This window comes from Oryctolagus cuniculus, chromosome 8 (assembly GCF_051225735.1).
Source record: "Oryctolagus cuniculus isolate XC-2025 breed Fujian yellow rabbit chromosome 8, ASM5122573v1, whole genome shotgun sequence".
NCBI lineage: Eukaryota > Metazoa > Chordata > Mammalia > Lagomorpha > Leporidae > Oryctolagus > Oryctolagus cuniculus.
Genome location: NC_142874.1, coordinates 42,078,145 through 42,149,403, shown reverse-complemented (window position 1 = coordinate 42,149,403; position 71,259 = coordinate 42,078,145). Strand labels below are relative to the sequence as shown.

The following is a 71,259-nucleotide window of genomic DNA, read 5'->3' as shown; positions in this document are numbered from 1 at the left end:
AAGAGCAAGGCCCAGAAATTGCAAACACACTTCTGCTCCCATCTCATTGACAAGAGCGCGATCATATGGCCCGATGCGTAAAAAGAAAGGAATGGAACACGTCTCTTCTAATCAGATGAACATTGACAGGCTCAAACTCAAAACGTTCCAGACTGAAAATAAAAGGTAGGGACAGGGCAAGACGTCTTGTAGTCCCTTCTGCACTCTTGCTGGCTGCTCACACTTGCAACATGAAATCCAAGCTTTTATGTGATCTGGCATCTCTCTCTCTCTCTCTCTCTCTCTCCCCTCGTCCTTTTCTGCCTCTCTTCCTCTGGCTCACCTGGCGGCGTGGGGACCTCTCTTCTTTCTGCTCTTGGACAAGTCATGGATGTTCTTGCCTGGGGTATTTGCACTTGCTGTTCTTTCTACCTAGAGAGAGCCCGAGTCAGATTGGCCCAGGTCTGACTCCTTTGCATCCTGTGGGTTTCAGCTCACACATAACTTGTTTATAAAAGGCTCTCCTGCTCACTCGGGTCTGTAATGCCCAGGCTGCCTGTCCCAGTCCCTTTCCAGTAGGCTTCTCTCTTTTTAAAAAAAAAATTTTTTTTTTTTGACAGAGTGGGCAGTGAGAGAGAGAGAGAGAGAGAGAAAGGTCTTCCTTTACCATTGGTTCACCCTCCAATGTCTGTTGTGGCTGGCGCACCGCGCTGATCCGAAGGCAGGAGCCAGGTACTCATCCTGGTGTCCCATGGGGTGCAGGGCCCAAGCACTTGGGCCATCCTCCACTACACTCCTGGGCCACAGCAGAGAGCTGGCCTGGAAGAGGGGCAACTGGGACAGAATCTGGCGCCCCGACCGGGACTAGAACCCAGTGTGGGCTTTTCTCTTTTGTTAACTGTGTATGGTGTTCAGCTCTCTGAATATATCCCATGTGTTGCTTTGAATGCTTTCACAGTCCCTTTATTATCTGTTTCCTTCACTCCCTACCCTTGAATTTGAGCTTCGAGAGAGAGCAGGGTCCTTGTTTACCCACTTGACTACCCTAGACTGGTACGGAGGTTGGTTCTCAGTTCTTGGTGTGAATTCAGATATTGACTTAGAATCATCTGTTTCCTTCACTCCCTACCCTTGAATTTGAGCTTCGAGAGAGAGCAGGGTCCTTGTTTACCCACTTGACTACCCTAGACTGGTACGGAGGTTGGTTCTCAGTTCTTGGTGTGAATTCAGATATTGACTTAGAATCTGGTACCAGCAATTCCTAAATGGAAATGTTCTTAAATGTTGGTCACCACCTCATGCCCCTACCCTCCACCTCCTAACGGTGTCTCATTCGGGTAGGAACATGACCTCCCCATGATAGGACTTTATGTTTTTATTCTGGGGTCAGGTCACTGTCATTTGCTCTATAATCTCATCACTCATGGGACCAGTTTACTCTGTTTTCCGTTCCCAAAATGGATATTAAAAAAAAAAAAAGTCTGCCATCTACATCCCTGGAGATTGAGATAGGAATGATTTCCCTGAAACACAGGAATGATATATTTCACCATGAGCAGGAAGACTTTCAAACTGGCTGCAAGGAGTGGATCCTCCAAAGAGCGCCCCATTCTCCCAGACACCTCCCGCCCCCCCATCCTCTGCCACCTCATTCCCGGCGCACTCAGAGGAAGGTGAAGGTTGTAGCGTGGATAACAAGCAAGTGTAAGCATTGGAATTCCCAGAGAGTTACACGGGACGAGAACCAAACCTGATACTGAGAATCCTCAATGTGACTTATATGTCCTTTCTCTGCCAAAGCCATCTAGGTAGCTCCCAAAAGGGCCATGCGGGGAAAATGCCACTGTCAACGCCCAAAGTCTTAGTAAGGAAGGTCCAGGGGGCTTTAATCAAACAGGGCTCATTCGCTGGCCTTTCCCGGTCAGGATCAAGTCTGTTCCTGAGATGGATGCCATGGCACTCAACCTTGGAAAGATGCTCTTGGCGGCCTCAGGCCCACTTATCTGGGAAAGGCAGCCTCCTCTCCCTGTCCTGAGACTTCTCTCTTGCTCAGGCTAACCCACTGCAGGCCTCCGCCGAGCTCGGCAGACGAAGGCTCCGAGGGCCATGGGGAGAGCTATCCAAGGGATGTGACTTTTCAAACCCTGCTTAATGCAGTATTAAGCAAAGAAGATTTCTCCGGATCATGAATAAGTGTGGCTGTCAGTATAACTGTCACTGTTGAGTTAAATAGAAATTGGAACATCAGGAAGAACATTTTAAAAACCCAGTAATCATTTTCCCCATTACTTTACAAATACGTTTCTACTTTTACCGATCCCTACGGGAGTAAAAATGCCATAAGGAAAGAAAAGCACTTCTTCCAAATGCAGCTGCAGACTGAGTGTGCCAGGGAGACCCAGGAGGGTTGCAAGCTTCTCACTCCCTCGTAGATTTGCAATCTGATGTCTGATGGGACCCGGGTCTCGTCAGCGAGACATGGCAGGTACTTCTCAGCCAGTCCCTGCTGGGAAGCCAGACCACTGAGCTGGAAGAAGAAGCCCGTGTGCACCTGCCAGTAGTGGAGGATGAGACCACTGGCGTTTGCAGATTCTGCATGTTAAGCTGTTGACCTGGCGACCTGCAAAGTTCCAGGGAGTCCGCTTCTGTTCCGAGAAAACAGCTCTGATTGGCAATAGCAGCTAATGAATTCTTACTCGGAGGCAAACATTGACGTCACCTTTGCACTCCAAGGAGCCTTGGGAAAGCTCAGGCTACTGCAAGCTTTTTGAGGAATTTTACCTGAGCGCGGAGCATGTAGGCGAGGCATTGTCAGTGGGCCGGTGAGAGGTCAGCGTCCTCCAGGCAGTGGACTGCCCCAGGTGGTGGGATCAGCCACCTGCCTCTCCACAAGGTCAACGCCCAAGCCAGCTGCTAATCCCCTTTCAAAGAAATATCTGGCACTGGGGCTCGTGTGACCTCAAAGAGGCCCTCGGTGTTGGGGTCAGAGGGCTGGCGCTCACCTCTCCTGTGACAGAGGAAGAGGTGGAGGTCACAGCACAGCTCCAGCGTTTCCCGGTCAGAAAATGTCCAGCACTGACTTGGGCCTTGTGGAAGATAAACGCAGCCTAACAGCTCCTGGTGAAAAACGATCGGGAGCTTTGAAGCCATGCGCAGACGCAGCCCCACGAGAGCCTGGGTAAGAAAGCTTCAGACACAGCCTAGGGGGCGCTGCTCAGCTCGCATGCGGAGCATCTGCCCTGAGACCGGAAGTCCTGTCCAGGCGTCGGAGGGAAGGCTGGGGGCTCCACAAGGAAAGGAGTGGAAGCCACGTGGAAGTTGCAGGCTCACCCACGAGGGCAGGGACGCTTCTGCTCCAGTGATAGGGATGGGGCGCGGATGCTCAGAGCTCCGGCACCTTGTAGGTTTGCACGCCTCTAACTCTGAGGCTTTGTAGTGTGTGTGTGTGTGTGTGCACGTGTGTGTGACTATTACTGCTAAGTCTGATAAAACAAGCCCTTTTTGGGTAGCAATTTTGTCCAAGCACTGTGCTGGTGCAATGAACAAGACACAACTCCAACTCGGAGGATGGCAGTGTCCAACAGAGGAAGGCAAAAATAAGAGACAGATCAGGTGGAAAGTGTGGGAGAAGGGTGTTGAGACGCTGGGGGGTGAGGGCAGGGGTAGCAGAGGCAGGAATGCAGGAGTAAAGAATGGCACTTCTGGAGGGTGGCATTTGGCACAGTGGTTTAGAAACTGCTGGGATGCCTGCGTCCTGCATCAGAGAGCCTGGTTCTGGTCCTGGCTGCTCTGCCTCAGATCCAGCTGCCTGCCAATGTGCACCCGGGAGGCAGCAGATGATGGCTCAAGTAGTCGGGTCCATGCCACCCATGTGAGAGACCCGGATTGAGTTCTGGGTTTCTGGCTTTGACCTGGTCCATTTCCTAATGTTGAAGGCATTTGGGGAGTGAACCAGAGGGTGGAAGACCACTCTCTCTCTCTCTTTTTCTCTCTCTCCTCTCTCTCTTGCTCTGCATTTCAAATAAAATGGAAACAAGTAAATTAAAAATTATTTTTACAAAAAGAATGCTGATTAGTGTTTTTCTCCTGCAGGCCACATTGTTAATATTCCAGGCTTGGCAAGTCCTAAAATCAGCTTCAATTATGCTGTTGCAATGCGAAAGAAACTGCAGGCAATACCGAAGTGAGTGAGTGTGGCTGCTTCCTATAAAAGTTGACTTTTAGAGGGTAGCTGTTTGGTCTAGTGGTTAAGTCTTGGATAAGGAAGCCTGGGTCCCCTATCAGAGTACCTGGGTTCAAGCTCTGGCTCTGCTCCGGACTCCAGCTGCCTATTAATGTAGACCCCACCCTGGGAGGCTATGGTGACGGCACCAGTAGCTGAATTCCTATCACCTATGTGGAAGATCTCGATCGAATTTCTGGCTCCTGGCTTCAGTCCCTCTCCTGAGGTTGTTGAGAGAATTTTGAGAGTGAACCAGCTCTCTCTTTCTGTTAAATTAAAAAAAAATACTGTATCTTATTTGCCATAGTTTCTCTAACAGATTTTTTTTAATAAAACCACAAAAAATTGGGGGGCTTGCCTTATGATGCAGTAGGTTAAGCCACAGCTTACAGCACCAGCAATCCATAGCAGAGCGCCCTTTGAATCCTGGCTACTCCACTTTCAATCCAACTTCCTGCTGATGTGCCTGAGAAAGCAGCAGACGATGGCTCAAGTACTTGGGCCCCTGTCACCCACTGGGGAGACCCAGACGGAGTTCCCAACTTCTGCTTTTGGCCTGACCCAGACCTGGCTGTTGTGGCCATTTGAGGAGTGAACCAGCGGATGGAAGATCAATTTCATTCTCAATCTCAATCTCTCTATCTCCCCTCCCGCTCCCATCCTCATCCCTGTCTTCCTCTGTTTCTCCTTCTCCATCACTCTGGCCTTTGAATGAATGAATAAATAAATAAATCAGTGCTTTTTAAAAAATCTGTGAAACCCGGCCGGCACCGCAGCTCACTAGGCTAATCCTCCGCCTAGCGGCGCCGGCACACCGGGTTCTAGTCCCAGTCGGGGCGCTAGATTCTGTCCCGGTTGCCCCTCTTCCAGGCCAGCCCTCTGCTGTGGCCAGGGAGTGCAGTGGAGGATGGCCCAGGTGCTTGGGCCCTGTACCCCATGGGAGACCAGGAGAAGCACCTGGCTCCTGGCTCCTGCCATCAGATCAGCGCGGTGCGCCTGCCGCGGTGCGCCGGCCGCGGCGGCCATTGGAGGGTGAACCAACGGCAAAAGGAAGACCTTTCTCTCTGTCTCTCTCTCTCACTGTCCACTCTGCCTGTCAAAAAAAAAAAAAAAAATCAAATCTGTGAAACCAGGTGTGAGTTTGTTTTGACCTTCTGGCCAGTTTGTGGAGCCCGGTTCTGACCCCTCGATACATCAAACCCATTTAACGCTCATAGGAAGGTTCTACAGCAGGGACAGAGGAGAGAGAACCTAGGCTCATGCTCTCAGAATCACAGCCAGGTGTGGGCTGCGGCAGGGTTCGGGCTCAGGCTGTCTGCTGTGAGTTTACAAATCACCACCTCCCCTCCCCCCACCAAGACTCCCCTGCCTCCTCACTCTGTCCCCTGTGTCACTTTCTTGCTCCTGTCTTCTTCATCCTGAGCACTTTTTTTTTTTTTTTTAAAAACCCATAACTTGCCCAGCTCGGGACCAGGCACTTGAGCAAACATCGCAAGACCCTGGGTTCCTTTGTGCAGTAAGGCCTTGGAGGAGACAGGACGTATGACAACAAGGAGGCATAGGAAAACACTGGGGAGGCAGGAAGTCTTCCTTCCTGCCTGGGGGGCTGCTCTCATGGTGGGAAGTCCACCTGGGAAGGAGGAGGAACATTCTAATCAGAGAGCTGCGGGCACACAGAGCCACTCCCACCTTGGCCAGACTGCCTGCAGGAAGCACTCACTTTGTTCCACTCCTCTGTGATCCTTTGTAAGGACAGGGCCAGCCCTGCAGGGAAGAGCCTTTCCCAGGGCTGCCTGTGACAGAGAAGATGGTATTGAGAACTCTGCTTTTCTAACGGCCAACTTATCAGCAATGAAGCTGTCTCAGGCTCCAGAGGCCACATTGTGTCATATTCCTCCACTGCTTGGTAGGTTGCTGGGGAGACAACATTCTATTAATTAGGTCTAGTGGCACCCCCAACAAACAATGCAAAACAGTGCGTTAGCAGTGGACTTAGGTGGACGTCGCAGAGTTCAGAGGGGGCAGAAGAGCTCTCGCTGGCACGGGGGAAGGTACAGGTTTGGATGCCTTCACCGAGGAGGTGGCAAGCATTCAGAGGTGGCTCCGATTTGGAGAAGCTAGGTTTCTTGTACATACCTGCTGCTACTTAGCATCGCAACCTTGAGATCCCCATACTTTGCAAACTTTTCCCCATGGCCTCCCATCTGGGAAGAAAGAAGTCTGGCTCAAAAGCCTAGCACAGGACACAAAGACCATTTCCAATGTCCAGAGTATCCACTGAGTCATAGAAACTTGGAAGAAACTATAGCCAAATCCGAATCGACTTCTCCAGCAGCAAATGTGGGCTGTCTCCAGATTACCTGGGGAGTTGAGTAAATGCAGGTATACAGCTGCCACCCCTGGGGATTCTAGCCCAGTAGCTCTGGGGCATGGATACGGAGTGGGTGGCGGGGTGGTATTTTAACATGCTCACTAGGTGCTTAGACGGAGGTTTGGTACTCTGGGCGGGTGATCACCCAGCATTCATTTCGACACTTCCAGTGATTGGCGTTTCCAAGGTAGCCATTCCTGAGACAGCCTTTAAATACAGTACCCCAAGCCTTCCACTTGCTCGGATCTGACGGAAGCGCCTTTTGAGGGTTGCGGACCATGGAGCGATGTGCCAGGAAGAAGTGTGGAGCTGCACCAGCCGTCAGCCCCGTGTTCCACCTGCTGGCCGATGTCTCCCTCGGCTCCAGTCCTGCCTGTGCACGTGCATCTGGTTCAGCTCTGGCAGCTACTCCAGCTTCCAGCCTCCATCACAGCTACTCCGACATCCCCGACGGCTGAACCGTTTCTTTCCTTCTGTGCTTTTCCCACCTCTCCTCTCCAACTTTCTCAAGGTAGAAGTGGTGTCCAATGAGCTGTGCATAGACGTTTGACATATGCATACACCTGTGATGTCACCACAATCAAGATAGCGATCACATGGGGCACTGCCCAGGTTTGCCTTGTGCCCTCCCACTTCTGTCTCCAGGTAAGCCCCGATCTGCTTTCTGCTTGACTGTTTTCTTTTTCATGCTCTTTTTTTTTAAAAGATTTACTTATTTATTTGAAATGCAGAGTTACAGAGAGAGGTAGAGACAGAGAGAGAGGTCTTCCAGCTGCAGGTGAAGCCCCAGATGGCCACAATGGCCAGAGCTGGGCCAATCTGAAGCCAGGAGCCAGGAGCTGTTTCTGGGTCTCCCACACAGGTGTAGGGGCCCAAGCATTTGGGCCATCTTTCGTTGCTTTCCCAGGCCATAGCAGAGAGCTGGATCGGAAGTGGAGCAGCCGGGACTCAAACCGGCACCCATATGGGATGCTGGCACTGCAGGCAGTGGCTTTACCCGCTACGCAACAGCGCTGGGCCCTTCTTGACTGTTTTCTGACCGGGAGCGCCCACCTGGACTTGTCCCAGGCCAGTCACCTTCCCGATCTGATTCCATCTACTGGTGTTCCAGGGCCCCAGTCTCTGACTCCTCCCGTTCTGCCTCCTGGCTTAGCAAGCCCTTGACTCATCTTATACAGCTTAATTCTCCAGCTACTCCTTCATTGTTGATGGCGATATGAAGTTACTGCCACCATCACTTGTAGTTGTTATAGAACAGCCATTCTGTACCAGAAATTAAATTATTATATAGAGTTCCATAATGAATCATATAAATGTCATGAACATATGACACATTATCTATGTTTTTTCTCTGCTTCTCACACTAACCCTACGACCAAGGTCCTCATCTCTCCAGGGTGTCCGTAAGAAATATGAATGACGTAGCCGAACGCCTTGCTGAAATCTAGTTACATTCTGCCTGCAGGTTCTTCTACTGTAAGAATTTGACCTCTGGGGTCAGCGTTGTAGAGCAGTGGGTTAAGTCTCTGCTGTGATGCCAGCATCCTCTATCCCTAGCTACTCTACTCCTGATCCAGCTCCCTGCTAAAGCTCCTGGGAAAGCAGCAGAAGATGGCTCAAGGACTTGGGCCCTTGCCACCCACGTGGGAGGCTGGATGGAATTCCAGGCTCCTGGCTTCAGCCTGGCCAAGCCCCGGCCTTTGTAGCCATCTGGGGAGTGAACCAGTAGCTGGAAGATCTCTGTCTCTCATCTCTCTGTAGCTTTGCCTTTCAAATAAATCATTAATTTTTTTTTTAAAAAAAGAAAGCATTTGTCCTCTGAGCGATAACATTTTTTTCTTTTGAAATGCATTCCTTCTTTCATGAGTCACTTCCCTGGTGCAGTGCACTGTGCTCAGTGGTAATGAGGAGGCCTGGAGAGTCACAGCCACTCAAATGCACTGTTATTCTGCATTGTCCTGTTGCCAGTAGACAAGGAGCTCGAGGAATTTCATGGGCTCCCTGTCTTTCAGATGAATGTTGCTCACTGCTGCAGAAGGCTCTCGATATGGCTGATTTCCAGGCTGATCAGAAAGATGCCTCTGTTTGCCTTGGCAGGGCTTGTGAGCGTCCGGATAACTCCTCCTAATCCCACAAAGGCGACGTGTGAAGCCAGTTCTCCCATTTGGAATTTATTTATAACAGACTTGAATCCGTGGAACATTCGATATGGTTTTAGCATTTTCGTCTCATGAAAGGTGATTTTCTGGGCAAAATGTAACAAGAACACTATGGTCCTGCTAGGATTTTCTTCGTGTGTGTGTGTGTGTGAATGTAATAACAAAGATGTTATCCAAAGTTATAGCATGCTCTACCCTCAAATATAAAAAATAAAAATTATACCTACATTCAAGATTTTGAAATATCCATGATTTGGAAATATCAAGAATGGCAACCGCAAACCACATTTCCTTAAAGCCGTGCGAAGCTTACACTGTGGGCCACTCTCGTTTTACTCTGTGGTGGAGCACCCTGCCCTGTCTCACCCACTGGGGCATGAAGTGACTGCCCTGCACTGAGCTCCTGGTCTTTCTCCCTAGGCGCTCCAGGCAGGGCAGTCTCTGGTCCTGTTCTGTCTTTGGGGAGTGACTTCTCAGTCGGTGGCGACGTCTAAATTTGGCTTCCGGTAAGGTTTTTATTTTTCACACTTACTCACTCCACAGATATTTATTGAACCCTACGTGTATTTTAGATGCTTGAGACATAACAGTCAATAAAGCAGAAAAAGTCATGGAGATTATATTGTGGTAAGGAGACAGCCAGTAAAACAAAATAATTCAGTCAACGTGAGGGGACTTGGTCATGGTTGTGGAAAGAACAAATTAAATAAATTGATTTTGGTGCCCAAAAAGCATTGAAATCTGTGCTTTTCTTGTGAATTTTTTGAATACCTTCACATATGCATGGACTTCAAAACTTTTTATGTGGAAATAAACACATTTTTGATGTTGGGTTTTGTCAAATGCTTTTATTGCATCTCCTGTGATGTTCACAGAGCTTTCTCTTTTTTTATTCATTTACTGTATATATATTTGGAAAGCAGAGAGAGAGAGAGAGAGAGAAACTTCTGACATCCATTTCACTCAACCAAACGCCCACAACAATTAGGGCTGGGCCAGGCTGAAGCCAGGAGCCCGAAACTCAGTTCAGATTTCCCAGGTGAACTACAGGGACCCAGCTGTCACCCGCTGCTTCCCAGGGAGCGCACTGACAAGAAGCTGGAATGGGAAGCCGAGTCAGGACTCGAACCAGTCACTCCGCTATGGGATGTGCGTGTCCAAGCAGTTGTCTTAACCATTGCACCAAACAACTGTCCCTGTTTCTCATTTGTTAGTTGTTTCGTTTAATACAGTAAATTACATTTTTTTTTAATTCGAGTGACAGAGGGCTAAAGAGACAGATGGAGGGAGCTCCCATCTTCAGGTTCACTCCCCAAATACCTGCAACAGGTAGGGGCCAGGAATTTCATTCAGGTCTCCCATGCAGAGGACAGGGACTCAACTACTCAACCTCCTTGGGTCACCATTAGTAGGAAGCTGGAGTCAGGAGCCATGGGTGGGAACGGAACCCAAGTACTCCAATGTGGGATGCAGGTAACCTGGCTGGCAGCTTAAACATCAGGCCAAATGCCCATCCCCTTAAACTTATCTGTTAATGAAAGTTTCTCCCAACTCTTGGAAGTACTTCTGTATGGTATGAATAAATAGCAAAAAGAGGGCGAGGGGATTGAAAGCTGTGTGTGCTTGTGTGCCTGTGTGTGTGTGTGTGTGTGTTGGCAGAGGGCTAACAATTTGTGAAAGTGAGTGTCCCTGAAACACAGTGTCTGAAACAGAAGCTTATGTGCTTCCCCTTTATTGGTGAGAAAATCTTAGGGGAGTAATAGCAAGAGACAGGTGTAGTGAGGCAGGCAGGAGGGCAAGATGAATTCAAGGATATGCCCCAGATGGCCACTGCGTGGGGTCAGTGCGACTGATCCCTGCATCTCACCAGGCCCACAACTGAGAGCCCATGAGAAGCCCCGTGTGTCTCAGGCATTCTGCCCCAGGGGAGGTGGAGGGCATGTTTATGGGCTCCTCTCCCCCTTGTCAGCTTCACCACAATCCTGGGTTGCTCATATGCATGCACCAAGCAGGTCCCGTGCATCTGCTCCCTGTCTCAGGTAGAGAGGCTCTGAGCTGTGAGAAACAGGTGACGCAGGCACTGGACACCAGCACCATATGACACCGGTGGGAACCCCAGAGAGTCAGGCTCTCCGTATCACCTGGAATAGTACGTCTGTCCAACAGCTCAGGAGACATCAAGAACATCTGAGGGACTGCACACCAGGTGTCCGATATGCAAGTGGCTGGAGGAAGGAGGCCCAGCCCTGAAGAAGGTGACATTGAGTCAAAGCCTACAGCCAGTCAGGAGACTCCCAAGCTGCTCAGGTGTGGAGGGCTGTGACTTGGGCCAAGGTGAGGCAGTGAATGGCCGAGCAGCGTGTGGACACCCTTCTTATACACTAAGGGCACAAGACCAGCACGATTCCTGATGGACGAGCTATTTAGGGCACAAGGGAAGGAGAGGCATCAAAGATGCTTTCAAGAGCTTTGTTGGAGCAACTGAAAGAATGGACCTGTCACTTGCTGACATGAAGGTGACTTTGGAAAAAATGGTTTCCAGGCAGAACAGGAGCTCAGCTTGGGCTTCCTGGTCCCTGGGGAGTAGAGAGATCTGGACCTGAGATGGAGCTATGGGGGAGTCACCCATACACATACCACATTCAAAGCCACTGGTCCAGATGCGATGGCCCCAAGGCTAATGGCAGCAGGAAGGGTAGAGATATCCAAGGCCTGAGCTTAGAAGTGTGTGGAGGGTGGGAAGATGAGGGAAAACCAGCCCAGAGGACTGAGGAGCAGCCAGGAGAGGGCTGGATCCCAGCAGCCAAGTCAACGTGATGCTTCAAATGTCTTCTTATTGCAAACTCAATAACAACCCAATAGGAAGCTGCCTCCTTTGTGTGTGGGCTCCACTGCAAGTGGGAACCACCCTGACGTTCCCATCTGTTTCCTTATCTGTAAAGTGGTGACAATAAGAGCTTTTGAAAAAGGCTGTTGTTAGCAGAGTCCACAAAGAGGCTCAGGACTGTTATGTAAGACATACAGAGGGCTTCCTGTCATCATACTTACATCACTGATGTCAAGGCATGTTCTGGCCTCTCTGCCTCTGTCTCTGTGTCTCTCCCTTCCTGTAGCCTAGTTTGTCTCTTTCTGTTTTCATTCTTTTACTTTCTCTCTTCCCTTTCCCCCTCCCTCTGTTTCTGTGGAGGACAATGACCATAGGGGCCAGTTTAGTTTTGGAGAGGATCACCTCCGGCACGTGCAAGCAGCTGCTTTGGAGATGGCTGTCTCCATCACGTAGAACAGGAGGAAAGAAGGTGGCCTTTTCACTTCCTTCCGAGTTTTGAGTTTTGGCCAAGGACCTAAAGGATGAGAAGAGTGGGTACCAGAAACGCTAAACAATTGTGAAGCAGATTTTGTTATCCTGAGCTCCAAGCCCACCTATGGATATGGGAGAAACCCCTGGAACAGGCAACCATCAGGGGAGAGGATTTCCTTGGAGACAGTTGCCAGGGTGCTGGGAAAGTCCCTCCCACGAAGCCAAGTGCGGATGGTTTGAAGGGGACTTCTCGGGGGCTTGAGGCCCTGGGCATTTGGAGATGCCAGGGTAGGGTCTGGGGCCTCTTGCCTGATGGGAATCTAAAGGCTGGAGACGGGTTGGGCCACTGACAGCAGCACAGCAGGAAGAAGAGCTGAGCTCCCAGAGTGATGCTCTCCTGAGCCCCAGTCTCGATTGCACTGAGAAGATCCAGTTGTTGGCTGCTTTTAAGGGGCCCTGCCGAGCAGAAACATAGAGGGTGATCAGGCAGCCCCGGCAGTGGGTGTGGGGACTGCTTGCTGCCAGGGGGTACAGAAGGGCCAACGCATAGGCATTGCTGAAATCAAACGGAATGGAATCTCAGTGCCATTGGCTCTGGAGCTGGATTGCTCAGGCTCAAATTCACGCTTTGCCTTTCTCTGTGTGCAAATTTTATACCCTCTTTGCTCTGACTGTCCATGGTTCCGTAGAAGCCTGAGCCTAGCTAGCACCATGCTGCTTCACATCTGCACAGGTTCTTCCACATCCTCCCTGGGATCCCTTTTGTCACAGGCTTGTGCCTGAGAGTCTTGAGCCAGCCCCAGTGAGTTGGAGGGGAAGCTGGGGAGAGAGTGAGCTTCGGCCTGATCACGATTCTCCAGCTCCTCTTTTCTCTCCCCACTCCTATTCCCCACCCCCAGTTTCCAAATCCAAGGCAGGCCCCAGTGGAGGGAAACAGAGGAACTTTAAATAAATACTGTAAACTTAAAAATAGAAATGTGGGTAAGAGACTGCAGCAGTTGGCCCTGGAGGTGTTAGTGTCTGGGTGTAGTGAAGAGGCCTGCCTGGGATGTGACCCGGGGAGCAGAGGACCAAGGGCACAGGGCAGTCAAGGAGGGGACTGTGGGAAGGACTCGGGCTGCTCCCTGCTTGCAACCAATCTGGTCCAATGAATCTGCTCAATGAATCCAAGCTTAGGGACTTTTCAAAGTGGCTTTTCTGATAATTGCCTCCAATTCTGCCTGTAGACCATCGCACCACAGAAATGTTTCTTTAAACCCTTTCACTTCAGGGATGGAGAAGCAGTGGTGTGGTTTCTGGGGGAAGTCGCTTCCCTTCCACAACATCCAAGCCTTGTTTAAACTTGCCGGAGCTTCTTGGGCCATGTCGTTGTGGTACAGGGGGTTAAGCTACTGTTTGCAATGCTAGTATTTCATATTGATATGCTGGCTAAAGTACTGGCTACTCAGCTTCCAATCCACCTTCCTGCTAGTGCTCCAGGAAAGGCAGTGGAAGTACTTGGCCTGAGTCCCTGGGCCGCTGTCACCCATGGGGGAGGTGGAGACAGAGTCCTTGGCTTTAGCCTGGTTTGCATCTGGCTGTTGTGGGCATTGGGGGAATGAACCGGTGGGTGGCAAATTTCTTTTTCTTTCTTTCTCTTTCACTCTGTCACCCTGGCTTTCAAATAAATAAATCACACAGAAATATTGGCATTTCTGATCCCTCTACGAGAAATCTGGGCATATTCTAAGGTGAAGGGAGGTGAGACATGTTCTCAGTGCAGATCATTGGGGTTGAAGACTTGAGGAATCCTTTGAGTAGTTGTGACTTTTGACAAAAATATTTTTTAACAAAGCTGATATATTTATTCATTTGAGAGGCAGAGAGAGAGAGAGAGAGAGAGAGAGAGAGAAATGCTACTATCTGTTGGTTCACCCCCAAATGTTCAAAATGGCTAGAGCTTGGCTAGGGCCAAAGCCAGGAGTCAGGAAATCAATCCAGGTGTCCCCCAAGGGTGGCAGGAATCCAAGTACCCGATCCATCACCACTGTTGGCCAAGGTCTGCATTAGCAGGAAGCTGGAGTCACCAGCTGAGGCCAGGAATCCAACGCAGGGACTCTGACGTGAGGTGCCACTGTTCTAAGCAGCACTGTAATCACTAGGCTAAGGGGACTAACCCTTTGGACAAAACTCTTTATTCCACAGGTATAGGACTCTTTGTGGGTTTTTCTAGGTATTCTGAGAGTTCCTTACTCATGGGCAATTTTCTAATTTTGTTGATGATTATTTGTTGTTGTTCTTATTTTTCTAGGAGAGCCTCTTGTGGCCCGAAGCTTCTAGCTGGAATTTTCGGTTCTCTCCTGAATCACACGCCTCCCCTTCTTGCTGGCCAGGTATGTTGCATTTTGGCAAGTCACAGTTCCCAGCTGTGATGAAAATACGGAGCCAGCATTTCAGGGCTGACACAGAAGATGGTCTTCCTGTGGGACAGATGGCGCCTCCGGCATTACTCAGGGCGTCCATCTAAGCCCATGTCACCTTGGATGTGTGCCTGAGGTCAAGGGTCCAACCAACTTGCAAGCGGGCCCCGGGCCAGCGGAACAGATGGGCGAGGACGACGGGGATGCCGACGGAGCACGCGGGGCCTGGACACAGCCTGTACCCAGGGAGCAAGCACCGCATTCACCGTCTCCCCAAAGAGGCCCCGGTACTTTCACACAAAATGTATGGCCTACTGCAGGGACCAGTCATTTAAAGAGCAAGCAACTCCTGCACACACCCCCAGTCAGATACTCCAGGGCCTGGAAGCCAGTAAGAAAAACCTATCTCTGCACTGATAAGAACCTTATCTGCATTGATCCAAACCACTACTTTAGGGGCAGAAAACTGGGACTTTTCCGTAGTCTGCAAGCTTCCTCTCTTCTGGCAAATCCTTAGTCAGTCCTCTCGGTCTGTGTGGTCCTCAGAGATGTGGATGTTGAAGCAATGGCCCTGATGGCCCGGGGAAGGCATGAGGCAGCCTGGGTCCATGGAGGAGATGTGTAGTCAGGACTCTGTTGCCTCCCCTTCTATGCATTCCCGTCTCTTTTTTTCTGCAAAGCATCTGAGCCATCAATACCCCGACTAGGCGACAGCTGACATTCTGGAGTGGTCCTTATCTGTGGCAAGAGGCTGACCCGGGTCCTCCCCATCAAGTGTCATGGATGTCTTTGCAGGGGGGGTGGAGGGCAAGGTCACCTGCTGATCTGCAGAGCTAGGTTCATTTTTGTTCAACTGGTGACACACCTCCTTACCTGGCCAGGAAGGTGAGAAACTCAAGGTTTCTAGTGTGCACGTTCCCAGGATGCGTGGGTGAATTTCCAGGAAAAACCATAGGCGGTCGTCATGGTATTGTCAACAGGGAAGGAGGAGAAGTGCTGTGCTGATGGCAGAGAGCATGCGCCCTGACAACACCGGCTCTCCTCACTGCAGGTTAAGGAAAGACGGAAGGACACTGAGTGAGCTGGCAGCCAAGCCTCTCAGGCGAGCTTCTACCCTGGGCCATGCAGCGGAGGTGGAAAAAGTAACTAAGTGACCCCGTCCGCCCAGAGAGTGCCTTATCGCAATGTGCACCGGATAGTAAGATAACTGAAGGAGCATTTAATAGAAACATTGGGGGGCCAGTGCTGTGGCGCAGTGGGTTAAAGTCCTGGCCTGCAGTGCTGGCATCCCATATGGGCGCTGGTTCTAATCCTAACTGCTCCTCTTCTGATCCAGCTCTTTGCTATGGCCTGGGAAAGCAGTAGAAGATGGCCCAAGTCCTTGGGCCACTGCACCTGCGTGGGAGACCTGGAAGAAGCTCCTGGCTCCTGGCTCCTGACTTCAGAGTGGCGCAGCTCTAGCCATTGTGGCCATCTGGGGAGTGAACCAGCAGATGGAAGACCTCTCTCTGTCTCTACCCCTCTCTGTAACCCTGTCTTTCAAATAAAATAAAATAAGATAAAATAAAATAAAATAAAATGAAAGATTCTTTGGGAGGTGGATGGTCTCATCATCCCAGGCGGTCCCCGGCTGGGCCTCATCTTTGTAGAACAGTGGGAAAAGGCCCCTACGCCATTGACTTTGCAGGCATTACACTGACTTCCAGCCTTGGATCCTGGGTCCCTCTTTCAAGCTCATTGAGCTCACCTTACAATTTGCTAGATGTTCTTCTCAGCCCTTCACAATGGTCAACTCATGTAGTTCTCCTAGGACGGAGTCCTGGAACCATGAGCATTTGACAGACCAGAGATGAAGTCGGGTTGCTGCGCATGCGCAGACTGGGATTCGAACCCAGGCACTGTGGCGCCACGGTCCAAGCTGGAACCGTTAGGCTGCGTCTTGCACCCTATGACTGTGGCTACATAGCGGTGCACACGTCTTCAGACTTCTGGCCTCGGCTGGATCACAAACTGCCCACGCGCCAGGACACCATGTTTAGCTCAGCCCTCTGTTACTCCCTCATGTGACACAGTGCCTGGTACCCACTGGGCCCTCCCTGAATGCATTTTTAAACCTCAACTCCTGGCACCACTGACCCTACGAGTATCTCTTCCACGTACAGACAGGAGAATAAACAGCTTTGGTTTTCATTTTGCACCCCAGCTGCTGCCACACTCCTGGGGCTCTGTCCCCTCGACCCCTCCTGACTGTTTATTATGTGAGAAGCCGCTGCAGGTGTACTGCCGGCTGCCGACCAGGTGTGACCAGCCTCTCGGGTCTACTTGTGCCGGCCACATGTGGACACCCATGGCCAAAAACAGCACTTTTGAAAGCACCTTCCCCCCACCAACTCTCTACCTCCCCCCAGCAGACCTCAGTCCTCTGCCCAGGGAAGTTGCCTAGCAACCTCCCTCTCCCTCTCCCCACCTCCCCAGCAGTTCTGTGCTCATCTCCATCCCCCGACCCTGACCTCCACGCAGGGTCACGGATGTCAGCCCTCGCCTCACTCCGGCTTCATTATCCCCTCATCAAACTTGACACACACGCCACCGCCACGAAAACTCAGCCGGACCCAGCAAGGATCCCCCTGCTTTTTCCCCTGTCTTTTACAGAATTGTAGAATTTTTCATAAAAGCTTTGTAAGATGAACCTCCAATTCAAGCTACAAAAGAGGCCGCACGCAAAAAAAAAAAAAAAAAAAAAAAAAAAAAAAAAGAGAGAGAGAGAAAATAACAATAACAACAAAAACCCATTGACCGGAATATCCTAAGGAGTTTTATTCAAGCTGCAAATCAAGCTCTCTCTTCCTTCTTAAAAAGTCAATGTCTCACCCTCGCACGGATCACGGGACATGACACAGAGGTGGGGTGGTGTGTAATACAATATGTCAACGTAGCAGGCGGCTTTCCTACTCGCTGTGGTTCCGTCAGAGAGCTTTCCTCTGCCGCCGCACTTCAAAACCTGGAAGGAAACTCTTGACTTAGCTCTCAGGGCAGCCAGCATGTGGCCTGGCGATGCAGGTGCATCTGCCACCGTTTGGCTGCTCTTGGCCAAGGACACAGCCACAGGGAGGGAGGCAACAGGTGGCTCAACTCCAGACCTGCCTCCTCTGCAGAGAAAGGCAGGCTGGCTGGAAAATGGGGCGGGTTCACCCCTGTATGATGATATGGGGCCAGGGCATCGACTCGACCCACGCCCTGAGATTTCACCAGCCAGTGTGCGCCTTCCCGTTAATGTCTTTCTCTGCGAGACAGGGAGAAAAACGCAAAGCGTTGGCACGGAGAGAGGAGCTGGGTTTGTTTCAGCAGTACTACAACACTGATGATCCCCAAACTCGGTCCCTGGGAGGTTCCCAGGGCTGTGCGGCCTCGGGCTGCACCGCCACCCTCCGGTCAGAGCAGCCTGCAAGAGAGGTGTGGATCAGGCTGATTTTCGGGGAAGGGGAGGGCGTTTCAGAACTTTCCGGAATCATCACGTACTGTTGTCTAGGTTGGCCCCCATACAGCCTGCGTAATCACATCAGGACCTCTCAGAGCTCCTTGTGATTCCGCGGTGGAACTTCCTTCCCTCCACCTCATCTTACTGCTCTCAGATTCGTTCTGGCTCAACAAGTGGCTGTTTGTAGAACTATGCTTGCCTCACACTGAAAGGGAAGTCAGCCTTTCAAAGTTCCCATCTGTGTGGTGCCCAGAAAAGAAGAGGAAAGGGGGTGGAGGCAGGGGTGCTGTCAGATCCAGGCTTCGCCTCCCTCTCTCAGGTCCAATCTGGGCACCTCAGCTCTTCCTTCTCTGGGTGCACGGTCCCTTGTGGAAATCCCGATCTGACGGCACACGTGTAGGAGAGGGCCTGGGGAGCTGCTGGAGCCCAGGGGCCCAAGAGCCTGCACGGTTTCATACCAAGGGACCCGCCCCCATCTAAACTCCTCCTCCTTGTGGTAGTTCCACTGTCAAGTTCTTAGGCTTGGGAGATTGGGTTCTATTAGGGCAGCTCACACTCCATGCCAGGACCAGGGCACGGCACAGGTGTGTGGGTTGAGCAGAGTGAGTTTTGCATAAACATTTACATCGCATGCACAATTAATTCTTGCTCGCGGTTCTGCAATCCTGTAGAATTAATTGTTCAGGGCATAGATGCTGAATTTTGGGCAGGGGTTTGCTATGTGGTACAAGACTGGGACTCAAATATCTTGGGAAACTTGGGAAAGGTATCCAAGCCTTTGTTTTTAGGTTACTGTTGTTTACCGAATGCTTGCCAAATGCCAGGCACTTAGATAAATATTTTATATCACTTTTTTTCACTTGGTTTTTTTTTAAGATTTTATTTATTTATTTGAGAGGCAGAATTACAGAGAGTGGGAGAGACAGAGAGAAAGGTCTTCCATCTGCTGGTTCATTCCCCAAATGGCCGCAATGGCCAGAGCTGGGCCAACCCAAAGCCAGCAGCCAGGAGCTTCTTTTCCAGGTCTTCCACGTGGGTGCAGGGGCCCAAGGACTTGGGCCATCCTCCACTGCTTTCCAGGCCATAGCAGAGAGCTGGATGGGCAGAGGGGTAGCTGGAACTCGAATCAGCACCCATATGGGATGCCGGCACTGCAGGCCGCAGCTTTATCTGCTCCTCTGCCCATCAAGCACAGCGCAGGCCCCTTCAGTTAGATCTTACAACAATCCTGTGAAGGAGAAACTAATACTTTTCCCATTGTACAGATGAGAAAACTGAGGTTCATGGAGGTTTAGAAACCTCACGTGACCAGTGGTCGTCCACACGTCAGAGCCCGGGTGCCTCCTTCCACGTGACAGAAAGGGTAAAACCGCAACAGAGAAATGCATTCTGCTGGGAAGCGCTGCTTTCCTAGAGCAGGAAAACCCACATCCAGCAAAATGAAAGCCCAGAGCCCCTGGGAATCGCTCCCGGAGGCAGCAGCCACTGGGAATTCCACCTCCCTGGACATTTCAAGGCCTCTGGTTACCACCTTCGTTTGTTTTTTTAAAAGACCTATTTACTTACTTATTTGAACACAGAAGCAGAAAGAGAGAGATAGGAAGGGAGAGCAAGACAGAGAGAGGTCTTCCATCTGCTGGTTCACTCCCCAGGTGGCCGCAAAAGCCAGGGCAGGCCCAGGGCGAAGTCAGGAGCTCCATCCAGGTCTCCCACGTGACTGACAGGGGCCTGAGCACTTGGATCATCCTCCACTGCCTTCCTGGGCGCATCAGCAGGAAGCTGGATCGGAAGCGGAGAAGCTGGGACTGGACCGTATTCTGAGACGGGATAGCGGTGCTGCAAGCAGCAGCTCCAGCCACTGTGCCACAACGCGGACCCCACCATGTTCGTTTTATCCTCTCTTCTCAGGCTCTACCTCCTTTGAGGGTACTTCATAAAGTTCATGGAAAATGGAGTTAAAAGATGAGTTTATTTTGGCATGAAATAGAATTGTGGGGCCAGCGCCGTGGCTCACTAGGTTAATCCTCCGCCTGCGGCGCTGGCATCCCAAATGGGCGCTGGTTCTAGTCCCGGTTGCTCCTCTTCCAGTCCAGCTCTCTGCTGTGGCCCGGGAAGGCAGTGGAGGATGGCCCAGGTGCTTGGGCCCTGCACCCACATGGGAGACCAGGAGGAAGCACCTGGCTCCTGGCTTTGGATTGGCGTAGCGCCGGCCGTGGCAGCCATTTGGGGGGTGAACCAATGGAAGGAAGACCTTTCTCTCTGTCTCTCTCTCTCTCACTGTCTATAACTCTAACTGGAAAATAAATTAAAAAAAAAAGAAATAAAATTGGAAGCCTTGTGTAGTTTTTTCATAATACACATTCCCCACGGACTTGTTGAAGACCCTTTGTAGGCAGAGCGAATTTCTGTATGACTGACGCAGGATGCTCCCGTGAACCCAGGGCCTCTCCACTTCTCTTTCCAGACTGCAGGCTGTGACCTCCAGACCAACAGAAATCCCTGAAAGGGTGCTGTGGCCACACCAACTCCGCTCTGCTGCCCCCAACTCTGCCACGGCCCTGCACTAGGTGCCTTCTGCACTTGCCTGAGGTTCCAACCCTCAGAACCACTGCCTCTGGGGGAGAAGTGAAAAGAACTACAGGATCGGGCAGCTGTTCCTGAGGAATCAGCGGTCAGAGTCAAAGCAATGGGCGCCAGCGAGCATACCAGGGACCCCCGTCTTCCTTACATCATCCAGAACCGGGTTTTGATCAGAACACGGAGGCTTAGAACCACCAAGCTCCTAACAAAAAAAAAAAAAACAAAAAAAAAAACTCTACCCAGCAGTCTGGAGCAATCATTTTAATTTTAAAATTTGGACCAGACCCTACATGACAATTTGACATTCTTTGCCAGCTCTGCACAGTTGTGTAGGTTGCACACTGAACGTTCCAAGCAACCCCACCACGGACATTGCAGACATAGGAGACGTGTGTATTTATTGCAATACATTTCTGGCAGATGGCATCAAGGTTGTCTTGTTAATGAAGGTGTGCCTCGTTCTAACTCATAGGAAGGTGCCATATGGGCTGGCGGTGCCTGTGTCACTCGTCCTGGGGAAGAGGGCAGATGGCTCCGTGGCAGGGAAACCTTGAAGTGGGGATAGCAGTAGACAGGAAGTGTGCACAGAGAGGTGGGAGAGCCCCGGGCCTGAAGTGGCCTCTGCCACTCCCCAGCCTCAGTTCCCTACCTGCGGAGTCTCGGTTCTCATCGACAGCACCAACACGGCAGGTTTGCTGTTTAGGGATTATACAAGGTATCTTCACAGAGATCGTGGAAAATTCCTATTAGGGAAAAACTGTGCCTGGTTTAAAGCATGATTTGCCTCCAAAATAAACGTATCTTTTTAAAAAAATATTTTATTTATTTATTTGAGAGGTAGAGTTTAATTCCATTTTTCTACAAACTTTCTGAAGTATCCCTGTGTGTGTGTGTGTGTGTGTGTGTGTGTGTTGGAGGGGGAGGGCTGGCCCATGTTAGTCACTTGAGAAGTTAGATCACTGACATCATATTGTTACTGTTATTAATAAGAAATGGCAAATGACTTTCTCATGATGCAATTGGACAAGAAACTCAACATCATATCAAGATTGTCTGTGGTCAATAGCCAGAACATTCCGTGCCAACACTAAAGATTCGGAGATAGTCATTGTTTGCTGGGATGAAACTCTGTTGAGTTGTAAGAAGAAAATGAAGGAATGAAGGCAGGATTCTTGGACAGACACCCACGTGTGCCTTCTCTGACCACTTGTTTGCTCTGTGCGGGTCCCTGGGTGAGGAGCCGGGTAAGCAGGAGGAGGAAGTTAGCGTCATTAGCAAAGATAACTAATTGATTGAAATGGGGATAGCGTAGAGAATTGTCTCTTTCTCATGCGGCCGTCCGGAGAGGGAGCTCAGGGTTGGGGGAGCAGCTCTCCTCCCAGGCTCCTCCCATCTGTGGCTGCTTCACCCCCAAAACCTCCTCATCATCTGCAAAGTCGGGAGAGAGCATGGAGAAGCAAGCATGGATGGTTTGGATGGTGGGAAGCCGCCCACCTCCCCGTAGCTCCATTGTGGAGAGCTCAGCTAGGAAGCCAAGGCTTGGAAACCCGGGTCAGCCTTGTGTGCACGGAGGGAGAGAGGAAGCAGGTAGGACAGCCAGTGGTGACCTGCACAGGAGGACAGCCAGGTGACGGGGCCATGTCACAAGAGCATTGAGACTTGTTGCACATGGGGAAAGAAACATTTGAGCAATGATTGGAAATCGAGGGAGTCGGGATGCCATTTTTTTTTTTTTTTTTGACAGGCAGAGTGAACAGTGAGAGAGAGACAGAGAGAAAGGTCTTCCTTTGCCGTTGGTTCACCCTCGAATGGCCGCCGCGGCCGGCGTGCTGCGCTGATCCGATGGCAGGAGCCAGGTGCTTCTCCTGGTCTCCCATGCGGGTGCAGGGCCCAAGCACTTGGGCCATCCTCCACTGCACTCCCGGGCCACAGCAGAGAGCTGGCCTGGAAGAGGGGCAACCGGGACAGAATCCGGCGCCCCAACCAGGACTAGAACCTGGTGTGCCAGCGCCGCAGGCGGAGGATTAGCCTAGTGAGCTGCAGCGCCGGCCAGGGATGCCGTCTTCTGAAGAGAGTTACTGGAAAGACTAAGAAGTGAAGAAGCAGAAGACGGCCTTGTCCACAGCGGGCCTGGGCAGCCGCAAGCAGACAGGCCTCTCTGAGTCTGTGTCCAGCTCAGAAGGAATGCTGCTGGCTTCCCCGGGAGAGTGTCGCCATCAGCCAGGCCACTCCTGACACCTGGGAGACCTTGCGGAGTCAGCTCCCGCGGATGCCAGCCAAGGTCCAGCTGCCCAGCCCACAGGCGCTGCATGGGCTTCAAACCCCATCCTTTCTGGGAGGAGAGGGTGCTGGCTGTGGTTGCTGAGGGCTTCCCCCGGAGGAAGTGGGTGTGACGGGAGTGTATGGAGGTCCTCTGATGGGTGCCTGAGACCTGAATTCGGGCCCTTGCTACGTGCTTTCTGCGGAGGGTGGACTCCTTGGCTGGCCCTCTCAATTCCCACACTCAGATAGATGTATGCTCCATGCAAGCTTCTCCGCATGAGTGTGTGGGGCCTGGGGAGGTGGCGGGACTGTGGCTCCCTGCGTTAGTTGATGCGGAACAGCCAAAGGTGCCAAGACACCCACTCCCATCACTCTATCTAAGACTCCATCACAGCCGCCCGGGGACAGCGCTGTGAACAGTGGAGCTGCCACGTGCTGAGAAGACCCGGTGATGGGATGCAAGGGGATCTTTATGGGCAGAGACTAACCATGGTTGAAACCAGCAAGGAGATAGTAGCAATTCAAGTTCCAAGGGAATAGCAAGGCACTGGATTCTTCCAGCAACCACATGAACTTGGAAGAGAAGCCCAAGCCTCATCCGAGATTGCAGCCCTGCAGCTGGGGTTGTGGCACAGTGGGTTCATCTAGCACCCCATGGAAGCACAGGTTCAAGTCCTGGCTGCTCCACTTCTGATCCAACTTCCCACTAATGCACCTGGGAAAGCTTTGGAAGATGGCCCAAGTACTTGGACCCCTGCCACTCATTTGGGAGACCCGGATGGGGTTCTGGACTCCAAGCTTCAGCCTGGACTAACCCCAGCCCTTGTGGCTATTTGGGGAATGAACCAGCATGTTTCTCTCTCTCTCGCCCCCTCCCTCCCTTTCTCTTTCTCTCTCTCTCTCTCTCTCTCTCTCTCTCGGCTTGATTTGGGAGTACTGGACTCCTGGTCTACAGACACAGTAATGAAATGAGTTTGTGTTGTTTAAATTGCTGTGTTTGTGGTCGGCGCCGCGGCTCAATAGGCTAATCCTCCGCCTGCGGCGCCGCCACACCGGGTTCTAGTCCCGGTCGGGGCGCCGGATTCTGTCCTGGTTGCCCCTCTTCCAGGCCAGCTCTCTGCTATGGCCCGGGAGTGCAGTGGAGGATGGCCCAAATGCTTTGGACCTGCACCCCATGGGAGACCAGGAGAAGCACCTGGTTCCTGGCTTCGGATCAGCGCGGTGCTCCGGCCACAGCGCGCTGCCGTGGCGGCCATTGGAGGGTGACCCAACGGCAAAGGAAGACCTTTCTCTCTGTCTCTCTCTCTCACTGTCCACTCTGCCTGTCAAAGATAAAAAAATAAAAAATAAATAAATAAATTGCTGTGTTTGTGTGAGTTTGCAACATCACAACAAAAAAACTAGAAGAGGGTATGCAGGTCAGGCAGTAAGCTTTTCTCCTGTTCCGATTGTTTTCTTGTTAATCTTTAAACTTGGCATTCCTCCTAGATGTGTTGAGATAATTCATTTTAAAATGTTTCAGGAGTTATCAGTGGTGGAAAGAGTTTAATTATTAAGATTTACTTATTGTTTGAAAGAGTTATAGAGAGAGGAGGAGAGAAAGAGAGAGAGCAAGCAAGAGAGATCTTCCATCTGCTGATTCACTCCCTAGATGGCTGCAATGGTTGGGACTGGGCCAGGCAGAAGCCAGGAACCAGGAGCTTCCTCCGGGTCTCCTACATGGGTGTTAGGGGCCCCAGAACTTGGGCCATCTTCTGCTGCTTTTCCCAGGCACATTAGCAGGGAGCTGGATTGGAAGAGCAGCAGCCAGGACTTGAACTGGCATCTGTATGAGATACAGGGGCTGCAGGCAGCAGTTTTACCTGCTGTGTCACAATGCCAACCCCAGAAAGTGTTCATTAATAACAGGCAGGAACACCATAAATTAGCACTGAAGGGAAAAAACAAGGAACTAAGCATTTGTTTAAAAAAGTGCATCTAATTAGTGTTTAATTTTAGAAATCTCTCCAGTCTTCCCTTGCTATTTAATGATCTAATTTTTTTCCTCCTTAGCAATCAGAGCTAGCAAGGTCCTTAGGCCTGAGACTTGGTGCGATTCTGGGATGCAAATGAGAATGCCTCTGAGATGGGCAGCCCAGCATAGGTTTTTCCCACCTAGTAGCAGCAAGAAGATTCTGAACATATTTTGCCTCTAGTTGTCTCAAGGTCCAAATTTCCTGCTGGAGTCACCTTTGCAATGAAAATAAGAACCGACCTAATGACTTAATGACTGGAGAAAAGCAGCAGAAGCTGTCAGTGTTGGTGCAGAAGAGGTGAACAGGCTTTTCATTAGTAAATTCCTCCCAGGCTGTGTCCGCTTGGATATAAATGTTAACAGTTTGGAAAGTTTGGGAAGAAGCAGAAAGAGAACATTCTCACTGGTCAGTCAATGGGATTATTTTTGCAAACTCAAAGAAATAAAAACCTCCATGGTTGTAATCTTTATTAAATTTGTCATATTTATTAAGAACTCAAAATGATCCTAAAATTTTAGAAAATATTTACAAAGCAACTCAGCAATGATTGCAAAACACACGCCAGCTAAATCCACGTGTCCTGGAGTTACACAGGGTAAAAGTATTGTTCACAGAGACTCACGTCTGCGAATGGAACTTTGGCATTCAAATCGCTATAACGCGTGTTACACTTGTTGGAGTGACAACCATTGGGAAGATGGACCTCATCGGGTCGTGGGGATCCGGAGGAGCTTCAGCGCCCACACGCTGTCTGTGGATGGCTAGAGCAGTGCAATCACTTGGGAAAGCAGTCTGGCAGCTTCTTAAAAAGCAAAACATGTGCCGAGATTATGATCCAGTCATTCTAATCCTAGGTGCTTTCCCAAATGAAATGAAAGAATAAAAGGGCACTTTGTGGAAGAACAGAAAAGATAAGTTTATTTTGGTGCAAAACGACTTTGAAGGGTTAACATACTTCTTGAGACATCACATCTCATATTGGAGGGCCTGGGTTCAAGACCTGCCTCCACTTCCGACTCCAGCTTCCTACTAATGCACATCCTGGGAGGCAGCAGGTGATGGCTCAAGTACTCGGGCTCCTGCCACTTACATGGGAGACCTGGATGGAGTTCCTGCTTCCTGGCTTCAACCTGGCCAGCTCAGGCTGTGTCATGCATTTGGGGAATGAACCAATGGGTGGAAGATGTCTCCGCACCGCCCCCCCCCCTTTTATTAAGTAAATAAAATTTGAATCTGTGTTTGGTATTTTTTCATAGTATATCTTTCCCCTGAACCTTTTGATGTACCCTCATAAGTTCACACTAAAATTTATACATGAGCATTCAAAGCAATTTTGTTTGTGTTAGCCAAAAGCTAGAAATAGCCCAAATGTCTATGAGCAGGTGAATGGCTAAAGAAACTGTAGTGTATCAATACAATGGGACAATACTCACAGCTAAAAAGGAATGAACTATTGCTACACCCTACAGCATGGATGACTCTCAAAGTAATCCCGCCAAGTAAAAGGAACCAGTCAGCAACACAATACATCGTGACTTTATTTATGTAGAATTCCGGAAAACACCAAGTCATCTATTGCGACGGAAGGCAGGTCCGGTTGTTGCCTGGCAGGGGAAGGGGCAAAGTGGGGGTGGGAGAGAGGGGTGATGAAGGGGCAGGAGGAAGCTCCGGGGAGAAATGAGTGTGTTTGTTATCCTGACTGTGGTGGTGGCTGCACTGTGCATCTCAGGTGTCAACATCACTGCTTACTATGTGTAATTGACGCTGTAAATTGTACATAATGAAACATTAAGACAAAATTAGCTTTACACACATCACCAAAACTTGACTCTTATAATAAAATTCTGAAGCTGTTAGGGAAAATATTTTCATCTTTCACATAAGAAAATATTGGGTTCCATGGGAAAACAAGTTCCAAAGGATTTGAGTTGGGACTAGAACTTTGTCTATTCCAGGAAAGCATTTGCTACCTCTGTAATTTTTTTAAAAAAACATTTATTTATTTGAAAGGCAGAGTTACAGAGAGGCAGAGGGAGAGAGGGAGAGAGGGAGAGAAAGAGAGAGAGAGAGAGAGAGATCTTCCAACTGTTGGTTCACTCCCCAAATGGCTGCAATGGCTGGAGATGAGCCTATCCAAAGCCAGGAGCCAGGAGCTTCTTCCAGGTCTCCCACACAGGTGCAGGGGCCCAAGGACTTGGTCCACCTTCTACTGCTTTCCCAGGCCATAGCAGAGAGCTGGATGGGAAGTGGAGCAGCTGGGACTCGAACCGGTGCCATATGGAATGCTGGCACTGCAGACAGCAGTTTTACCCACTACGCCACAGTGCCAGTCCCTACCTCTGTAATTTCTGATCATCAGAGTGGCTCCTGGTCATCTCTGTTTGATTCCACATCTCTTGGGGTGTAGGTTTCTCTACAGCACCAGTTCTCCAAGTGTGAACTGTTGGCCTCTGGGGAGCCCCAAGATTTTTCTGGGAGTCTGTTGAGATCAACAGTATTTTCATAATGAAACTAAGATGGTATTTTCCTTTTTCATTGTGTTGACATTTTCCCTGATGGGTAGGACTGCTATAATCAGAATAGCATCAGCAATTCATACAAAGCTACTTCAAAATACTAATAGAAATGGAACTAATAGATAACAGAGCTGAAAAATGCCTATCACCTCTTGACATAGTTGTCGAACCCATTATTTGTGTATTTATGGTCATGGTGATATAAACACAGCTACTGCAGTGTCAGTCATATAAAGTACAACACATACAATTGCGCAGGATACACAATAGTTGATGATGATAATGGATGCATGTTACTGGTTTAAAAAAAAAAAAGCTGATTTTGGTGCCCAGGATTTTGGAATCCATGCATACTTTTTGCAAAAAATGCATGAATTTTAAAAGACCTCTTTCACTAGTGATCCTGATATTCTTCATTGCCAGGAACTCACAGTAAAACAAACATAAAAAAAAAAAACCTATAAAACCAAAGGCATTGCCGTTTAAGAGTGTTCTGGATAGCGCTATAGAATTAATTTTCCATTCTTGAGAACACATTTTTTAAAAAAGCTTCTTTATGTTATTTGAAAGGCAGAGTTACAGAGAGGCAGAGACAGAGGGAGGGAGGGAGAGAGAGAGAGAGAGAGGTCTTCCATCCACTGGTTCACACCCCAGTTGGCTGCAATGACTGGAGCTGCGCCAATCCAAAGCCAGGAGCCAGGAGCTTCTTCCAGGTCTTCCACGTGGGTGCAGGGGCCCAAGGACTCGGGCCATCTTCTACTGCTTTCCTAGGCCACAGCAGGGAGCTGGATTGGAAGTGAAGCAGCTGGGACTTGAACTGGCACCCATATGGAACACATCTCTTAATATCTTGTGTGATAAAATGGGATGCACGCATACAGCCCTGTGTCCATGGTCATCATCTCAAAAAGAGCATGTGTGTGATGGCTTGAGGGGCGAGCTGAACAAACCACTTTCTCCCAACAGGTCACTGTTTATATTTGAAAGAACTGCTGAATGACTCTATTTAGATTTAGGTATTTGGTAGATGTTTTCAAGAATGAAGCAGAGAGACTGTCATTTCCAGGGTAACAACTTAAGTGTTTGCTGCCAGTGATAACATTTGAGTTTTCAAGCCAATGTTAGAATGTTTGGTTGACAGTTTCCCAATACTTAAAGACTTCTGTGGTAAAGTCGTGATGATATTAACAAGTGTGATTTTTATTTTTAAAGTTTTATTTATTTGTTTATGATTTGAAAGGCAGAGAGACAAAGAGATCTCCCACCTGCTGGTTCACTCCCTGAACACCTGCAAGTGCCAGGCTGAAGCTGGGAGCCTGGAACTCCATCTGGGTCTCCCTGAGGATGGCAGGGACCCAAGTACTTGAACCATCACCTATTGCTTCCCAGGGTGCACATTAGCAGGAAGCTGGAGATGGAAGCGGAGCCAGGACTCAAATCCAGACGTTCCAAAATAGGTTGCAGGTGTCCCGAGTGGTGTCTCAACTGTTGTACCAAACACCCACACTACTGTGATTTTTAAATGCTGTGTAATGAGATGTGTCAATATGTGGAAGATTCATATACCTTAATAAGCCAGTATTTTCCAAATGGCCAGTATTGTAATATGATGTTATAAAGTCATGCATGGCTAAAAAAAAGTCTATTCAAAGTAGGACAACGGATTTTATGGTAACAGAATCAACAGCCCATGGATGTTTTTAGATTCTACGTTGCAACTAATGTTTGGGAGACTACCATTTGTTGAGTTTAGGTGTGGCATCAAAGAATACTACTCACAATCATTTGAAATGGCTATTAAAATATGCCATCTTCCTCTTCCAATCATGAGTATTGTAAAAGGCTGAGTTTTTATCATATGTGTCAACCAAAAAAAAAAAAAAAACTCTCACAATCTCACAATAGATATAAGAAATGAGCTGTTTTCTATCAATCTGAACTTTAAAGAAATTTGTAAAAATGAGATATAATGCTACTCTTTTCATTCCATTTTGTAATTTTGGAATATATATATATTATTAAAATGTTATTTATGCTAACCTATAACAGGGTTATTGTTATTCTCAAGTGAATTAATGACTAAATTATGGTTACATCTCCAGTTCTAATTTCTAGCATGGTAGACATGAATAACCATAATCCTCATAACCAAACCATTTAGAGTCTTTGGTAGGTTGGATAATAGCCCCTAAAGTTGTACTTTCTATGGAAAGGGGGACTTTACAGATGGGATTAAGTGAGGGGTTTGGGGATGGAAAAATTCTTTGTCTGTGATTATGCAGACGTGGGGCTGATTTTGGAACCGTTCCTGTCAGAGGGAGGCAGAGGAAGCTTGGTGGGAGACGCGAGGCCAGAAACAGAAGCTGCATGACCTGAGGAAGCGTCTACAGGCCTAGGAATGCAGGAGAGCCTCACAGCTGAGAAAAGCCGGGAACAGAATCTTCCCCCAGAGTCTCCAGGGAGAACCTGCCCTGTCTAGCCCTTCACCTCAGCCCTGCATGCACACGCCTGACCTCCGGAAGGGGGAAGCGACACATTTGCATAGCTTCTCACACTAAGTGGGTGGAGTCTTCCTGCAGCAGTGCTGGGCTTTGCATACGGTTCATCCCCACCCAAACTCATGTAGGAACCTGACTGCCAGTATGGCAGTGCTGGGAGGTGGGGTCTGTAAGAGCGATTGGTGTCTTTCTCCCGGGACTGGATTGGTTCTCTCGAGAGTGGCTTATTTCCTGTGCGGGTGGGTTGTCCTCAAACAGGTCAGCTGCACAGTGCTCTCCTCTCTTTTCATGCACCTATTTCTGCTTTCTGCCCTCACCCGAAGCAAACACATGCTGGCGCCATGCTCTTGGATTCCCAGAACTATGAGCTGAATTAACATATTTCCTTTATAAGTTACCCAGTGTCAGGCATTCTGTTATAGCAAGAGAAAATGGAGTAAGACAAGCAGAGACAAGAAAACGAATACAAGATCATCAATGATTTTTAAGAGCATCAGGGCACCTTGAGACCAAAATGTTTGAGAGCCACTTCTACTCCATGGTAAGCCTGAGGTAGCTTCAATGGAACCAGACTCTGGCCAGAGAGAAGTGGCCCAAACACCAGCCCATGGCCCCTGGGGACGGCTGTGTAAGACAGACCCAGCTGGGGCCAGTGCTGTGGCATAGAGGGCTAAGCCCCTGCCTGCAGCACCAGCATCCCATATGGGCACTGGTTCGAGACCCAGTTGCTTCTCTTCTGATGCAGCTCTCTGCTGTGGCCTGGGACAGCAGTGGAAGATGGCCCAAGTGCTTGGGCCCTTGCACCTGCGTAGAAAACCCGGAAGGAGCCTGGGCCTGGGATTGACCCAGCTCTGGCTGTTGCGGCCATTTGGGGAATGAATCAGCAGTTGGAAGATCTCTCTCTGTCTGTAACTCTGCCTCTCAAATCAATGGATAAAACATTAAAACAAAACAAAAGAAGACATCCCAGTCTTTTCTGGAGTCCCAAGATGATCCTGGGTAGCCCTGGGGTACCCTCAGCACTGGGACATGAGGAGTGCTTTGTAAAATGTATTAAACAAAGGGGGCCCCTCCTCCTGCTCTCTGTCACTCATACGGGCCACTGACGACAATAGTAGGACTAACAGAGCTGTCTGCTCAACGCCAAAGCCCCCTGGGTAATTTCACTGTTATTACGTCTACTCCATTCAGCACTGCAAGTTCTGTTCAGGATGGCCAAGCGACTGTCCGGGTCACCCCTCTAGCCAGTGGCAGGGCCGGGTGTCGACACTATGTCAATCTGGTCCTCAAACTCCTCTTCTTCCCACGGTGACCTCCACAGATTTGGGCGAATTTACCCAATGTCAAGTAGGCATGAAGCTACGGGTGGGGTTTATGTGTCCCATCCCATTTCATTTTATGTGGCCAGGAAATGGAGATGAACCCGATGATAAAGACAGGCCTAGGCTGGCAGGCCAGGGAGGAGGGCTGGGTGGAGCTTACTGGGCTCACCAGCTCCATGGTTTCACCAGGCTTCGGGACTTCCGTGTTAGCCAAAGCTCTCAGGCAATCTCTCTCTGGAGTGGCTTGTTTTCATCTGGTTGAGTTTCTTCCCCGAAGATATTTTTTAAGTGAAAGGAATAAATAAGTTCACAGCAAGGAAACACGGGCTCGGTGGACTGTCCCTCTGTGGCATGCATTATATAATACCAGAAATTGTTGTCATCAGCCCGTGTTTTTTGGAAGCCGTGCGGCACTCAGAGTGGAGGGTTTCCATGGTGCCTCTGGTCTTCAGCAATCTTTCTTTGTGTTCTGTTTCACTCAGTAAATATTTTCTTCCTTCGCTCGCAGGCTAAAATAAAAGAGCTGAGGACTGACCAGTTCCTAAGTGACCTTTAGCTGTCTCTCCACCGTTGGATGGCTAATAAGTTAATTGGGCTTCCTGTTAATTAACTTTAATAATGAGCTTCGATATGGTCCCACCAAATGGTTATTACCTTGGCTATGGACTGTTAACCCGGTCTGTCAATCAGAATGCCAGCCCACACTGCCAAGGGGGCAGCCTGACCCTGCTAGGCAAGAAAGACAGGGCTGTGCCAAGATGCTTCTGTGCTAGGGAGAGCAAATTTCCAGAAACGGGAGAGCAGTTTGTCTCCAACCTCAACATCCAAGCTTCTGGTCTTCTTAAGATATCTCTCTCTTAATCAGGCACTGGGACCCAGTCATCTTGTCTTAAATTGAAATCTAATTACAAAAGACAGCTCTGGTTAGAAAAATTTAAAAAAAAAAATGTTGACAGATTTCAGAGGGACTTATTTTGTTTTTAAAGGAACCTCTCTTCTTTCAGAAAAACTGACTCGCGCAGAAGCCAGCATGGGTAAATGAGTGTCTACGCCAGGTTTGCCTCTCAAGTAAAAGAGTTTCCAAGCCCACGTGTGCATGCCTTGTCTGTAGCTGTAGCCTCTCTCTGCCCCGCCAGGGCCCAGGCGGGACCAGCCAGTGGGTAATGAACATGACTTTGAATGCAGCACGTAGCTCTCTCCGGCCACAACGCCCTGCTAATAACTTGGAGAGCTGCTTGCTGTCAGCCTGCACACGGAGCGGAGATGATACTTGTCAGCTAATTTGGCCTGTGCTACTCCCCACGCCCCGACTGTGCTGAAGTTTTCCCAGCGTCCAGCCGTCTTGCCTGTTACGTGGATAATGTGGTTAGGGAAATTCATTGTACGTGTTTAGAGAAACGGCCTCCGAGTCACGGCGCAATTGGCCCCAGGGTCTGTGGGCCCCTGGGCCTGGCTGCCGAGGCCACCGCAGGGTGTCAGCGTGGGTGCAGAGGAGCCAGACGCTCTCCCCAAATCCCCCAGAGGACTTGCTGAGATTCTATTCAGGACATGAGAGGGAAAAAAATAAAATAAGATAAAATCCAACATGCTGGTATTTTTAGTTCCCACTCACTCCTGGACTATGAATAGGAACACGATTGGAATTTCCACCCGTCTTCAAAGCAGACTTACCTTTAAAGCAACTGTTGAGAGTTTGAAAACTCATTCGAGATGACCAAAGTTTTAAGCTTGCATGAGCAGAGAAGGGCTTAAAATACTCGACGAAAACCAAAGTTCCAAAGCTCTCTGCAGAGTGGGGTTAAGGTCCCCTCCCTCAGCCCCACGTCCACCCAGTGGGACCTGGACAGCAGGGTCTTGCAACCCCAGAGAGTGCACACAGTGTAATGTGGGCAGGGCCAGGCCAGCATCCCCTTTTGTCCACAAGCCTCAGGGGCAGGTCCACTTCTCGGGGTCATTGGAGCACTTGCAAAGCCAGCAGCCCTGTATTCAAGGAAATGACCTACAAAGCATCCTGAGATGGATTAAAATATTTTCTTGTTGCCTCATAGCCCCAGGGAGAGCATAGAGGAAAAGGTGGGGGGAGATGCAGAAAATAAAACCCAAGGCTGGGCCTGCACCCTGTCGCAGTGAGTTAAGCCGCCTCCTGCAGTGCCAGCATCCAGTATGGGTGACAGCTCCCTGCTCATGTGCCTGGGAAGCAGTGGAAGATGGCCCAAGTCCCTGGGCCCCTGCCACCCACATGGGAGACTCAGAAGAAGCTCCTGGCTCCTGGCTTTGGGTCAGCCCAGCCCTGGTTGTTCAGCCACTTGGGAAGTGAACCAGTGAATGGCACCGCTAGGCGGAGGATTAGCCTAGTGAGCCGCGGCGCCGGCACACCGGGTTCTAGTCCCGGTTGGGGCGCAGGATTCTGTCCCGGTTGCCCCTCTTCCAGGCCAGCTCTCTGCTGTGGCCAGGGAGTGCAGTGGAGGATGGCCCAGGTGCTTGGGCCCTGCACCTCATGGGAGACCAGGAAAAGCACCTGGCTCCTGACTCCTGCCATCGGATCAGCGCGGTGTGCCGGCCGCAGCGCGCCGGCCACAGCGGCCATTGGAGGGTGAACCAACGGCAAAGGAAGACCTTTCTCTCTGTCTCTCTCTCTCACTGTCCACTCTGCCTGTCAAAAAATTAAAAAAAAAAAAAAAAGGAAATACTAAATTAAACTAAAACAGGGGCAGGTGTCTAGCCCAGCTGCCAACATGCTTGCATCCCACATCTGAAAGCCTGGGTTCCATACCCATCTCCAGCCCCTGTGCTCTTGGCCCCTGTGTGGAAGACCTGGATTGAGTTCCCAGCGTTTGCCTCTGCGCAGTCTCAGTTGCAATGGGTATTTGGAGAATGAACCAGGGGATGGCAGTGCGCTCTCTCTCACTCTCTCTTTCACTGCCTCTCAAATAAATTTTAAAAAACAAACAAACAAAACACAGAGCCAGAAGGCAAATATGTTCTGAGGGCGTCTCCAGTAAAGGAAGAGACTGCCTAAGGCCCCTGTGGCTTTTAGATGCGCTTCCTCCATGCCAGGCGTGGCCGGGTGCCAACAGTGGGAAGCCAGCCCAGGATGTGCCTGCTAAACTTTCCCTACCTCAGCCCCTTCCCAGGAAGTCACTCCGCAGCTCAGCTCAGAGGCCTGGGATGCCTGCGAGGAACCTGTAGCCAATGCCATTTTCATAAGAAATCTTTTTTGGCCATGAAGACTCAATAGCACCAAAAACCCAAATCCATTCATTTTCTGTTTCGGGTCACAGACGGGAGAAATCGCCAGACTGCAAGTTTTAATTTAAGACGCTAGAACATGTGGAAAATTCCAAATAATCGCCTCGAGCCCCTCACAAAATTTGACAGGTGGCCTAGAGGCTCACACACTTAGTGTCTGGAATTTTCCTGTCCTCTTGTCCTTCTGGACCCAGGCAACAAAAACCCCGAGCTGAGATCAGATCTGCCCTCAGCCCGGTCCCCCTACCTGGTCTGCACTGCTCAGAGGCCCGAACCTCTGCCAACCTCAGCCTTTCCCTTCCGCTGGGCCCTCACTGATGCTTTTCAGTCCCTGCCCAAAGCTTTGGCCCCCAACTGCTCCCCAACTCCACCCCCACCTGGCTTCACACTCAACGTCTTCCTTCCCTCCCTCAGCGCCTGGTTCCACTCTCTGCCCACGGCCAGGTCAGCAGCCAGGAAGGCGTGGGGAGCCAGAGGCCTGTGTCCCCTCACCCACGTGCAGCCTGCGAGCCCACCAGTGCTCCCTCCTAAATGGCTCCCCCACTGCCTCCTTACGGCCTGACACAGGCCCCTCTCACTCGGAAGTCTTATCCCCGCCTCCCATCTTGTCGCTGTTCCGGTCCCTCTGGCACCTTCCACTCATCTTTGGGTCCTCCTTGAAAAGGAGCGCCTTTGGGAAATCAATGGGTTTCCCCACAGTGCTCATGCAGGCCCAGAGGCTTCGCTCACGCAGAAAGCTTGGTAGCTGCCGGAAAGACCCACCCCCTAGGCACATCCCATGGGGCCTGGCAGGGTGAGGGCTGTATGGCATCCTGGGCCAGCTTGATGGGTGAGGGGTGGGAGGCCCGAGGGCACGCTCCCCATGTACGGCAGTGGCCACCTTGAGGACACACCTGGCATTGGTTTCCCCTCCTTTCCTTTTCTCCCCTCCCCACTCCCTCTTCCTGTTTCTGGGATCCCTTCCCAAAGTTAAGCCTCTATGCCAGCACTCGTCCCAAACTCAGTGTTGGTACAGATGCAAAGAGCCCAAGTCCCTTCTCTCTAGGGCTCATGCTCTTTAAGTAGAGATGGAAACATTGTCAGAGAAGCATAAAAACAATATGGCCAAGGGCCGGCGCTGTGGCATAGTGGGTAAAGCTGGCACCTGCAGTGCCGGCATCCCATATGGGCACCGGTTCAAGTCCCAGCTGCTCCACTTCCAAACCAACTCTCTGCTGTGGCCTGGGAAAGCAGTAGAAGATGGCCCAAGTCCTTGGGCCCCTGCACCCACGTGGGAGACCCGGAAGAAGCTCCTGGCTCCTGGCTCCAGATCGGTGTAGCTCTGGCTGTTGTGGCCATTTGGGGAGTGAACCAGTGGATGGAAGACTTTTCTCTCTCTGCCTTTACCTCTGTAATTCTTCCTTTCAAATAAATCTTAAACACACACGCAATATTATCCAGGCAGGCAGGCTTCTACAGCAGCCCTGGGGCGGGCTTGGCGGATAGTGAAGCATTCTCTGTAGGGTCAGAAGGCAGAGGTGGGGATAGGGGAGGAAAGTGTGATCCTGGGTCAAGGCCAAGTGCAGTTAAGTGCTACTGACCAAAGGCACTTTGTGTCCTTATGCATCTGGGCTTCGTAACAAAGAACAAAACCTCGAAGCTCTGTGCTTTCTTCCTTAGTATACTCTCTGGCTGGCTCATATGCTAAGAGACTAATTCCCACTAGACGAGACTGGTTCCTTAGCTAGTGTGTATCGGAGTATTTTATGGCAATTTGCGAGAGTGGCGATGACTCGAAGCAGAAAAACCTGGCTACCTCTGAATCAGCCTTGGCACTAGCGTGTTCACCACGAAGGCAAACACAGAGGCAGCGTGTTAGGATGGATGAGAAAGCATCCCCACTTTCCTGCCGCCTCTGTGTGCTACGAGGGACACTTTCTGGAAGAATGAGACGCTCAGTGTCCCTGCCACAGGGTCAGGCATGGCAGGGAGGTACAGCGGGCACCCAACAGCCAGCCCTGAGCTCCCCTGAGCCGGGATTAACACCTCCCCACCACCTGCTTACCCGCACCCATCAAGTCCTCCAGAGAGGAGCTCAGCTCTCACCTCTACCCTTGCTGAGTCACCACTTCTCTTCTTATGCGACATCCACTCAGCGGGTTTGACAGAAGATGGGAAAGAGCCACCGGCCCTCCAACCCCGTTAGCTCCGTCTTTGATTATGTCTCAAGTGGGGCTGACCTTTCTAACTGGCTGAGACACGCTTTTCTCCCTTTGTTTCTGGAATGTTCCTCCCTTCTCTTATCCTCATCCATTTGGGGCTGTGGGCTCTCTCTCTCTCCCACACGAGCCTGTGTGCCACAGTCTGAAAGCTTGCGTCCCCCCTCAAAATTTACCTGTTGAAACCAAACCCCCCAAAGCCATGATATTAAGGGGGGGGGCTTAGGTATTAGGTCATAAGGCTCTGTGCTCATACGGAGGATTGGTGCCCCAGGAAAGGGGCCTGAAGGGACTTGCTCACCCCTTCTGCCACATGAGGCTCCATCTTTGAGGAACAAGAGTGAGCATAGGGCTCCCCAAGGCTGCTGTCAGAAGCCAGCCTTAGGTATGTTGGGACGGCAGCCTGAATGGACGGTGACACGGTATACGGGACAGCACAGAGGCGAGCAGTCTCAGGATGCCTGCTGGCAGCATGCCAGTTGGGAAAACACATTTCTTTTCCATCCTTTCTTCTCTCCACCTTTGCATCTGGGTAAAGGCAGGTTGACAACCCAGCTGTGCCTGGGCGATGAGTGCTTTCTAAAAACGGAAAGTGGCTTTGTAGCTGGAGTGCTGGTTTGCAAATAGGCCTACAGATTCTTTGTTGCTCCTCCATTCAGGAGGCGGGGCCCAGTCCTCTGCCCCCTAGCGTGTTCTGTCCTAGTGACTCCCTGCTCATGAAGGCACAGAGGGTGTGTGTTCCCCGAGACGAGGGCAGGCCTTGCTCTGTTTCTTGGGGAAGCACTCACTTCCTAGGGGAGAGTCAGTTGCTGTATGGTGAGATGGCCAAGCAGCCTCACAGAGAGGCCCATGTGGCAAGGAACCGAGACCCCCCCCTCTATAACCCCCCAGCCAACAACCCCTTGGCAGGAGCATACCAGCCCGGCCAGGTCAAGTGTTCAGAAAACCGCAGCTATGGACAACATCTACAGTTTTCTTGGAGACTCTGAGCCAGCGCCACCCAGCAAAGCATGTGGGAGATAATAAATGCTTGTTGTTCTAAGCTGCTAAGCTTTGGGATAATCTGTTTTATGGCAATCAATAACTAATATACTCTGCACGCAACTTCTTTCCAGCCGGGGCTCAGGGGTGCTTGGGTAAGGTCTGTCACATGTGAGTGGCTGAAGCTGTCAAAGCACTGACCAAGGACAGAGGTTATTTAGCAATTCTTTGGGTAAGAAGCTTGGCCCAGGAGTAGAGAACAGAACTTGTTTACTTTCTGTTTGTACTCTCGTCCCAAAGAATGGGCAGCCACCTACAGCCGGAACATGTTCAAGGAAGACGTGATTAAATAGAAAGAAGTTAACTGCCAAGCAAGAGGGCCAATGTAGTTGCAAACATCTGAGCCTTAACCATGACTCTGAGCTTCCTAATAGCCATGGCAAAAGAGGAAACTTAGTAAGTTTTGTATTCTTATTAATGGAAAAGAAAAAGAGCTTGCCCTAATACTGAATCTTAAGACAAAATTCTCTTGTGTTAGCAAAATTCATTTGGTTGTTTCTCGTGTTCTTTGGGAAGCAAGGTAGCAGCGTGACAGGGTTAAGCACGATGATGAATTCCAGAAAAGACAAGGAATCTCCCTGCCCCCCACCCCCACCCCAGGGCCCCACTACCTTTGAAAGGGGGCACAGAAATGTGCACTCACATATTTTTGGTCTGAGCTTGTCTTTCTCTTTGTCTGTTGGTAGAGATACATGTCCATATGTATATGCACCGTGCAAGTGCTTCTTGGGCAGCAATTTAAAATGCCACTTTATCTGCCGGCTTATCTCCCAGGTCTAGGTTGTGGGCTATAAATTCTTGCTGCTATCTTGGACTTGGCCCCAGAATCGGAATCCTTCAGCACATCTCGATACATTCCACCAATTCTTGACCTGCGGTGGGGTGGGAGGGGGCACACAGCCTGGGGGAGCTGGGGCCTGGGGGCTGTCCAGGGGCCTAACTGCTGATGTCAGCTTTCAGAGAGAGAGCTCTGCTCTGGGACTGTGCGGCAGAGAGGCCTTGCCACCCAGGCCACGGTGACAGGGAAAGCCAGGGCTGGGAGAGCTGCTGGGCCCTGCCTGGCTGGAGGCGAGGGAGGCCCCTGGGCATTGCTGTCAGAGCCAGGGCGCCTGGCCTCCAGCCCCTTCCTGCAGGCCTGGGGAGCTGTTTCCGGTAGGGTTGAAAAGAGAAGCGAGCTAGCTCACGCTTTGCCTGGCATTGCACGCTTCCCTTCATGTGCATTTTCTTCTTCCCTTTGACTTCCCTTCTCCATCTCCTCTTCTCTCCTCCTTGCAATCCTCCATCCTTCCTTCCCTCTTGCCGCCCCTCTGCAGGCATCTGAGGCCTGGGACTGGGGGTGCTGAGCCTTTTCCTCTGCCCCGCTCTTTGCTGGCATGCTGGTCCCTCTCACCTGGCTCGGCTGCTCTGCGTGTCTGTGCCTCTGAGTTCTCACCACGCCGGTTATTCTGTGTTATCGGTACAAGTACTTGACTAAAATAAGCTTCATAGCTATGATTGTCCCTTGGGTATCTGCAGGGCGCTGGTGCCAGGATCCCCATGGATATCCAAATCCTAGAACACTCAAGGCCCTTACAGGAGATGGCATAGTGGCTGCGCATAACCCCCACGCTTCCTTTTGTACATGTTAAATCATGTCTGGCTCGTTTATAATACCTACTGCCATGCAAACGCTATAACGTAAGTAGTCTCTATACCATATTGTTTAGGGAATAATGACGAGAAAGGAAATTCTGCACATGTTCAGTACACATGCGAACTTCTCTCCCGAATGTTTTCCAGCCTCATTTGGTTGAATCCATGGATATAGAAGCTGCAGATACAGAGGGCTGATTGTGTCTGTGTGATTGTTCCCCTGACCCTGTAACATATGTGCGCTCATTAGATTCCCAGTGCACTGGGTAGTGCCAGTGACACTGCAGACATCAATAGTCGCTGCCTGGATAAACGGATCCATGAGGAAGCATAGCTCGGAAACTTGTGTCAGGTGGCAGCCAGTGACTGACAGCTCCTGTGTGTTGAAGGTGGATTCTTCTACCTAGCAGGACAACTAGGATGCCCTGGACATCTCAGCTGCTGGACACCTGATGCCCAGGAACCAGAGATGCTACCTCCTCAGGCTGAACTCAAAGAGATGGCAGGACCAGCCTGGGTGTCCTCACAACCAAAGACCAGTCTCCCTGACCTTTCTTACTAGCTACCTGCAGTAAGGTACCGGGGCATAATGCCCCAGACCGGGTGGCTTCAGTGATAGAACTGCATTTTCTCGCAGTCCCAGAGGCTGGAAGTTCAAGATCAAGGTGTTGGTTGCACTGGCGACAGTCGGCCTGCTGGTGATCTCTTTCTCTGACAGAGTAAAGAACTGTGTTTCAGGGAGACGAAAGTAGGGATGGTAAAGCAAAAGTTTATTGAGATACATCCCAAGGGAGGAGCCGGCCAGGAAAGAGAGAGCACACAGCACCCTTGGTTCCTAGTTTGGGGTTTTTATCCCTGAAGCATGAGGAGCAGTAACTGGTGATGTGGCCGTGACGCTCACGATCAGCATTTGTGATTGACATCTGGGAGCTGCATAGGTTTGGTCTGTCGGTGCATATGGCTATGAACTGGTTTTTTTCTGGTTTGGCTCAGCTCCCATTTTACCAGGATATTTCAGCCACAAGTTAAACTGCAAAGTAGGCTGTCATGGGCGGGTTCCTGCAGAGAGCAGGAGTCTCACCCCTGGAAGAGGGGAAGAGGCTTGTGGCCTCCCTTTGCTCTCTTGTGCCTAATTACCTGCCTGACATTGGCACGAGGCCAGAAAAATGAGACTCAATGCTGCTTGACGCTGAGGGGCAGCTTCACTAGACAAAGGTTGATGCGAGGAAGTAGGGTTGCGCAAGAGGCCAGCAGGCTTGTGGGAGGAGCGTTCATGTGTGGTCTCAGAAGGGCTTTTCCCACCTAGCTAGTCAGTAAGAGCATTTGTGGAGGGTGGACGGGGATTGGGGAGGTAATGGGCTCCTGGGATTGCCAGGCAAACCTCCAGGGTCAGCTTGAAGCCTGCTGGGGGAGGGGCCCTTTGATTGTGGGGGTTGGGGTTACAGCTCTAGGGCAGGTCCAGATTCCAGCCACTGCCTGGCAGTCAGTCCCTGGAAGTCTTGTCGGTTGAGTTAAGCAGAGATTCCGATGAGTCATGAGATCAGCAGTTACCTTTTTGTTCATCAGAATGCGGAAAGCGAAAGGAAGACACATTCCCGTGCAGCTGCAGGTGTTGGCCTCGTCGCAAGGTTAGGATGGGAAAAGGGGAAGGCAGCTCTGTGCATTAGGTTATAGGCTTGATGGTTTCTTCCGAGGCCTCTCTCCTAGGCGCCTCCTAGGCTCAGGCTCTTTGGGTGCTGCCCGAGGGGAGGCTCCGCCCTCCTCATGCAGATGGTGGCGTCTCTGTCCTTATAGTTTCCTCCTATGACTTTCTGTGCTTCAACCAGATTCGCTGAGGGTCGGGTGTTCCTGTCCCACCTAGATGGCTCAGATCTCAATTATGGGGCTGCCCTGCTGGCCTCAGAACTCCTTTATAGGTGTTCCAATGCCACCCTTTCCGGACCACCTGGCGCTGTTTGGAGAGCCCAGTGACCTCCGGTTGTCTCCGCCACTGTGGACAGGACAGACGGAGCTACCTGCCTTTGTCCCAGGGCTGGCCTGGAGCTGGAGCATCTTGTCTCCCCTCCTGATTGTGCTCTGTGCCAGCAGAGACAGCCCACAGTCCCTGTGCTGGCTGCATTTCTAGAGACCTAGAGACCGGGAAGGAGAGGAACTCCCAGGTGCAAAGGGTGTGGGGAGGAAGGGAGATGGCACCACGGCTTCCACAGGGTGCTCACGTCCTCTGCTCGTCCCTCAGCCCATTACCAAGCTGCACACGGAATATTCCCAGCCCTGCAGCCCTGCTGCCTCTCTGCAATACCACTGCCCATCTGCATCAGCTCTATTAGAAGGTAAGCTCTATAAGGATAGGCATTTTCGTCAGCTTGGTTCCAGCTCCCAGATAAGCACCCAGGGAGCTGTTCAGTGAATGAATGAATGAGTGAATGAATGAACTCTGGCACTGCGAGCTCTTGGCAACCAGGACAGAGGGAGGGTCAGGAGCTGAGTGAGTCTTCCTGCCCGTTCTCAGGCTCTTGCTGTCGTTCGCACTGGGACGTGCCTGGTGCATCGGCATCGGGCTCCGGGGGTCTTGGTGTTAGCAGCACACCTCCAGGGGTCAGCAGTCAGGGGTCCGTGTCAGCTGCTGGAATGATCATCAGCTCATCTCAAAAATCCCTCTGGAGGTAGGTACTGTCGTTTTCAGAACAGAGTGTGAAGAGGTTAAGTGACCCCTCCCGGAACTACATAGCAAGCCACACGTCTGGAAATGGCTCTCTCACTTGTCTGGCTTCTCCTGCGAGCTCCTGTCTCTTCTTGGTTTTGTAGATATTTTAAGCTGTGTCGAGGCCTGCTCACCAGATGGCTTTTTAATCTCTCTCCTGTTGCTACATTATTAATCTCTAAATTGTTTAGTGGTGAGAACCGGTACAGAGAGGCCACATCTACATGGTGTGAGAGGCTTCTTGGGAAGGCCGCTGACATCTCACATGGGCCTTGGAGGAGGGCGGCCTAGGCTTGGGTGGAGGAACGAGAGGCAGAGCTGGGGCCGCGACGCTGGACTCCCGCTAGGCGGCGGCTGTTGTCATGGGGATCCAGAGGCCACACCCCTATGACCGGCAGCCCTGAACCTGATTTTCGTCAAGTATTCAGCTGGCGATGGCTTCCAGCTTTCGCCTGCTCCGAAGGGAAGACAGACCTCCTGGGAGGCATGCATTTTCTGAGAATCCATAACGCGCTGGATTCTGTCTTCTTCCTGGAAAATGGCTGATGGTGCAGGCCGAGATCTGCAAGTAGCGAAGTCCCACGGCCTGGAAGCTTTCCCTGGGCGCGCCGGCTCCTTAGAATGCGTCATGCGAAGCCTGGGGACAGACAGCTGCCACATGCCCTTTGAATAGGCTGTGTGTAGGAGGAGGCTGGGGAAGTTTCGTGGGGCTCTCCGGTCCCTCCATCTCGGCAGGCTGGAGTGGAAGGTGGCCTCGGAGGAGGAAGGTGGAGAGAGGTTGGGAATCTGCAAGGCTAATTTATTCTGCCAAGTCTACAGCATTTTGAACTTGCTCCACCCTTCCTATTTTCCATCTGTCTCATTATTCATCGCAGTAATATTTGGGCACTTGGAAAAGGGTGATATTTTAACATGAAGCTATTCCAAGGAGAAGGAAAAATATCCTCATTTGGCACACACCAGCCATGCAAATTAGCCTAAATAAAAATAAGACCAAAGGCAACTTAGAATATTATTGTACTTTTCCAGGCTCCCACCCATCCGTTGCAACCATCTCCTCATCCTGGCCGATGGCCTTGACAGGTGGAGAGATGTCAGCGCTAAAGACGCCACTCACACAGAGTGGACAGCAAAGATCCCACGCTCAGGCTGAAAGGGGACCAAGCCCACGAAGCGACTCGAGGCACCGGTGTGTGGACTTCCCACAAGTACACTCCCCTGCGTGGCCAGACGTGGCTGCTCGCAGCCCAGTGTGGCCAGGACCCTTTGCTCTGCTTGTTCTCGGGAGAGCTTTGAAGAGCTGTGTGTGTGTGTATCTGTGTGTGTGTGCATGTGTGTGTGTGTTCCTAGGGCCAGTGCCACGCATCCTGTATAGAAACAGGGTTGATCTGTCTTTTGGTTGTTTGTTTCTTTCTTTCTTTCTTCCGAAGGAGAAGAGAACACGATATTTCCCTGGCATGGGCAGTTTTCAGAGCAGGGTTATCAAATCATTCTCAAGCCTCAGGCAGCAAAGAAGCGGCTTCTCTGCTCTCTGCACGCGCACTGTTCCTCTCCTCTCTCTCACTCTTTCCCCCCTCTGCTCCTAGATTAAGTCCCTTTCTTGCCTTCCCTCCTTGTACCTTTTCTGGGTGTGCCTCCTGTTTGCTTCGGGCTCCAGGGTCCCCCAAAACTCGACGCCATATGCAAGTGCAGAATTGAGGGCACAGTCCACAGCCACCCAAGAGGACGGATGATGGCTTGATGGCTTTTTGAATTAATTTCCTTGAGGCACAGTTGAGAGGCATCATTGGCTACAGTCTCCAAACCGTCCCCTCGTTGTATTTGTGAACAGTTCTGAAAGGCGATTCTCGGTCCGCTGCATTTATCTCAAGGATCCGACACTTCCTGGGCCTGTCATGCAGGAGGCAAACGTCACCATAGCCAGTTCACGGCTCTGATTTCAAAGGTCATAGACTGCTGGTTCTATACCTTGATTTGTTGTGGTGGGTTTTTCATGATATACGAAACCAACAATGTTGACTTAGGAACTCATTTTTTTTAGTCTTTCTTCACACGTGGATGGCAGGGATCACACAACTTGAGCCATCACCTGCTGCCTCCCAGGGTGCACATTAGCAGGAGTCGGGAATCCCTAGCATTGCTGAGACTGAGCCCAGGTACCACAGTGTGACACGTGGGTGGCTCAAGCAGTGTCTCAATGTCTGTGTCAAAGCTGCCCCAACACCCACCCCGTCATCTGTTTTGTTTTTAAGATTTATTTACTTATGTGAAAGTCAGAGAGAGAAAGAGAGGCAGAAAGAGAGAGGTCTTCCATCCACTGGTTCACTCCCCAATTGGCTGCAACGGCCAGAACTGTGCCGATCCGAAGCCAGGAGCCAGGAGCTTTTTCTGGGTCTCCCATGTGGGTGCAGGGGCCCAAGGACTTGGGCCATCTTCTACTGCTTTCCTAGGCCATAGCAGAGAGCTGTATTGGAAGTGGAGCAGCCGGGACTCAAACCCGCACCTATATGGGATGCCAGCACTGCAGGCGGCAGCTTCACCCGCTGTGCCGCAGCGCCAGCCCCTGTCATCTGTTTTTGACCTGAGAACTACTTCACGGAGGAAACATGCCAAGAGATACGTGGCAAAGTGCTGAGGTGTCCAACCTCTAAAGCTGGTTTTCCAGTCAAGTCCAATGGGAGAGGAGTGAGACTCCTGAAGTGCTGTGTGAACCCCACTCCCCCAGATCTGGGGTTTCTGTTTCCAGGTAAAACCGCCAAGCTCTTAATTCTTTCACCTGAACGTTTGGTACCCTTCATTAATGATGTTTTCATTCTTCCCTAGCAGCTCCACATTTCTTTTTTTTCCCCCTGTCTGCCTCAACTTCTCATTCTTCCTGGTAGATCAAAGGCCAACTCCTAGCCTCATGCTTGACTTCTATAAAATATCCTTCATATTTTTCATGTTCTTTGATTTAGTAATTCCACATGGAGCAATTTCTTTGTGTTTTCCTGGACAAATATTTAGGCATAAAGGTGAGCACTGGAGCATCAAAAATTGGAAACAAGATATTTGAATACATTATGAACAATGATGAAATGGAATATTACGCAGTCATTTCAAATGTTATAAAAGGTTAAAGATATGAAAAAAGTCTCCAATGTATTATTTAGCAGAGGTAAAATGACAGTTATAAATACTGATTACTTGTCATTTGATTAAAAATATACACACAAAGTTTTGTTTTTTAAAAGAGGTACATTAGTATATACATCAAAGTGTAGACATGAGGGGCTGGCACTCTGGTGAAGCAGGTTAAGCCTCTGCCTGAGACAACGACATCCTATATGGGTTCTTGTTCAGGTCCTGGCTGTTCTACTTCTGATCCAGTTCCCTGCTGATGCCGTGGGAAAGCAACAAAAGATGGCCCAAGTGCTTGGGCCCCCACATCCACGTGGGAGAAGCTCCTGACTCCTGGCTTTGGCTGGGCCCAGATGCAGCCGTTGCAGCCATTTGGGGAGTGAACCAGCAGATGGAAGATCTCTCTCTTTCTCTCTCTCTCTCTCTCTCTCTCTCTCTTCCTCTTCTCCTCTCTAACTCTGACTTTCAAATACATAAAAAATAAATTTTTTAAAAAAAGCTTTAACTTCATTTTTTTAAAAATGTAAACATAGTTGTCTGTAACTAATTGGATTAGAGGCAAGTTTGCCCCCTTAATTTTTAAAATCTATTTTACTCATCAATTTTAATTGTTTTGCTTAAATGTATCTTCTCCTATGTTTATTTAAAAATAAACTGTATCCTCTTATTAAATTATGATTTCCTACTTCATCAAGAAGTTGGAACTAAACTCAGGAGGGAATTAGAGAAGTCGTAGAAAGGTCAAAATTAAGCCACAGTGCTGGTGTCCAGAGGCAGGCCACGAGAAGCAAAATCTCTCCTCATTGGAACCTGATTAATCCAAATCCTAAATTAATCAGAGTTTACACTTAGGAACTCTGTTGAACATTTAGCCCTACCAGAGAATTTTTGGCAGGAGAAAGCACCAGTCTGATCTGGGATGGCAATGCCCACATGTTTATTTCTTTGGGTTTAAAAGCTTTGTCTGGCTTGCGAGTCCCATTGCCCACCTACAGTTTAGCCTGGCAGCCCTGAGTGTGACCTGATCCACCTCCCTGCTGATGCGCTTAGGAAAGCAGTAGAAGATGACTCAAGAGCTTGGGCCCCTGCACCCATGTGGGAGACCCAGAGGAAGTTCCTGTCCCCTGACTTCAGGCTGGCCCAGCCCTGCTCATTGTAGCCGTTTGCGGAATGAACTAGTGAATGGAAGATCTTTCTCTGTGTGTGTGTGTGTGTATCTCCCCCCCACCCCACTCTACCTTTCAAATAAGTAAAAAAATAAATCTTAAAAAATATATAAATAAAGCCTTCTTGTTTCTATCACTGTGTGGCAATATGCTTACCAGAGTATTTCAAAAAAATTCATGGAAAACAGAATCCACACATAAATTTTTTCATAACGTGCATTTTCATAAACTTTTAGAAGACCCCTTTTATGCTTGGATTTCAAAATTTTTTTGGCATCAGAACAAATTTATCTTTTAATTCCATTTTCTTTAAAAAAAAGATTTATTTATTTTATTTGAAAGAGCCACACAGAGAGAAAAGGAGAGGCAGAGAGAGAGAGGTCTTCCATCCACTGGTTCACTCTCCAATTGGCTGCAATGGCTGGAGCTGCGCCAATCCGAAGCCAGGAGCCAGGAGCTTCTTCCAGGTCTTCCACGTGGGTGCAGGGGCCCAAGGACTTGGGCCATCTTCCACTGCTTTCCCAGGCCATAGCAGAGAGCTGGATCAGAAGTAGAGCAGCCAGGACTTGAACCAGTACCCATATGGGATGCTGGCACTGCAGGTGGCAGCTTTACCTGCTACGCCACAGCGCCAGTCCCTAATTCCATTTTCTGTGAGCAGTTTGAAGCACACTCACCCATGGAAGCTCTATGTCACTGTCAAATTCTCAGCCTTTGTGTCGCCCTTTGCCCCACAGCTGGGGTGCTGGGCTTCCATCTTCAGGCTCAACCTGACATTGGTTGCCTTGACAGCTCCTAGCCTTGAGCCTCAGGGACTCAGCACGCAGGCTCACCACTTTCAGGTCAACTTGTGCTCCTCTCCTTATTCCAGGGACCCTCTGCCCATTCTCTCTAGGACTCGAAATCCTACTTTAACCCATACATTGCTCAGGAATCCCAGAGCACATGAGTGGCTGCCCCCAGTTAGGGTGCAGTGACGGAGTCTCTGAATTCCGGTGTGATTGGCATACGGCATGATCTACACTGCTGTCTACACTGGACCTCACCTACTTCGGGGCAGCACTTCTACAAATGCCAACTCACTCAGTTATTGAGTGGCTACTCTGTTCCAGGCTCCATTCCAGGTTATAGAGAGACTGGTTTCATACTGCATTTAGGAAGTGGGAATAGGGGGCACTGTGGTGTAGCGGGTAAAGCCACCACCTGCGACTCCAGCATCCCATATGGGCTACGGTTTGAGACCCGGATGCTCCACCTTCTGATCTAGCTCCCTGCTGATGGCCTGGGAAAACAGTGGATGACAGCTCAAGTGCCTGGGCCCCTGTACCAATGTGGGAGACTCAGAAGAAGCTCCTGGCTCCTGGCTTCAGCCTGGCCCAGCCAGTGTGGCCATTTGGGGAGTGAACCAGTAGATGAAAGATCTCTGTGTGTATCTCCCTCTCTCTTGTAACTCTGACTTTAAAACAAATGAATCTTTTTTTGAAAAGTGAGAATAAATTAATTCTATTCTTAGAAGCAAAAGAAAGCAAGATAACTTACATACTTAAACTCCAGCTTTAATTCATCACATTGGTTTTTCTTCTCTTTGAATACACATTTGCCACATTGCATTTTCTTTTCAAGATGTTTGCTTTCCCTTAACAGATAAGTAAAGCAATTGTAGTTTTTTTTTTTTAATGATTACACCCAAAGATTGGCTTCTACTATAACTCTAGAATAGTATTTACTTTCAAAGACCATAGGCCAAAAACCAAAACTACTTTGAAACTCTTTACAATTTACACTGTGAGATATATTCAGTATTTTGCCCATGTCTACATAATGAGGATATTTCTGTCTTTTCACTGACTACACATACTGGCCCTGATTTGCTGATACAGATTTAACAAATTCTTTGGAATAAAATAGCCTGTACGACAGCTCTCCCGGCAGGTTGCTGTCCATTGGACAGATTTTAACGTTTTATTTAATAAAGCTGCTTGGGAAAGTCTTTATGTAGTTTGGGCATCATTTATTTTTTTGTTTGTTTCTTAATTCGATAACTGATCGTCTGGTTTGTGTAACCACATATGGTCTTTAAGGGTAAAGACAAAAGGTTGCTTAAGAGGGCTTTCGGGTTCTTGGTTCCTAAGTATAGGAGGGAAACAGGGCAGGCTTTTTCATCTGAAGAGTTCACAGGCTATTAAAAACATTAACAAGGTTTTACTGCATCCCCTAGGATAAAAATAATTGCTTTATAAATGGAAATCGGGCTTTAGAGTGAATATGGCAAGAGAATCTACTTAGAAGCCGGAAAAGGCAGAAACAGAAAACATGAGTTCTGATTCGTGTGCCATTACTTTAATCGCTAAACGCCACTCAGTTTAAGCTAAAGAGATATAATGGTGCCTTTGACAGACGCGTTCACATCAAGATTAGACAGGAGCCCTGCAAGTGTATCGTTGAACCCTTCTTACCTTCTGCCAAGGACGTCACTCAAAATCTCTCCCCTCAGTTCTCCTCCGACCGATTCTGCAGTTCCCAGCCAGTCCTGGAGCAGCCCCATGCGCACTAACCAGGTGAACCTGGTTTCACAGGAACACCTGTGTGTAAATGATATGCTAATAATTCAAGTTGTGTTTTAAGTGCACCATAGGGATCTCACTATTCAGAACACTGAAACAAATGCCTTTGTAAAGCAGAATCCCCCTTTTGTAATGTAAACAATGTAGGCCCAGGCAAAGCCTCCAATTCACCTAAGTTTAGATTTTTGCAAATTGGGTTTCATTAAGGCAGAATATACCTCTAAATGAAAATACGTTAAGTGACAGCTCTTTTGCCCATCAGAGTGGTTTTTAAAAATCTCATTACAATAAAGTCCATTAGTTTGAATAATTAAACACACAAAAACATGCTTTCTGTATGCTTTGAAATTGCCAGTTTCAATAGAAAAAAAAAAGCTCACCATTGAATGGCTTGTTTTTAAGCTCATATTTCCATCTTGTTTTAAAATGGCAAATAGTATAATGACAAACATGAGACAAAAGTGCAAGTGCAGAGTGAGGCAGCACCTCACCAAGAGGCCATTGCCTTCTTCTGGGCTGGCAGAGGAGGGAGTCTGAGCTCTGAAGACTGGGAGAAGAAACAGGCCCATGTGTCACCACTACAAGCTTACGACAACTCTGCAGTCCTATGGAAGTAAGGATGCTACAGAAGCTTGGAGAGGTTGGGGCTCCTGTCTGAAGTCAGGAGTTCTAAGCAGAGGTCAGAATTCCAACTGGGGCCAGCATTCTGCTGCAGCAGGTTAAGCTGCAGCTTGCAATGCCTGCATCCCCTATCAGAACCCTAGCTGGAGTCCCAGCTACTTTGCTTCCGATCTAGCTCCCTGCTGACACTCCTGGGAAGGCCCAGAAGATGGCCCAAGTGCTTGGGCCCCAGCTACCCACGCTGAAAGACCCAGATGGAGTTCCAGGCTCCTGGCTTTGGCCTGGTCCAGTCTCAGCTGTTGGGGCCATTTGGGGAGTGGACCAGTGGATAGAAGATGTCACTTTGTCTCCCCCTCTGTCACTCTGTCTCTGTCAATTAAATCTTTTTTTTTTTTTTTTTTTTGACAGGCAAAGTGGACAGTGAGCGAGAGAGACAGACAGAAAGGTCTTCCTTTGCCATTGGGTCACCCTCCAATGCCACGGTGGCGTGCTGCGGCCGGCCCACCGTGCTGATCCGAAGGCAGGAGCCAGGTACTTATCCTGGTCTCCCATGCAGGTGCAGGGCCCAAGCACTTGGGCCATCCTCCACTGCACTCCCGGGCCACAGCAGAGAGCTGGCCTGGAAGAGGGGCAACCGGGACAGAATCCGGCACCCCAACCGGGACTAGAACCCGGTGTGCTGGCGCTGCAAGGCAGAGGATTAGCCTATTGAGTCGCGGCGCCAGCCAATTAAATCAAGGAAGGGAGGGAGGGAGGGAGGGAGGAAGGAAGGAAGGGGAAAAGAGAAGAAATGAGAAGAGAAGGGAAGAGAAGAGAGGAGAGGAGAGGAGAGGAGAGGAGAGGAGAGGAGAGGAGAGGAGAGGAGAGGAGAGGAGAAGGGAGGGGATGGGAGGGGAGGGAAGGGGAGGGGAGAGGAGGGAAACCACACTCTGCATCTGGAATCAATGCTCTAAACCCCTCTGCCTACAATTCAGTTGAACTAGAAACTGTCAATACTTGAACATTCGGCACTCAGAAAGATGAAATTCACATTGTTCACCTAAAACCTTGCTGTCATACAGAAACCAAGAAGAGATGGGTAGGGATGAGCCATATGGCCTGAGTCTGTGTGTCAGGACCAGAGGAGCCCCAGCTGTTCTCCCCTCCAGCCCTGCCTGCTCCCAGGTGCCGCCCCTCCCCTCCCCCATCTTCGGGTTTACTCTGCGCAGCTGCATTTTAATTCTGGGTTGTTAGAGGGGACTGTCCATTCATCAGGTCTTGTGTGATGAGCTGAGACACCGACCTGAGCAGAGTTTGGTCTGTGACCTGGAAGCCTCCACGGCTTCACTCCTGAGACAACAGGTCAAGGGTAATGAGTGACGGCACAGAATCATTTCTGGGATGGCCCAGCTGTGTCTGCACATGGGGACAGTCACGCCGACTTAGCACACCCCTCAAAGGGAGGCGAGGGGGGGGGCCGCCTGTCCCTCACCTCCAGCCCTCTCTCAAGGACCTCCTCATGGCCAGAGTCCTCACCCTTGGAGGTGAAAGTCACAAAAGATGTTTGGATGAAGGAACTGCAAAGTCTAGACCAACCCCACATAGAATCTGGTCATTCTTCGTATCTCCATTGTAACTCAAAGACCTGTCATGGCACAGCTCAAAGGAAACCCAGACTCGGGCTTCTGTCTCACACACTGCATTTAGTTTTAGCAAAATCCCAGGAAAGAAAATAATTTGGAAAATGGTGGCTAAACTCATTCAGATTTAGCTTACAGACCCATGTGTCCATGTGTTCATTAAGGAGACGTTTTTAAAGTGAGCCAATCATTCAGGTAGTTTTAAAACAAACAAAAAAACAAACAAACAGAATATCCTTCTAGAACATCACCTTGCAGAATTGTGGAGTGCCCGCTGCACGCGACTTCATACACTGCTCCTAGAAATGGTTTCCTTTGGAACCCAGCCTTTCCAGATGGTTTCCGTGAGGTCAGACGTTAAATTGAGTCAGCTGTTGTGTTCAGTCAGAGCAGAAAACAAACTCACCTTGAACATGCCAGGGAGTTTTGTTGTCTAGTGAAGGCACATCTTCCATTTATAAGTGGCCCTCATCACTCGTGAACAAACTCTCAATCGTCCTGAGCACTGTGGGCGGGATGTCACCAAGTTGGTAATTATTAATAACTACTGATGGCTGACAATTATTAACGACATTTGTGAGAATAGGATAAAACACTAATTATAATAATATGAGATTTCCTGAGCAAACAGTAATTGCAATTGCAATAATGATCGCTATTAGGAGTGGGGAAATCAATTGGGGTGATTAAATCAGTAAAGATAAAGGAAGTTACATATGTAAATATGTATATATGATTGTGGAAGGTTGCTAAATTAAAAAAAAAGTCACTCTTGAATGAAAACTTAGACATGCCAGACGCTGTGCCAAAGACACTCATTGTCTCATTTAACCCAGAGAGCTCTGTGAGAAAGCGGAGGTTGAGAGCAGTCGTACAATCTGACAATGATAAGTTAACAACTGGTGAGTGGCAAAAGGGAATGTAAAGCCAGTCTAGCGAACCCCCAAGTCCATGCATCTCACCAGTTCTGTACATTGGCTGAAAATCAGTAGGTATGCTGTCTTCTGCAGGTCGTGCTCAATGCCAAGTGCCCTGAGCTGTGGAGCTGACTGGCAAGTCATAAATGGGCCTCCTTGGGTTTTTTGATCAGAATTGTGATCTTGGACACCTGTTGACTCTGCCCTCCATTGCCATGATTCTGACACCCACGGAAGTCCATGCATATGTGTCTGTGTTGCCTTAAGCATTGGGGCTGCAGGGTCATCATGAATACATAACATCTACAAAAAATTAAAGTGCTCAGTCCTTAGGGGCTTGTTTCAAAAATAACTCTTTGCCTCTACTTTCAAAAGAGACTGGTGGTGTTTTCCTATGAGCCAATGGGATGATAGGATTGTTGGCTAACATTTTATCTAACCTGGAGTCACCTATAAATCAACAAGATTTCATCTGTGTTGCAACGAACTATAACAAAATCCCATATACTGAATCCTAAGCCTGTGGCAGTACTTAATCCTTGATGATTCTCCAAGCGCTTCAGGCTCTGATGGAGCCCTAGAGTCATCCTTGAGAGCACCACTTGTCACTGTGCAGGGCAAATATTGTCACTCGGGTAGTCTCTATTGACTTTGAGAAATTTAGCTGTAGCAACTAATGAGAGCTCAGGATGGCGGCAAAACCATCCTAACTCAGATGAAACACAAACAAACCCCCTTATGGAGCGCACATCACTGTCCTATTCCCTTCATGGACATCACAATGCCATTCCACAGCAAATGGGTCTGAGTAGGAGTCCCGTGGACTTTGTCGCTTATTAGTTGGGCAACATTTTCTCATCTGATGGGGTCACACAGTGTCAGGATAAAGATGGAGCTCTTAGAATCCATTTCCAAAGCAAAGCAAGGAGACTGATCAAAATGACTTCCTTGGAAGCAGTGGTAAATCACAAGAGGGCTCTGACACGCCCCTTTATGGAGTGAACTAACTCATAGAGCCCAATGCAAGGGCACAGGACGCTCCCAGGAGGCTAGGCGGGCCAGGTCCTGAGACGACATGCCAAGCTAAAGTTAACATTTTGCATTTTAGACCAACGTGCTCTGGTCCCAAATAGACAGCTTCCATAAAAAATTAAACAGTTGTGAAAGACGCTGAACGATCAACATTTGCAATTTCCCCGCCTCTTTGTATCCTGGGTTAAATCTCACACATTAATATTTCATGAATGTTCTTTCGGCCGGGTTTGCATTCAAGTTTCAGTGAAACAGTGTTCGTGTATAGCCACGCTGAGACGCCGGCGCTCAGAAACGTGGCAACAACCTTGCCGTGGACATGCTATTCTCTGGGCAGAAAAATGATGTCTCACAGCAAAGCGTCTTTTCTCATTTGCTCTTCCCTGCCATCCTCTGAGGTGGGCAGGGCAGGGATCATGTTTATGGCAAGAGCGAAGTGATAAAAAGAATGAGATCAAAGAATTTCCTACAATCCGTGAAGCTCAACCCTAACGAGGCTATCCTGGCCCACAGGGCAGGACCACACTGCGATGCCCAGTAGATAAATGATTCGGCACATTTGGACAAAGTTCTCATTAGCGATTCTCCCCTCTGCTTCTTGTTGAATTTCACTGCCCCGTCTCTTATTTATCTCCGCTACGAACATGTTCGTCCAAACTGGGTATTTGGTGCTTAAGAGTTCTCCCGACACTGCTTTTTACTCACCAAATAGAGCCATAATCCTTAGAATGTAACTTCAAAATCCTTTTCCACAATAACCAATTGCTTCCCCCAAAGAGGACTGCGACTTCAGATGGAGAAAAAGCCGCTGAAGGAAACTAACTCTCAAGAAATGAAAGTCCCGTCTCTGTGTGCTTGGAGGCTATCACACAAATGCCTAAGCGCTTCCTTTACTCTCCCCATAGAATCTGAGGACCGGGCAGGTTGCTCGCGAGGTTACTCTGCCCTCTTCTTCCAACCTCACAGGCAGGAGAGGATGGGTGGGGCTCCATCCCCGAAATCATTTGTCCCCTTACAGCAAATCTACCCAGGCGGCTCTGGCTCTTTAAGATCTCCATTCTCCACGACTGAAATGATACCCAATCATACCATTTACTTTTCTCCTTGGATTTTTACACACTAGCTGAATTCTAACAGACTTTCTGTTTTTTTTTTTTTTTTTTTTTTTTTTTCACTTGAAGAAGGAGACAGAAATCTGAGAGGTAAAAGGAAACCTGCACCTATCATGTGGTTTGGAAAAAAAGAAAACACAGTCCCACGTTTTCAAAGGCGGCACGTGCATTCACACGATTAACATGCTTGCCCTCCAGGCTGAATTAGCAAAAATAAAAGCAAATCCACAAGAGCATAAAAATGACGCACGGAATCAGGCAAACCCTCTGTCTCACTCTGTGCTGTTCCTTCCTGGGGGAGCCAACCAACAGCAGGTGCACAGGTGTGCAGGGGCAGACCAGCTTCGTGACCAAGGTCATGGCTCCGAGTACCAGCGACACTCACGGACAAGCTTGACCAAGTCGCCCCACCTAACTCTCTCTTTCCTTAACTGGACCGTGGGGCTTGGGACAATACCTGTTCCATCCTAATTCAAGGAATTGCTTTCAGAGCCAAATTAGATGATGGATACGAATCTATTTTGTCAGCTCTAAGGCTCACATTCTTGCACAAAAGAAGGTACCCAAATCAGAGGATACTTTCAACAGTTCACGGAAAAAAAATGGAATTAAATATAACCTTATTGGGGTGCTGAAAAGGTGAAATCCATGTAGGTTTTTCACAAGATCATTTTTCATGAACTTTTTGAAGATCTTTGCATGCATGGAAGTAAAAAAAAAAAAAACCTTTGCACCAAAATAAACTTATTTTTAGTTGTGTTTTCCATTAATTGGATGTATTTAGATACACATGGCAGACCCCCACCAATAATGAACCTGCAAAGACTGTGGTGCAATGGTTATTTATCTCTAAAACAACTCATCTGGGTTTTGGTGGAGGATTTGTGCTCCTTTGCGTGGATTTCGCAAGCTTCTGCACGCCTCTGTTTTCCTCTGGTCCCTGCATGATACAAACCTCTTGATCACAATTTGGGGCTCAAGGGTTCCCCTCATTTCAGTTTTTCCTCATACAAAAATCACAGCTGCTTGATCGTTGTAGGTTCTTCTCCTCTGGATATTTTCCAGATTTTGAAGCTTCCTTGAGAAGTCCAGCTGGAGCCGGCTGTTGGGCCCTCCGTGGTTCTTTGTGCTCACAGGCCTGGGCAGTCGGCTCACACCCAGCCCTCTCTCTCCTCCAGCCCAAGGCCCACTTCCCGCCGGCAAACCCCATGGCCGCCTTGTGCTGCGCCCTTGCTCAGAAGAGCTCCTCATCCTAGGGCTGCCCTCAGCCTTGACACTGACCCTCTCTTCTGCTTCTGGGACAAGAATCATCCTCCTACTAGATCCCATCCTCCCCTGAATCTGGCCAGATGTCACTCCCGGACCTACCCCTATCCCTCTCCCTCTTTCATCTCATCCTCTCCTCCGAACAATGGAGACGACACCGCACAACTTCAGAAGCGCGACACAGCACACAGGCTCGTGTCCCACTTCCATCAAATCTGCTACGGGGTGGGCTGCCCTTGTCCTTTGTGAGTCTCTTCTTCTGGAACATGCAGCCTCCTGGGGGAGGGGTCCAGGGAGGGAGGAGGATGGAGAAGACCCAGCAGCTCTGATGAGCCTCCAGCACGAGGTGCACTTGTCACCCCTGCTCAGCGATCTCTGGGCAGAAATAATCACACGGATTAGTTGCAACGAAGGTTGGGAGATAGGGGAAAGCAGCCGGAGCGCTGGGTGATGTCAGCTGCCTCTATCACCTCCTTCACAAATGTACACACCTCCTATGGCCTGAGAGACCTTTGCCTGTATCTCAACTTCCCTCGTGAGACCCCTCCCACGTGAACGTGTGCTTCTCCTCTCTTTCTGCATCTGCCACTCTTCCTTTTTATTGTGGGGTGGGTAGGGGGACTGAGGGGGAGATTTAAGGTTGATTTATTTATTTGAAAAGCCAGAGTCACACAGAGAGAGGGAGAAACAGAGAGATCTTCCATTCGCTGGCTCATTCCCCAAAATGAACTAGATGAACTAAGCTAGATGGCTGGGGTTGGGCCAGTCTGAAGCCAGGCTCCTGGAGTAACCAAGACTCAAACCAGCACTCTCATATGGGATGGCAGCTTAACTTCCTGCACCACAATAGCCACCACATTGGGGAATTTTTTAAGGTACTTGTTCAATTTGGGAGGGATAGTTGGGGGTTTCCGGCCCCAAGTCAATCAAATTTTTAAAAATCATCATAATATAATAAAGTTAGTAAAGAAGCTTGTGAAAATATTTGGAATTATTAAAAAGAATATGTGAAATTCAATTCTATATTAATGATCATTCACCATAAACTTCACCCTTAGAATTTCCTGTTCTTGGGCCGGCTCCGCAGCTCACTAGGCTAATCTTCTGCCTGCAGCACCGGCACACCAGGTTCTAGTCCCAGTTGGGGTGCCGGATTCTGTCCTGGTTGCTCCTCTTCCAGTCCAGCTCTCTGCTGTGGCCCGGGAAGGCAGTAGAGGATGGCCCAAGTGCTTGGGCCCTGCACCCGCATGGGAGACCAGGAGGAAGCACCTGGCTCCTGGCTTTGGATAGGCGCAGCACGCTGGCTGCAGTGCGCCAGCCGTAGCGGCCATTTTGGGGGTGAACCAACAGAAGGAAGACCTTTCTCTCTCTCTCTCTCTCACTATCTAACTCTGCCTGTCCAAAAAAAAAAAAGAATTTCCTGTTCTTTGTAACAGTAACATCAGCTAATCAAATCAAACCAGCAGCCAGCATATTAGCACACATTTTACAACATCATCTTCATCAACTTAACCCTCTAAATTTCAGTTTTATGTACAGTTTATAAGGTACATTAGCATAGAAATATGCCAAGACTTCAAAAAGTTCATGGAAATGGAATCAAAATGTAATTTTTTAAAAGACTTATTTGTTTATGTGAGAGAGACAGTTACAGAAAAGGAGGGAAAGACAGAGAGACAGAGGTCTTCCATCCACTGATTCACCCCCTAATTGGTTGGAGGTGGGTGGATGCGAAGCCAGGCACCAGGAGCTTCATTTATCTGGATTTCCCACGTTGGTGGCAGGGATCGAAGCACTTGGGCCGTTCTCCGCTGCTTTCCCAGGCAGGGAGCTGGATCAGAAGAGGAGCAGCTGGGACTCAAACTGGTGCCCATGTGAGATACTGGCATTGCACGTTGCAGCTTTACCGCTATGCCACAGCACCGGCTCCCTGATAAATTTATTTTGATGTACAAAATTTTGAAACCCATGCACAGTTTTTCATAATACTCATTTTCCATGAACTTTATAATGATCCATTGTATATACCATTTAAAAACTTTTCTGCTGTGGCGTAGCAGGTAAAGCCACTGCCTGCAGGGCCAGCATCCCATATGGGTGCCGGTTTGAGTCCCAGCTGCTCCACTTTCGATCCAGCTCTCTGCTATGGCCTGGGAAAGCAGTAGAAGATGTCCCAAGTCCTTGGGTCCCTGCACCTACACGGGAGACCCGGAAGAAGCTCTTGGCTTCTGGCTTCAGATTGGTGCAGCTCTGGCCATTGTGGCCATCTGGGGTGTGAACCAGCAGATGGATGACCTCTCTTTCTCTCTCTCTCTCTCTCTCTCTCTCTCTCTGCCTCTCCTTCTCTGTCTGTGCAACTCTGACTTTCAAGTGAAATAAATAAATATTTTAAAAAAATCTTTTCAGTACAAACTTACCTTTTCATTCAACCTGTCCATGAACTTGTGGAATATGTAATTTAATCATCAAGAGTGACAGTCACAGGGTGTGTGCACAAGCATTTCTTTGCCAACAAGAAAGCATGATGAGAAATGTTTGACGGCTGTGGGTGTACAGGGCGCCACTAGATCCGACTGAATTGCAGCTCCGCGGCCCCGGGTCCTGGCCTTGGAGTCCCATCATCACCCTGAGCTCAGCAGAAACAGCGTAGGTCCTTTTCCCAAGAGGACCTTGAGTTTCCTCCTTTCGACCTTCTCATTCCCCTCGCTGTTACCCCCAGGTTCCCAAGGTCAAGGTTTTTAGGAGGGCTTGAACTCTGCCTTCTTTAGGAGCAGACATCAATGTTCTTCAGGCCCCCCCCCCCCCGCTCCCTTCCTGTTCCCCCCACTGCCTTCCTCCGGCCTCTGACGCCACCCTCTCCTCCCCACCAGCATCATTTCCTCACCAGTCTCTCCACGCAAGCTCCTCCCACTCCCATCCTCCGCATTCACCTTTCTTGACTGGTAGTCCCATTCTGCACCCCAACCCAAACCCCAAAAGATCCACAGTCGGTCCCTCATTGTCCTTGGATTTGAAGATTTGCGGAAGCTTCTAGAATCTGACTTCCTCCTGTCATTGATGTATGTAGCCGGAAGAGACTAAGCATCTGCTTTCTTTCCAGGCTCTGGGTAGGTGGGTCCCTCGATACATCAGTGAGCAACAGAACAACAGTGGATGAAGCAGCTACGATGTGACAGATAGGCTGGTGGACAAGACGATGTGGGGCCTCTCGCAAGGACCATCCAGGCTCGCTACAAGGACTTACACGAGTACTCTCTATCCCTCTATCCAATATTTTTTTTTTGAAAGGCAGAGTGGACAGTGAGAGAGAGAGACAGGGAGAAAGGTCTTCCTTTTGCCGTTAGTTCACTCCCCAATGGCCGCTGCGGCCGGTGCACCGTGTTGATCCGAAACCAGGAGCCAGGTGCTTCTCCTAGTCTCCCATGCGGGTGCAGGGCCCAAGGACTTGGGCCATCCTCCACTGCACTCCCTGGCCACAGCAGAGAGCTGGCCTGGAAGAGGGGCAATCCGGCGCCCCGACCGGGACTAGAAACCGGGGTGCCGGCACCGCAGGTGGAGGATTAGCCTATTGAGCCATGGCGCCGGCCTCTATCCAATCTTATATCTGACTGTCTTCATTTAAATGCTTCCCTGAGGAACATGCCAGATTCATCCCTCTGTTTGGTCCCAGTTCCACGCCTCCTTCCCCTTGGCCTGGTGGTAGCAGCCGCTCCCTACCCCATGTGTCCGGGCTTGGAGGGGCTACTCATTTCCTACCACCTTGTGGAGCTCTCTCGGGCTGCTAACCTTATCCACTCTTCCCCGTGAATCTGGTGCTGGTCGTTCAGGACCGCACTATGCACTCTCCCACTCTGTTCTTGGAGTTACACGCACTTTGTGCTTTTGTGACTGAGATGTTTGCTCCATCACATTGCATCTACTATATTGCAGATGCTTCTTAATTATTATCCAGTTACCCTAAGATCAATACAGTGGTTTTGTTGGGGTAGAGGATCATGGGAGTCTTTTTTTCCAACATATTTTTCATATCTCTATAATGTGGCGATATTACTTTTATAATGAAAAATTACAAATAAAAATACTCCCTTAATTCAATTTAATTGAAATCCAGAAATAATTGTTCTCATTAGGTAGCTAGACCTTGCAAGTACTAGGGCTAAATTAGATCAGATTGGAAAAATTCAAAAGCGGTTATTAGCATACACCAGTTCCTCCAAATATAAATTGCTCTTTCCCGATGACAGTCCAAATTTTCTGGGGCATATCTAATTTTGCCCTAGTTCTGCATTTCCTAGAACACCCTCCAGGGTCAGGCCAGGAGCGGCTGTCAGAAATGCCTAATATCAGAACTTGAGCATTGCACGTTAAGCTTATGAAAATATACATTCGTATAGGTTTCTAGAAGTTGCCAAACGGGATCTTAGAGGACTTTTGTTTTCAGTGTGGCCCATCATGGTCTGTTGGGAAAATGAAAGAAACTCAAGCTATCAGCAACAGCTGTGGCAGGAACAGGGCTGTTTGCTCTCACAGTCGTGGAAACAGAGAGGCATGATTTGCACACGAAGGTGGGTCCTGTTCGTTAAACTGGCTAACATCTTGAAGGAACTGCAAAGAGAAGTGGGTGGGTAGGTGGACCTCCTGAGAAATTAACAAGCAGCCCGATTTCTGCAGCTCAGCCCAGAAGGTTGGGGTGACCCTGAGAAAAGAACAGGCTCCCTGCAGAACAAATCCACACTTTCCTCAGCCCCCAATTCCCTCTGCCTTCTGCCTCCCCGACTGGCTAATTGAGCAGTGAGTTTTATGGCTTGGATCATGGATGTCATATCTTTTTTATCTGTCTCCCACTTAACTCTCCCTGGCCCGTGAAGGACAGTTTCGGTATCTAGCCCTGTTGGAAATCTGCTGGACTGGCTCAACAGCCCACGCGTTTGGAGTATTAAACTGCCACAGTGTCTCTCCATACCTTGGTTGTGCAGGAAAGGCCAAAAGCAAACATTTTCACCCCATTTTTCCCACGAAGAAAGCCTCGCGTGTCCAGCCGTCTTCGGGTGGAGATAATAAACAGGAGAGACGAAGGGGCTCAGAGGACCGTCACAGAGACCCTGTTTCTTCTCAGGTGCTCTTGCTTGAAGGTCACGTCGTGGGCCAGTCACAGGGGTCGGGACTTTAGACATCTGCTTTGCACAAATAGGCCCCAGAAATCTTCCTTTCTCGGAAAAGGTATGCCCGTCACATTTGGGCAGCAAGGTGTCCTAGATGACAAATGTTCTTTCTGTTCCAGCTTCCGCCTCTTCTGCCTCCTACGGAAGAGGAACCGTTAGCTGAGCTTCAGCGTCCAGCACCGGAAACACCTCTCCTCGGTCACTTCCATTGCCACGTGAACGGAGGCCAGAACAAGACACTATGGGGGACCCCGGTGTCCAAGGCCTGCAGATTGCAGCGTCTCCCCCTGGGCCACCTGAGCCAAGGGCTTCCAGGTAGTGGAGAAGCCTCCAAGCGGGATCTGACTCAGGACAAGCAAGGCAACCTGCCAGCGGCCTTCCCTTCCCCCGGCAGGGTTACATAAGCACCTTGCCATTTTTTCCCCCCAAATATTAGAAGCTCTATTGATTTAGTGCTCACCAGGCTTCTGTGTGATTTATGACCCAGAGGGTGTCTGACAGCATTCAGCCTGCCTGCGGAGGTTCCAGGCCAAAAACACAGTGAAGAACTCTAGAAGGACCCCTGATCCCTTGCAGATAACCCCCTGAGCATCTCACCCCTTGTCATGAAACCCTCTGCTGCTTTGCTTAGGTTCCTGTTTAAGTGAACCATGGGGAAAATCAAACTTCAAATCTGACCACTTCCTCGGTAAATGTCTTATTGGGACTGAACTGTCATGACAGCTGCTTTCTTCTGTTTTCTGATGGGCTCCTCAACTCTTTCCATCCTTCCAGATGAGGTAGTTCAGTCTTAGATGCACTACTGATTAAGTCAACAGACATTTTGCACATCTATGTTATGCTGGCACCGTGATGATGGAGTTACCAAGCTAACAAAGATGAATATGCTCAAACTTGGGTTTCCTTCAAAGAGCTGGGAGTACAGCAGGTGTGGCACGGACGTGGGTAGCTGCTCAGCACACTTCACGTCACCCTTCCAGGGTGTACAACGTGACGGAGAGGTAGCTAGACAGCGGGGGACCACCTTTCCAGACCTTGCATCTGGATGGAGCCGTGTGAACATTTAGAGCTCTAAATATGAGCAGAGGTGTTGGATACCTTCCAGCCTTGCCCTGTAACTTCTCCATCTACTCAGGCACACACATGCATATGTTCGCACCTCCACGCTCTCATCCCCATCTGTCTGGGTACAATGAAGATGAGTCCCAGGGCAACCTTGGGAACCCTGTATTGAAAATGGGACAGCTTCCCGCAGCCTGGGTCCCTGAATGACCGTGAGGAGGAAGGACACCTACTGATTGTCCTGTACCATTACTGCTCCCATCCAAGTACTAACCAGGCCTGACCCTGCTTAGCTTCCAGGATGAGATGAGACCAGGTGTGTTCAGGGTGGTTTGGCCACAGATAGGAAGAAGAACATTTCTACAATATATGAGCTGGTGTATGCTTTTTAGATGTACTAGTTATAGCAGTTAGCCTACCCTAACAAAAAGAAAAAAACACATTTATTCGCAAAACAATAGTTCAACACTGACAACAAGAAGAGTAATGGTGGGAAGCAAAGAAGGTTCAGCACTGGAACAAGTTTGCAGTGAAAGGCTGGTACCAGGAGCAGAGTGCTAATGTTAAAGGGGTGTAATGGGCAAGGATATCAAAGCAGACAGAGGAATCTTTCTGTTAAGTTCATGTCTGTGCTTCCCACTGTGCTGATAGCTATTAGAAGTTAAATACATTGGGATAGAATTGGGTTAAACAAAGGAATACACAGTTTCTTCTTAGATGTTCCTGGAGACTTTACTATTGTACTACGCACTGGATAAAAACTGCTTAAAACCATCCCATGACCACCAGTTCATCCTTCTAACTACTGCCAAGTCCTTACCTTGGGGTATGAGAGCCTGCACGACCCACTCTGGCTTCTCTCTGACCTCATCTCCCGCCATGATCCATGGGAGTTCAGAAAGCATCCCCTACTCAGAGCATAAATTTTGGAAGCATTTCCTCAAATGTACTCCATCAAGGAATTCTAATTTGAAGAGCATCTGGGGGAGCTAGCATTCTGTGGAACACATTTTGTTGGTGTAGAGAAAGCCTGGAATCTTTCCCCGAGACTCCAACCAGGTTCAGAGATACACACAGATACAGAGGGAGGTTGTGGCCCACGTTATAAGGCACTGGGGAGGAAGGGGTAATCTGTGCTGCCAGATGGAAGACTTTGAGTCAACTTGGAGACAAGAATCACAAAGTAAGAGGAGCGTGGAGGGCCAGGTGTTGCAGGAACAGCAGGTGCTTCTGTCCACAGCTGCAGGGATGTTGGTGATGGACATTTTCCACGTTAATGAATTCTCTCTGGGCTCAACAATTGTCAACAGCCCCCAGTTGATGTAATCTCTCAGAATTCATCGAAGATCTGCCCTGCCATTTGGTGAACCAATGTAATTATTACCTGTGGCTTTGCTTGGCAAAATGGTAAAGTGGGGTCCATTCAGCTTTGGTGAACCCCCACTTTCCTTGTCTACCTCATACAGCTTCCTCCAGCACTTCCAACCAGACAGGTTCACCTTCCTCTTGTGTTACTGTCCTAAAGGGAGCTTGGCAATGGCTGGGAAGTCCAAAAGGGTTTCTTCATTATCTTTGTCATCACTGAGCATTTGCTAATCACCTTCTTGGAGGTTCCGCATGCCACACAGCTCCGCATAGCAACCCCCTAGTGGGGCAGGCATCTTAAGGTCAAAGGAATGAGGGGATAGAGCAGTTTATCATGTGCAACTCCTGTCTGTTAATAAACAGTGTAAATGGGTTAGAATTCATCATTTGCTTTCAGAGACACAAAGGTTAAGTGCTTCGTGCCACCCTACAAATCAAGGCACTGATGGAGCCCAGGGAGAATTGACAGGGCTCTTTCCGACCCATCAACACCTTCTCTCCCTGCAGAAGGGTTAGTTGGCCAAACAAAGCAACACCCTACTGGTAGAGGCCAGCAAATGGCAGTTAGAGGACAACTTAAATCATTCAGAGCCATTGATCGATGCTTAAAGTAAAACTGAGAGAGTTCAAATCAGAAAGGTTCAGTCAACAGACACCCATCTTCCCCATACTGAAAAGCGAGTTTGATTTGCTAGATTTCATCCCATCCAGAGTATGAAGCAAACGAATGCCATTTAAAGCAAGGGTTTCGAAATCCTCCGATCCCATTGAGTCAATTACTGCTCATTCCCTCCTCATTCCCAGCCTCGTTAAAAAAGGCAGAATGCCATCTCACCATACCTGAGCGTCATTCGGGCGAGATCTAAAGGAAGCTATTGCTTGGGATATTAGTCTTCCTGTGACTTTTTCTTAAAAGTGCCAAGGGGCAGAGAAACAAACCAAACCAGTGTATACTAGTTGGAGCCAGCCTCCTCCTCCACCACCAGCTTTTGTCCCCCAGTCTTCATTCTGTATGGTTTAGGGACTTTTTCCTAACAAATACAGTCTGAGTCAATGGGCTTCTAATGCAAGAAACTAAACTCTGGGGACTGGCTCTGTGGTGTAGAGGGTTAAACCGCTGCCTGCTGGCACAGGTTTGAGTCCCAGCTGCTCCACTTCTGATCCAGCTCCCTGCTAATGCGCCTGGGAACCCAGGAGAAGATGGCCCAAGTACTTGGGTCTCTGCACCTATATGGGAGACCCAGAAGAAGTTCCTGGCTCCTGGCTTCAGACCAGCTCAGCTCCGGCCGTTGCAGCCATTTGGAGAGTAAATCAGTGGATGGAAGACCTCTCCCTCTCTCTCTCTCTTTCTCTCTCTGCAACTCCACGTCTCAAATAAATAAATCTTAAAAAAAAAAAAAAAAAAAAAGAACTTGAGGCTTCTGATGTCAGAGAGATTCTGAGTCCCCTTTCCCCGTCTTCCAGTTTCCAGCTTCTAACCTGGGTGAATATCTCACTGGACTCTGTTTGCCTGAAAAGGCCCCAGCCTTCCTGGATCACTGCACTGCTTGTCCAAGCCGGGGAAGCTGCCGGAGGCACCTACCCGCGAAGCTGAGGTCAAGCCTGGACACACTAACTTCTCTCTTCTGTGGGCTCAGGAGGCACTGTCCTGGAACCTTGTCATTTCGAGGAGGACAGAGTGAGCCAGTGTGGATGAACGAGCAGAAAATCATCTTCCTTCACAGGCTGCTTGCAGTCTCAAAGATCAAATTCCCTCCTGTGGTTGAAAATGCAAGTCATTCCCTGATCTCTGTTCCTGCAGACCCATCTTTCACAGGGACCCTGGGTGCCAGGCTTGCAGACGTGGCTGCAGCTGCCAGGATGTCCCCGCTCTCGCTTTGCCCTCTGCATCTTGCGCATTCTGTCTCTATTGCTGGGAATTCCTCCAGGAAGCCTGAATGCTCCTTCCTCCTGGGAAACGCATGCCAGGCAGAGTTAAGGGCTTCTCTACCTTCGTGCATCCAAAGTGCCTTGAAGTATGCTTTATGCCACAGCACGCTTTATGGAATGTCTGTGCTTTTTGTATCTCCTGCACTAAATTTGGAGCTCCCGGAGGTAAACTGGGCTCAGCAAAAGTGCTCAACAAATGTTTGCTAGGTGGAAGGTTTGATTATTAGGAATAAAATTATCGGTCCATTTCCTAATGATCGTGGACTGGACGTCTGACCTCTCCTACATAATTTAACCTTGGGGCCTTAGCTGTCTTGGTGTAGACCATTCCATTACGGGGTTGGGCACCTGCCAATGGCATTTTGGAGACACAGGGTAATAGTCTTACGTATTTAACAAAGGGAAAAACTGCCCAGTCCTATGAAAAGGGGCTGGTGTTGTAATGCAGTAGGTTCAGCTGTCACTTACAACTCCGGCATCCTGTATCCGAGTGGCACCTCCCTGCTAATGCACTTAAGAAAGCAGTGGAGGAGGGGGCCAGTGCTGTGGCGTAGTAGGCTAAGCCTCCACCTTTGGCGCCTGCATCCCATATGGGTGCCAGTTCGTGTCCCAGCTGCTCCCCTTCTGATCCAGTTCTCTGCTTGTGGCGTGGGAAAGCAGAAGATGGACCAATTGTTCAGGACCCTGTACCCATATGGGAGACCCAGAGGAAGCTCCTGGCTCCGGGCTTCAGATCAGTTTAGCTCCGGCCATTGGGGGAGTGAACCAGAAGATGGAAGACCTTCCTCTCTGTCTCTCCCTCTGTCTGTAACTCTACCTCTTAAATAAATAAATTTAAAAAAGAAAGAAAGCAGTGGAGGATGGCCCAGGTACCTGGGCTCCTGCCACCCATGTAACACACCAGGATGGAGCTCCAGGCTCCTGGCTTTTGCCTGGCCCAGCCCTGGCTATTGCAGTCATTTGGGGAGTGAACCAGCAGGTGAAAGATCGATCTCCCTCTTCCCCTCTCTCTGCCTTTCCAATCAATAAATAAATCTTCTTATGAGAAAATATTCATAGCATTCTGTATTTGTACACAATGTGTCATGTTAGTTACATGGTATACCGTGTTAGTGAGAGTCTGTGATTTCAGTGAGAAGTTGTGGGAGAGGAATTCACGAAGAACAGAATGATAAAGCAAATGGACGCTTCTACAGATGATCCTTTAAAAGCTGCAAATATGGAGAGAAGAATGTTCCTGAATGTGTTAGTGTATGATTTATGATCCTCTAAGTCCTAAGAAGCAGATTAAAGTCTAGCAGATGGCCCTCCGAAGCCCCGTAACTATAGTTACATGTTTTACAAGTCAGAAGCTTCTTTGTGAATTGCCATTGAATTGCTCAGCTTCTCCAAGACACAGAGAAGCTTCTCCTCTCAGAAGAGGACGTGGGACTCTGGGCAGCCATCCCCTGCAGCTCAGTTCCTGGCAAGTTTTTCCCAGAGCCCCCCACCCCCCCCCCCACCCCAGGCAGCTTGGTGTGCGGTTACTGCCCCCCCCCCCGCCCAGGCCCCTGCCCCCGCATGCCAGTCTCACGCAGAGACAGATGACAGACGATTGCTGGTCTTGTTCACAGAGCTACCCCAGGCCCGGGGTCCCTGTTGGCATACAGGGATACAAGGTCTTTCAAAAAGTTTGTGGATGGTGTGGGTATTTGGCCTGGTAGCTAGAGACTTGCCTCCGATTTCAAAGTGCTAGGGTATGAATCCCAACTCTGCTTCCTGTTCCAGCTTCCTGCTGATTGGCACCCTGGAAGGCACAGGGGATGGCTCAAGTCCTTGGGTCCCTGCCACCCATGTGGGAAACCCGGAGTTTCCAGCTCCTGACTCCAGCCTGGCCCCACCTCAGCTATGGTGGGCATTGAGGGAGTGAACCAGCAGATGGGTGATCTCTTTCTGTTTCTTTTTATCTCCTGACCCTCCAGGTACTGAGAACCACCTGTCAAGAGGGCTGGGAGTTGCCGGCACCGTGACTCACTTGGTTGATCCTCCACCTGCGGCACCGGCATCCCATATGGGCGCCGGGTTCTAGTCCCGGTTGCCCCTCTTCCAGTCCAGCTCTCTGCTGTGGCTCGGGAGGGCAGTGGAGGATGGCCCAAGTGCTTGGGCCCTGCACCCACATGGGACACCAGGAGGAAGCACCTGGCTCCTGGCTTCGGATCAGCGCAGCACAATGGCTGTGGTGGCCATCTGGGGGGTGAACCAACGGAAGGAAGACTTTCTCTCTGTCTCTCTCTGTCTCTCTCTCTCACTGTCTATAACTCTGCCTAATAATTAAAAAACAAAAACAAAAACAAAAAAAAAAAACAAAACAGAGGGCTGGGAGCAGGGGATTCTGGAACCTCAGTCCTTGGCTATAGGATGGCTCCTCTTCCTGACACCACTTCAACCCGGCCCTGCCCAGATTCCCATTCAAGCTTTGTTCCTCTGGTGGGCATTCCCTCCTCTCAGGCCCCCAGGAAACCCTGTGTTCCCCTGCGGCTGCTCCTTCTCACCCATACCAGGCACTGTGGCCCCTGCCTCCTCTGTGGGGTATAAGGGCAGGTCCTACCTTTTCCTCCAGGCCCTGCCTCCTGGTAAAAAAAAAAAAAAAAACAAAAAACAAAAAACAAAAACAAAAAACAAAAAACAAAAACAAAACAAAACAAAAAAACAGGTAGCCCTGAGACATAGGTTTTGAGAGAAATTACGAACCCACTGATGTCTTGACGCTGTCTCAAATAAGATCATCTGAGAGAATTATGGATGCATCTGTAATTGGACAGATGAGCCATTTCTTCCCATCCGCTGATACATTTTTCTGATTCAGTCCCCCTCACTGGAGACATACAGCCCGAAGCCCTGGAAGATTCAACTTTCAGTGGAGTTTTTCAGACAAGACCCTTTAGAGATTACCGGGGGGCATTTTCATCAAAACGAAAGACATCTCTTATTACGATGGCTTTGCTGACAAATAATTAAGACAGATGGCCAGCATATCCTTGTCCCCGCTGTCTCATTGGGGTCCATTTGGAGTAAGCCTCTGAAGCTCATGGGCCATGCCTCAGCTCTTTAAAAGCAATTTATAACCCAACTCAGCATCCTAACTACCTGAGAAGATTTTAATCCTAAACCTGTCACCGCCCATTATTTTCACAGGGTCCTGACAGTTCTACATTAAAACAGTTTATAAGTAAAAGTTAACAAGGCCTGGAGAGAGTGATTTATGTTGCGGTGTGCGGAACAGTCAACATGCTTTCCCTGGCCAAAGATAGCCCAGAGCTCTCTGTTGGGCCAAAGGAAGAAAATCAGTTTAGGGAGGTGGAGAGCTCGCGCCTCGGGCAGGTGCTCATGTGTGGTCCTGGGCCAGAGGTCCCAGGATCAACAGACACTTAGGAATGTCAGGAACTGCCCTCCCCAAAGGAAATACAAACAAATACCAAAGAACTTAAACTCAGCTCAGCAAAGCCAAGTGCTCTGGAACACGGGAAGTCATTGGTTTTCTTTCCTTTGGTGCAACCAGGGCGCAATTTTCCTCTCTTTTGCAAGGGGAAAGGTGCCGGTCCTTTCTCAGTTGCCTTCAAGTCTACAAAGGAGATGACAACCTCTCTTAGCCACAACTGCATTCCAGGTTTGGTACCCAACGTTCTAAATGTGAACAGAAACTAATTTAGGGTGCTCCATCTGGAGCTGGTATGGAAGGTATTTCTCCCTCCATTATTTCAAGTTATAATAAGTGAGGGTGATTGGAGCTGCTCCCAAGAGAAGCAGGCCACAATATTTTCACTGTCACCATGATCACAGATTCAGATAAGAAGCCAACGTGCTATTTTTACTCCCTATTTTTTTTTTAACTCCGGGTGTTAAATACAAGGAGAACAAGGGCAAAAACAAACTGCTTCAGCCCCTCCAGCAGAATACAGAACATCCACCCTTTTTCCTTTTTCGTGAATTACCCACGAAACACGTGGAAGCTGACACAGATCCTATTGAGGTGGCGCGGTGCTAAGGAGATGTGTCTTAATTGTGTTTGCAGCCCAGAGCAGAAAGCATGCCCATGCAAGGTACTTGTTGTATCATTTTTAAATCAAGGCCATCTTTTTCTCAGTGGTAAACGTGAAATGTTTTTAAAGGCCAGACTTAGCATAAAATCTATTGGTTGCCATGGATACCAGTTACCACACAGGACCGCACTCTATGTTCAACTGTGTGATTTTTCTCTATTCAAAGGTTCAGCATTGTCAAAAAACAAATTACTTTTTCTGTTGTTTATCTCAAAGTTCATTATGGGGAAGGCAGTATAGAAGGAGATATTCACGGAGGGGAGGGGAGCGGCGTGGGGAGTCACTTGGGTGGTGATGCCTTAAAACATCACAATAATTACAGCCAAATTGGCTATTGTTAGGAAATAAAATGCATTTTGATCTTTTTTGTGTATGCGAATATAAAGCAAAGCAGGTACTTGGAAGTCTGCTCCCAACGAAATTACATGGTAATAAGGCTTTTCACACCTACTCAGCACTTAGTAACCAAGCTCTGAAAAGAGTGAGATTGAGCCCTGATAGGTTTGAAACTTGGGACCTGAGACTTGTGGCTTTCTTCTTTAGGAGAGAAAAACATGGCTCGCTGAATTATTCATGCCCCCTTTCCAGCACCTATCTTTAGGGGTGAAACTGTTAGGCTGCTGCGATTAAGTGCGAGGGTCCACCCCGCTCCACAGTCCTCTGCTAATTACCTGGAGTATTTGCCACTGGTGCCTCCCTGCAGCTCGCACCTCCCTTCCTCCCTCCCACCTCCACTCCTCAAGGAAAAGAAGGGGCGGGGTTTGCAAAAGTAGCCAAGGCGGGGTTTCTCTCCCACCACTGGAGCCTGTTCAAAGATAGTTTGTTGTCAGCCAGTTCCCACCGACAGAGACCTGTTGTCATCAGCTCTAACTTCCAATGAATCAAGGACAGCCCTGAACGTGGACTTGGGGCTTATTTAAGAGGCTCTCCCCTCACCTCTCCCATACTTGTTCCACACCTGGATTCGGGCTATTTGCATGACAATGAGCTAAACAGGAGACCTTAATGAAGGCTTCAGTTGTGCTCCAGGTATGGCATGTCTGTAATAATAGCCTGGAGGGGGGTGGAATTCTCACTGCAAAGCAGTACCCCCCTGCCTGCAAATATGCAAATGGAAGCTTGGCACCGTGATTATGCCCATAGCAACTGTAGGGCAAGTCAAAAGGTGTCTGGGCAGGGCATAACTCACTTGCAGGAGGCACTGACAATTAATTTACATAAGGCAAGCCTAACAGCAAGGCGAAAGCAGGGAGAGAATGTCCGAGGAAAGCTCCAGTGACCTTGGTGCTCTCCTTCCTGTGCACTTGCCCTTGTGGGAGACTGTCCAGGCCTGACCTGGAGTTTCATTTTATTTATTTATTTATTTATTTTTTTATTTTTTTCACAGGCAGAGTGGACAGTGAGAGAGAGAGACAGAGAGAAAGGTCTTCCTTTTGCCGTTGGTTCACCCTCCAATGGCTGCCGCGGCCGGCGCGCTGCGGCCGGTGCACCGCGCTGATCCGAAGCCAGGAGCCAGGTGCTTCTCCTGGTCTCCCATGGGGTGCAGGGCCCAAGCACTTGGGCCATCCTCCACTGCACTCCCTGGCCACAGCAGAGAGCTGGCCTGGAAGAGGGGCAACCGGGACAGAATCCGGTGCCCCGACCGGGACTAGAACCCTGTGTGCCAGCGCCACAAGGCGGAGGATTAGCCTAGTGAGCCATGCGCCGGCGACCTGGAGTTTCAGATGCGCCCCAGAGAAACGTCAAGGCCTGAACTCAAAAGCCAAGAGTTTTCCTGGCTGGATATCAGAAGAGGCGGTGAGGATGCAGTTAGAACCTAAACAGGTTCACAGACCACCCAAGAGCCTTGATATTACGTAGCACATAATAGATAAGCAAGAAATATTTGTGATTGAGTCCAGCCATTGGCAGGTACTGAGTTGTGTCCATTGAACAATGCACGCTGACGACTCTGGTGAGCTTACGTCACACATGCAGTGCCCAGGGAAAGGTGACAAACCTGATGGACATGTCGACAGTCCCGGGACTCAGGGGGGCAGAATCAAGGAGAGATTGCTTCAGGACACTGCCACTGGGAGGAGTGGGCTCCAAGCCCCTTCATTCTTCTTTGTCACTCTGTTCAAGATTCAGCTTTCAATGGAGAAGGCCCTCTACCTTAGGTCACGTGTTCGCTTGGTGACGAGAGTATGTCTGGAACACATGGGGCCTGGCTGGACTCGGCATGTCCCTGCCTCCAGGTGTAACCAAGCGTAGCCATGAGCAGTGCTCCCTGGTGGCATTGCGGATTGCAGTCCTGGGGTGTTTGTGCCTGTAGTGTATTACTTC

General features: G+C 49.4%; 1 long non-coding RNA gene across 2 annotated transcripts; it reads right to left on the bottom strand.

Annotated features, from left to right (window-relative positions):
* Positions 1–39,968: 39,968 nt before the first annotated feature.
* Positions 39,969–51,518, bottom strand: LOC149124995 (uncharacterized). Of its 2 annotated transcripts, XR_016211875.1 has the most exons (5): positions 51,417–51,518; positions 48,663–48,788; positions 47,746–47,842; positions 43,540–43,810; positions 39,969–42,897 (listed from the first exon to the last, which is right to left on the bottom strand). It is a non-coding gene; the product is annotated as an uncharacterized LOC149124995 (long non-coding RNA). The 2 variants fall into 2 exon arrangements; XR_016211876.1 differs by lacking the exon at positions 47,746–47,842.
* Positions 51,519–71,259: the final 19,741 nt, after the last annotated feature.